Source organism: Rattus norvegicus, chromosome 7 (assembly GCF_036323735.1).
Source record: "Rattus norvegicus strain BN/NHsdMcwi chromosome 7, GRCr8, whole genome shotgun sequence".
Taxonomy (NCBI): Eukaryota; Metazoa; Chordata; class Mammalia; order Rodentia; family Muridae; genus Rattus; species Rattus norvegicus.
In genome coordinates, this window is record NC_086025.1 from 71319742 (window position 1) to 71391194 (window position 71453).

Consider the following 71453-nt stretch of genomic DNA (forward strand, 5'->3'; position numbering starts at 1 on the left):
TATATAATTGGCCATACACATGCATACAAATATATCATGTAAAAGTAATAATCAAAGAAAAAGAGGCTATCCACCTGAGGGGAAGGCATGGGAGGGGTCAAGGGAGGGTGGCTGGCAGGGGCTGGAGGGAGGGAAAGGAGAAATGATATAATTCTAGTTCAGTTAAAAACATCGTTTAAAAATTCTTTTGAAACAGAAAAGAGAGTCGAGCACTTGAGCTGGAAGGAGTTTAGAAAAGAGAAGTCAGAGATCCAGTTCTAAACTGCTTTTTCTGAAGACAATCAAATCCTAAGGTTGTCTTCACTTACATGTAAGAGGCGAGAGCTGTCTAAAAGCAGTCAAAACTCAACCCGTGCATACTGTATGCATGCACTAGAATATCATGAGGAACTCACTAGTCCATACAAGAAATACATGCTAGCCCCAAATAAAATAAAACCCTAGTAGCAGGAGCAACAAAAATCCAACCAACCAGCCAAACAATGCTAGGCATAGCAATATAATACCAGTAAGTAGAGGCAGGAGGATTGTGAGTTCAAGGACACCCTGGGTTGAATAGCAAGAAGAGAAGCAGCTCACTGTAGAGTGTGTGCTTCTCATGCCCTGGGTCTGATCTCCAGCACCAAAAGTGGGCAGAGGGAGAAACAGGAAGAGCGATGTGTTGACAGAGGAGATTGATGCGTCTGCAAGCCAGAAAAGGCGTGATGGCTGGCAGCTGCCAGAGGCCAGGAGTCAGCTATGCAAAGGCTCTCCCTCAGAGCCCCCAGGGAACCAGTCCTGCTGGCCTAGAGTTCAGACTTCTGACCTTTGGAACAGTGAGAAAGCAAAGTTTTCTTCCAAGCAATCTGTGATCATTTGCTACAGCAGCCTAGAAAACAAATACACCCAAGGTCCAAATATGGCTGCTGTGTTGCAACCATTAGATTCCCATGGCACAGTATTCAAATTAGAAAGACAGAGTGGGCACAAGGAGGAGCTTTGTAAAAATTAGTTAGAAGATCTTTGTTTATGTTCCTTATTGTTTAGCTTGTTTTTAAAGTTTATTTGATTTAAAAATAAACTTTGTTTCCTTTTGAACCTGGGCTCCATACAGCTCAGGCTGGCTTGGAAGAGCCTTGAGCTCCTGTGTCTTCCTGCTTCTACCCCCCCAAGCTTTGCAGTCCGGCACCCAGCCTCTGTTAGGTTCTTGTCCGTTGAACATGTCCATGTTATTCATTCGCTCACTTATCCAGTCAACCATTCAATGAGGACCCCTCAAACTGAGTGTCTTAGTTAAGGTTTCTGATGCTATGATAAAGCACCAGGACCAAAAGCAGCTTGAGGAGGAAAGGGTGTGTTTCCTCTTGCGGCTTATAGTTCGTCATCCCAGGAAGTCAGAACAGGCATCAACCTGGAGGCAGGAGCTGCTGCAGAGGCAACAGAAGAGCGCTGCTTACTGGCTTGCCCCTTGTACCACCAGTCCAGGGGGAACTGTCTTCTATAAGGTGGCTCACCCATACCAACCATTAATCAAGAAAATGTTCGCGCTTGCCCACAGGCCGATCTGTCCACAGGCCGATCTGCCAGGGGGCATTTTCTCATTTGAGTTTCCCTCTTCCCAAATGAGTCTATCCTGTTTCAAGTTGACATTAAAACTAGCGAGCACACTTTCTTAACATAAGAAAAATAAATACATGACTCAGGGCCGAAGCACTTCTCGTGCAAGTGTGAGGACCAGAGCTTGGGCCTCAGCATCCATGTGAACGCTGGCTGGGTGTGGTGGCCTCACCGTAATGCCAGGCTTGAGAGGCGGAGACAGGATCCTAGGAGCAAGATGACTTGTTAGACTAGCCAAGTTGACAAGCTCCGAATCCAAGCGAGAGGCCTTGCTTCAATGCATAAGATGAAGAGGACTCCAGAGAGACAGCCAATGTCAATCCCTGGGCTCCATGTACATGCACACGTGTGTGCATGCCCAACTGGACACACACGTGAACACACATGCATACATAACACACACACACACACACACACACACACACACACACACACACAAGCCATTTATTTTTTAAAAGTTTTCCATAGGTATAGATAGCCAGAAGTCCAGAAGATTTCCAAAGGCTTGGATCCAGTGTTCTCGAGGGAAGATGGGGTTTGCCCCTTGGCCAGGCTTTCTCTGTTCACACAGCTCCTTCTTCTCAGGGGCATAGTGTCCACCATCCATCATATCCAGTTTCCTGGACACCAAGGAATAAAAAGGCTTCCCTGCCACATCCTAAACTATCTCGACAAGACATCGCAAAGGGACCTATATCTGTGCCATCTCTGTCCCGGGGTAGTTGTGCAGAGAGTCCAGGCCTGGGTTCCATGGTTGCTCTTGGAGCAAAAAGGAAGGAATATTGCGGACTTGCCTCTCACACAGTGCAGACGCCAGCTCCACCGTCTGTGAATACTGTGCCTCTGTGGACAACAGGAGACTGGTGTGAATGGTTTACTCTGCTTTCCTCCTGGGAGGTGGGGACCTGAGAGGGAAGGAAGGGCTTCTCCTGCAGGAAGGTTAGCCACACCATAGATACGCAGTAGTGACTGGGGCCCTTGAAGGCCCCACAGAGTGGTGGTCATTAGTCGCACCGTCTGCTTCTGTGTTTCATGCTCACCTCACACATTAGAAGTTGTGAAATGAGATGCCAAGGGGCTCACTCGTGGCGAATGGTGTCAAATGTGTCTGAATGACACTTGTGGCGACATCCTCAGTTTACAGTGAACAACCATGTGACATTGGTCTACCAAACATTAACCTTACCAAGGGAAGAGCAACTGAGCAGAGAGCATGCGCCCACACGTGTAGGCATCCTGATGGCGAGTTTCCAAGAGAAAGACATTGCAGAAATGGCTTGGCCTGGGCTGGGGAATGTAGCTCAGTGGTGGGATGTTTGTGTGGTAAGCACGAAGCTCTAGGTTCTCCTTCCAGCACTGGGAAGAGAATAATTTTGACCTCAGAAATGAATGATGGGTTGGGTTAGGGAGGTGGCTCAGTGGGTATTGAACCCAGTACCTCAGGCACACTGAGCATGTGATCTGTCACTGAGTGGCCCAGCTGTCTGTACAGTCCTATAACGTGTGAGAAGCTTACATCCAGATCCCAAACTCTGGCTTTTGCAAACCACTTATTTCTCACAAACTGTGATACACACTGCTGTGCTGTGTGAAGCCAGCACCAGCGCAGGCCAAGAGACAGGTACTAGGCCCTGGAGGCTTGATATGAATTTTCTGGAGGGGGTGGTTAGGACTGTGGGGGTTGAGAGGTGGGGGGTGTTTGTCAGTGTCACTGCTAAAGGCAATTCCTGATACCAACAGGTGATGAGGTAAGCAGTTGCTAGGTCCCTGGGAGAAGCCTAGTGGCATGTCCTGTAAGCTGATACCTTGTGTGAGCAATGTCTTAGAAAAACATGAAGAACCAAATGTGTATATACATATACATAAATGCTTACATATAGATTATATATGTATAGATTACATAAATAATATATTCTTATTGAACAACAAAAGCACTAAGAAATTCTGTGTACTTATGCTACAAGATGACTGTGATTGCTTGCACATGCATGGCCCCAGGGGTGGCACTATTAGAAGGTGTGGCCCTGTTGAAGTAGGTGTGTGTGTGGCTTTAAGACCCTCACCCTGGCTGCCTGGAAGCCAGTATTCTGCTAGCAGCCTTCAGATGAAGATGTAGAACTCAGCTCCTCCTGCACCATGCCTGCCTGGATGCTGTCATGCTCCCGCCTTGATGATAATGGACTGAACCTCTGAACCTGTAAGCCAGCCCCAACTAAATGTTGTCCTTATAAGAGTTGCCTCGGTCATGGTGTCTGTTCACAGCAGTAAAACCCTAAGACAATAACATTAGAACATAAACCCAGCAAGACTTGAGTATTTGTTGCCACCTAAACTGAACACACAGGCAGCTTCTGTATCACAGAAACCGAGCTGCCCTAAGCAGACCTTGCACTGCAGGCTCTTATATCCATGGCCCTGTTTAAAATGACACTGCCTCTGGGCTGAGCACCTTGGCTGTTGGTCTTCTGCTCAGTGTATTCAGATGCTGATTTCTGTGCAAGAGTCCCAGGCGTTGTAATGGATATTGAGGAATCTCCTGTATTAAGTTACGAATGTTCCCCAACTATCTCTCATTGGTTAATAAAAGACTGAACAGCCAATGCCTGGGCAGAGGAGATAGAAAGGCTGGACTTATGATCCTCTTGCAGGAGAAGAGCCAGGGAGAAGGATTTGGCCCTGAAGCAGGTGCGGGTCCAAGAGAGGGAGGCTTAGGAAAAAGTAAGAAGATGGCCATGAGCTCGGGCATGAGGAGGAGTCACCAAGGGAGTCCTCCACTAACACAGACAGGCACAGCAGAGGGAGCAGAGGAGAGACTGGATGCAAGAAACCGGAGCAAGTGGCTGGGAAGTAGTTAGAGAGGGTAGAGGGTTAAGAATATGTACTCAGTTATTGTGCTTAAAACTGTTGAATAAATCAGTAGCTTTCCAACTCAATTATTTGGGAACTAGCCTGGTTAGAAAAACTGTCACTTTTTTTTTTTTTTTTTTTTTGGTTCTTTTTTTCGGAGCTGGGGACCGAACCCAGGGCCTTGCGCTTCCTAGGTAAGCGCTCTACCACTGAGCTAAATCCCCAGCCCCAAAACTGTCACTTTTAAGTTTCATCCCATAGTGGTGCATGATCATAAGCCCAGCACTCAGAGGTTATGAGGCAGGCAAACTGGGAGTTCGAGGCCTGCCTGGGTTGCACGGGGAGACCTGACCCCCGTCTCAAAACAAACAGACAAAACAGGACAAAAACGCCAGTGCTCTTGGCTACTCCCAGAAGCTCCCTTCTGACACAGATGATACTTTGGAGCTTAGGACTCCAATAATGCCCTAAGCACGGACACTCCCCGGGACAGGGACCACCATCTGTCACTCCACTGATTGGATGTCTTTGGTTGCAAATTTTGGCCTGGAATGTGAGTCCCATCGAGCTGCTATTTTCTGATCACCGACTGTGCAATCACGTGAGCCATCTAGCCACAATGACATGATAGTGTGCATAGGAACACAAATGCTCCCTAAATAAGATGGGACACCAATTCCAGTGACAAGGACACGGCTGTCACCTTGAAGCTGCAGAGGCAGTGGCCCTCAACCCCATTTGCACACTGAGAAACCCCCAGGGAACTTCGGAAAAACAATTATCAGTGCTCCATCCATCCCAAGGGATGCTTTCACCTGAGGATGTAGCACAGGTGACAGGGATCTCATGGGATCCCAATGCCACCTGAGGGAGGAGCTCTTGGACAGCTTCCTGCCCCTGTGACACAAAGCTGAGAAAAGTGACACAAGGGATGGGAGATTTGGGCTCCATTTCAGAACGTTCTGCCCATGGCCACCCAGGATCTCCTCTTCCAGTCTGCAGCAAGGCAGATCGCAGCAGCAGGGACCACTGTTGGGGAAACCTGCTCACCTCACTGGGACCTGAAAGAAGGGAGCACACACGTTCACATGCATGCACAGGCATTCGAGCACACACTTGCATGCCCAGCTACCCACTGGCTTCTCCACAGTAGGCTCCACACTCTGAAGGTTCTACTGTCCCTTAGCTCCCAATAGCTCTGTCCCTGAGGACCAAACCTTAAACACAAGAGCCTTCAGGGACTTTTAAGATTCAAACCATAACAGGTTAAGGGCGCTTCTGGATCGTTCTGTCATTCTGTGGCCCACAAGCACCCTGACTCACTGTGGCGTGAGCTATAAACAACAGCAGCAAAAATAGCTGCCCACGGGGCAGAGATTTAAGCATGTTGTCTTTGGGGGGGGGGGAGCGAAACCTGGAGTGGTCATTTTACTTCAGATGCAGCTCAAGAAGGAAAGAACAGTGCTGTGTCCTCTCAAGGAGTCTGACGTGTGTCCGACCATAATCTCTGTCTGGTGCTCTGCCACTGGGCTCTTCTCTATCTTGCCTCACTTCTGGGGACGATAGCCTCTCACTGTAGAGGGATTTTCTCCGAGAACTCAGACCTTAGTGGTTGGGACACTGTTCCTGCATCTTTCAGCCTTCTCGGAGTGGTCACGTGTCTGACTGGAAGCTATGACAGATGCCTATGACTGGCAGCCTTTGGACCAGCTGTTGCAGGATAGCTGATCACACTGTGAACCCCAGGATTGTATTGTTTACTGGAAAAACCTTTTTCTAGCTGTGGTGTGGCTCAACCCTAGAAAACACCTTTAATCCAAGAGCTTAATTACTGTAATTATTGTAATTATTATCTTCATTATTGTATACAAGATTAAATAAAGTCAACCATAGGTCAAGAGGCAGAGAGTAAGAGAAAGTCAGGAGGACGGGCAGAGAGATGCACAGGAAGTTGTGTGAGACTCCGCCCCTCGGTCAGTGGTACTTACTTCAAGACACCCCCAAGTGAGACACCGAGACACAGTCCAGTGCAAAAGCAAGAGGTTTATTCTCTGGGCTGTTGGGGTCAACCTTCAACTAGTCCCTCAAGGCAAGTGACTGGAAGGCCACCCTGAATGGCTATTATAAGCAGTTTTTATATCTTTTAGTGGCCCAGGTTACCTCAGCAAGGAAGGTTACAGTTCAAACTTACTGGCTAAGCATATTAACCTTTAAATCTATTGACTAGCAAGCATGGCAGATCAAGACATACATTTGAACTCTACCTGGGACTTTCCAGGGGGTCGGGTGACGATCAGTCAGTACATTCTGAGAATTTTTTACTCAAGAATGTTGCTGTGGGTGGAGAGTAGGACTTGGCCTAGCCTTGACCCAAGGTGTGAAGCTGGAACCTGGCCTAGCCTTGACTAACTCATATTCTTCAGGCCCTCAGGGTCTCATATCATTGGCACAGGACCATCAGCTGCACTGCTCCTACTCTCTCTTTTATGAAGGCTATATGCTTGTTCAATACGCAGGGTCCAAAGGTCAACAATAGCAGGAGAACAATTAGGGGTCCTGTGGATATGAGAACATGGTGGATATGGGGTGGCTAGCCAAGGGAAGGAGTTAAACCAAGACTTGAACCAGCCCTGACTGCTCTCTTTCTCTCTTCTGTTTGGCTAGCCCTTTTCTCACCTTGGCCATCATCATACCCCAATTGGTACAACCTGAGTCCCCAAGTTTTTCCCTTTATCCATCCTGTTGCTTCTTTGCCTTTCTGAGTGAATCTGATCATTATTGGGTTACAGGTGGTGTTTGCCCAGGGAGTATCCCAATACCCTTGGTCCCTCTGGTAGGGCCCCCAGTCGTGTATTTTCTTTTTACCCTGATCAAGTCCCAAGAGGAGGAGGGCTTCCAGTAGGTGTCTCCTGTTGTCTCGAATTCACTAAGCAGTGCAATAAAACTTGTCTGGACCCCCGCATTGGTGAACTTCTGCCCGGCTTCTTCCATCTCGAGGGCAAACGTAAATGGGGGTCTCCTGCAGGTGGTATCATGGATGGGAATGTCTCATGAGTCAAGTCCTGCTGCCTGCTGGCACAGGTTGAAAGTGAAGTCAGGCCACCAGGTGTTGAAGGGTTTGGAGTCCATCACGGAGGCAAACTCATCTCCAGTTCCAGTGGAAACCACAGTCCAGGTTTGATGGACAGGCACAACATGGGAGCTGCATAGGATGGGGGAAGGGATCAAAATCCAGAGGTACCACCAGGCAGACATGATCAGGGTCGAGCAATCTTGAGCTTGAGTGGATTGCCCCTCTTTTGTACCAACCAGTGGGGGTCCCAGGGAGCAAGGCATCTGCAGGTTTCACATGGGACACGTGTACCCAGGCTGCAATATGGTTCACCTGAGGACTGTGGGAGTGGTTAACCGCACCAGGAAGGATCCCTTCCATTGGGGTTCCAGCGACTGTGCCCAATGCCAGTCTGGAAATGGTGAGGGGTCTCTGGCTTTCCTGGAGCATATAAGGCAGAGTTTGGGCCAAATCTCATGTTGTATTGACTGAAGGGCTTGGAGCCCCAAGAAGAGGTTCCTGTCAGTGAGTTGGGATACCTTCAGAGAGGACCCAGTGGACACCAAGGGAGTTGGGGTACCAAACAGAATCTCAAAAGGGGTCAGGTTAAGATGGTAGGGGGTGTTCTGGGCTCAGAACAGGGACAGGGGAAAGAGCACCACCCAGTCAGTGCCAGTTTCCAAGGACAATTTAGCTAAGGTCTCTTTTAGGGTTCTGTTCATTCTCTCTACCTGTCCTGAGCTCTGGGGACAGTATGCACAATGGAGCTTCTAATTAGTCTCCAATATCTTTGCCAATCCCTGACTTACCCTAGAAACAAAAGCAGGACCATTATCTGGTCCAGTTAACTTGGGCACTCCAAACCTCAGAAAGATTCCTTCCAATATCTTCTTGGCTACCACAGTAGCTGTTTCCTGCTTGGTAGGGAAAGCCTCTACCCATTCAGAGAAAGCATCTACAAACACTAGGAGGTATTTGTAATCATATTTTCCTGACTTAACTTCTGTGAAATTGACCTACCAATATACCCCAGGCTGCTCTTCCCTAGGTCCCTTGCCCTGTTAGCTCTTGGCTGCATGAGCATTTACATGCTGACATACCTTACACTGCTCTACTGTCTCTCTGGCTAAAAACCTAAGGTCCATTATGTATACCGTAGATCCCTCGACTGCTTAGATGAGCTTCTGATCCCCTAAAGGAGTCCATTTGTGCATTTGGCCAAGTGAGTCTTTTGCTTGTTCTCTAGGGAGTGTAGTTTTCCCCTTTGAGTGCACCATTGTTCTTCCTCCTCTCATGTAGGGAGCAGCGCGGTAAAGCAAAGATGGTGCCGACATCCAGCCCCGTCTGAATGTAAACAACTTACCGCGCATGCGCAGGCTTGTCCCCTCTTCAGGGGAGGTGATCCGGCACCCTCCTGTGGTGAACAATAGTACTGCGCATGCGTGGGGTTTTGCACCTGGCGTCAGTCTGGCTGGGGCGGTACTATGCTAATGGGGTGGTTCGTGCCTCGCCAATCTCTGGAGGACAAGTAGCTGGGATGACAGTGGGGTGATAGTGGGCTGACTCATGCCCCGCCAATCCCTGAGAGATTATTAGCATACTGTTGTGTATATAAGGCGAGCGACTTTGCCGCTCGTGGTCCCCATATCAGCAATGAAGGTGTCCTGCAGTAAAGGCTGTTGAGAAGAATCTGTGTTGCGTCTTCCTTGCCGGATGAGGTGGGCGCTACACTCTCAGTAACAGTTGGTGGGGTGGCTAACAGTTTGAGCCTTTTCTTCTGCTGTATATTCTCAGTGAGGCCATCCCTTAGTCCAATACCATTTCCCAGCGGGTGTCTCAGTGGCCCATAACCCGGACAGGGTCCTGAATAGCCACTTCTGGAGCCACCTGATCTGCCTGGTTATTGCCCCAGATCACTGAGTCTCTTCCCTCCTGATGTCCTGGGCAATGAATACTACAGTTGCCGGCTTCATCAGGGAATCCAAGAGATCCAAGATTTCTGTTTGTTCTTTATTTCTTTCCCTTCTGACATGAGCAGTCCTCTCTCTTGGTATATAGCCCCTGTGGACGTGGACTGTGGCAAAGGCTTAACTGCTATTCATATAGTTGCTAATTTTCTTGCTGGCCCCAAGTTCCAAGGCCTTGGTGAGCACAATTAGCTCCACTTTCTGTGCTGATGTGCCAGGAGAGGGTGAGTTAAGGTAGGGGCAAGAGATTCCTCCCACGTGACATTGGTGCAGTCCACCACGGTGGCACCCGCTCGTCCCTGACCTTCATGGAGAAAACTGCTCCAATCTGTAAACCAGTTAGCCTTGGCTCTGAGCAGGGGTCATCAGAGAGGTCTTTTCTCCACCCATGGGCTTCTGCCAATATTGCTTTACACTTGTGCTGTGGTGGCTCGAGGTAGGGATCGGGTAGCAAGGTGGCCAGATTGATTGGAGAATCTAGTCTACGTCAGCTGACCTGTGGTCCCATCCTCTGGGTCTTTCTATTCAAAGGAGACGTATTCTTGACTGTGGAGTGCCAAGGACAGGCAAAAGAAAGCATCTTTCAAGTCTAAGACCATGTACCAAATTCTGGAAGGTGGCAAAGAACTCAACAGAGTGTAGGGGTTAGGCACAGTAGGGTGGATGTCAGCCACTCGACGGTTTACCTCTCGTAAGTCCTGGACTGGGTGATAATCGTTAGCGCCCGGCTTCTTAACTGGCAGGAACTGTGTGTTCCAGGCTGAATGGCACTAAGCAGCACCCCAAGCTGGAGGAACCTGGAGATGTGAGGCTTAATTCCTTCTCGTGCCTCCTGGGTCATAGGGTATTGTCTGAGAGACACTGGGGTAGCCTGCACCTTGAGTTCTACCACCATTGAGGGTGGGGTGGGGGGTAGCGGGTGGAGGTGGAGATGACATTTTGCTGTACCCATCCCCACCACTTCTGCCCAGGCTGACCGGAATGTTTCCAATCACAAAGTCAAGTCCTGGTTCTGAGTAAAGGTGGTTTCAAATAATTTACACTCATTGTCTAATCTGGAAGTCAGAACATGTATGGGCTTTCCTTTTGGGCCAGCGAGTTGCGGCCCATTGGGCAAAAAGTGTGTCTGGTCCCCCATCTTGGAGAGTAAGTCTCGCCCCAACAGTCTGGGATGACTATAAATGAATGGGGTACCCTGCCCATTGCCAGTGGCTCCTAAGACCCAAGATTTTTACTTGGGAATGGGACCATCAGCTTGGAGGGGGACCAAGTGTTGAACACCTGTGTCCACCAACAATTGAGTGGGTTTCCCCTCCACTCTCAGAGTTACCCTGGGTATGGAGAGGACATCCAAACCCTGTCCTCCCTAGCTGCTGTCTTCCCCCAGGCCTAACGCCTTCACCATTTGGAGGTGCTTCTCCCAAAGCCTGGGATTTCCTGTCCCCCAGCTTCTGTTTGTTAGGGTACTCTCCCATCCAGTGGCCCCTCTCCTTACAATACATGCACAGGTCCTTTCAAAGGGGTTTTCTGTCTCTTTGGTTGGAGTCTCTTGTCTTTGTTTTCCCTAACTACTGTAGCCAAGACTCTGTGTAAATCCCTTTCCTGTCATCTTTCTTTTTTCATTCCCCTTTTCATCTCCTTCCTTTCTCTTTCTCTGCTCCTTCTCCTGCCTCCCTGTTGCAGTGGATTGTCTCAGCAACCTGCACTGAATCCCTCAATGACTTATCCTGTAGTCCCTCTAGTCTCTGAAGCTTTTCCCTGATATCTCTACGAGCCTGGTCTATAAAAGCCACAGTCACAGTAGCTTTGTGCTCCTTCCTCCTGGGGTTGTAGGGTGTATATTGGCGGAATGCGTCCATGAGCTGCTCTAGAAAGACTCAGGGGACTGGTCTGGTTCCTGCTTAACCTCACATACCTTGGTCAAATTGGTGGATCGTTGTGTGGCCCCCTTGAGTCTGGTGGTAGATCTTCAGGTGCTCCTCACCTCCTGCTGTATTAAAGTCCCAGTCAGGTCTAGTCAGGGAAAACCTGCTGTCAATGACAGCCTGGTCAATGAACGGTGCCCCTGTGTCTGAGGGACGTTCTTTCTGGCTTCCTGCATTATCCTCTCTTGCTCTTTGGTCATGAAGAGTGCTCTCATGAGTTGTGGATATCATCCCAGGTAGGCTGAGGAGTAAATAAAACAGTCTGAGATTAATCAGCCCCTTGGGGTTATCTGAAAGGGGGGGGCTTCCGGTTATAAGAGTTGGCAAAAGAGAAAGGTCAATATTTCATGGTCTGAGTGCCATCCTCATCTATGGACCTGTAGGCTCAGAGGGGGAGGGCCACTGTTGTATCAGGTGAAGTGACCCATTTGTTCCAGGTCCCCATGTCTGGTCCTGGTTTGGAAGGTCTCTCCTCACCCTGCCCCCTTTCTGGGGCCAGAGGAAGGGGACAGTAAAGGGATGCTGGATGAGAGCTCAAGGGAGATCCTTGGAGAGGAGCCATGGGAACCGGGGTCATGGTAGTGGGGTAAGGGGGTGGAGGATCCATCAGTATCAGATCCACTGTGGAAGGGTCCTGGAGGATGTTCTTTACAGACTCGCTGGTCCGTGGGGTTCTTCTCCTTCATGCCAGGACTTGTGAGAGTCTCAGAGACAAAAAGTCTTTTATCCAAGATGGGGAGTCCTCCACTAGATCCTTCCAGGTAACCAGGGTCTAGATGCCCAAGGGATCCTGACCTAAAGGCTGTTTATTGCTCTGATCACCTGCAAATGGAAGGTAGGTCCCTACGGGTGCCACCCTACTCTGAAGGTGGGCCATTCCAAGGAGAGTAACTAATCTGCCCTTCTTTACTACTGACGGGTTTTCTCCTCTTTCCTTAACTTCCCCCTAGTGGTTAAATAGGATGCTTAACAGGGTAGATTCAGTCTGTCTCATGTCCAAAAATATCATCAGTCCAAGTCCAAGAACACAGAATGAGATAACCAACACCGACAGACAATCAACACATAGACAGTTTGCCCCTGCCATGGGCGCCCAAACCAGGTAATCAGGTGACTCAGCCGGCTCCCGCCTAGCCTTGCCCAGAGGCAGGTGGGTGTAAGGCTGGCGAAAGCCCCTAGGGTCCTTCAGTAGAGTGGAGAAACATTCAGTTTGAGGGCTTTTTGAGATGGTTGCTGGGATTTGAACTCAGGACCTCTGGAAGAGCAGTCAGTGCTCTTAACCACTGAGCCATCTCTCCAGCTCTCCATTTCTAAATTTCCAGGTTCCATATTAGCGTTCATTTTCATTTAACATGAGGTCACCTTTTCTCTTTCTGTGTTTTTTCCCTTCTGGTTCTGAGAATTGAACTCAGGGCCTGTGTATGTCACTGCAAGCGTCTTACCAGGTGAGCTCCTGTCCACTCTTTCCCCCTCCCTGTGGTCCCCAGTAGTGGCCCTTTTCTCTCAGTGTACTCATTCACTAGTGCCATCCTATAGATGTGGGACCAGACTGTGGGTTTGTGTCATCTGGCGTGATGCTGTCATACTTTATCCATGCTGTAGCATGTGCCACTGGTACCTTCCTCCTAAAGGCTGAATGACATCACATGTGTTTATATGCCAAATTTTTTATTTAAAAGTTTTATCTTGGTTATTGTTATTGTGTGTATATGTGATAAATGTGTGTATCTGGGAATGCAAGCACACCATGGCCTGTGTGTGTGTGTGTGTGTGTGTGTGTGTGTGTGTGTGTGTGTGTGTGTGTGCATAAGAAATCAGCTCTAGGGCTGGAGAGATGGCTCAGTGGTTAAGAACACCCGACTGCTCTTCCAGAGGTCCTGAGTTCAATTCCCAGCAACCACATGGTGGCTCACAACCATCTGAAAGAGATCTGATGCCCTCTTCTGGTGTGTCTGAAGACAGATACAGTGTACTTACATATAATAAATGAATAAAAAAAAAAAGAAATCAGCTCTAGAAGTCAGTCTTTCCACCGTGGCAGTGATCTCAGGGGGCTAAATTCAGGTCATCAGGCTCTTGCCCTCTGAGCCATTTCACCAGCCCTTGTCACATTTAACTTAGAATTCTTTTGATGGACTTTCAGACCACTTAGCTTTTGGTTATTGTGAATAGTGCTAATCTGAACAGGGGAATACCAATATCAATTTAAGGGCTGGAGATAGAATGTAGTTGGCAGAACACTTGGCTGGCATGCACAGCACCACATAAACCTGCATGTGGAAGGTGAATGTAGGAGGATCAGAAGTTCAAGGCCAGCCTGAGCACCATGAAACACTTTCAGAAATGATACCCGTGTGTGCTCCTACTCTGTTCTGTAGGGATGCTAATCCAGAAAGGAAATCTTTTTACTTGTGTTGTTTTGAGAGTCTCATGCAGTCCAAGCTGGTCTTGAGTTCCTAATCTTCCTGCCTCCGTTTCCTAGGTGCTGGAATTACAGACATGTATGTACCACCATGCTCCACTGTGACTCCGTGTTGTTTCTTTACTGTTGTTAATGTTTTTGAGGAAGAGTCTTGTGTAGCTCAGGCTGGCCTCAAACTCCCTATGTATCAAAGGATGCCTTTGAACTCTTGGTCCTGTGCCCTACCTCCTAAGTGCTGGGTTAATGGTCTATACCTCTATGCCTGGCTATTCAAAATAATTTGCCAAGTTGGGGAGAGTGAATTCTTGAAATGTAGCCAGGCTGGCCTTACACTCACTATTAATAAATATCATTATATTGTAGCAAAACGGACCCACAGAGCAAAGCTTCCTGAAGGCCTCAGACTTGCTACCCCCAATGAGGCCTCTGGCACTTTTGCTTGGGACCTGCCATCTTCCCAGGCAAGCTCTGTCATATCTATGCCATCTGGATGTTTGCACACAGACCAACCAGACCACCTGGCAGTGGGTGCCTCTCTCTTCCAGACAGCCAGACCAGTACAGCTTGGCACTTGGGGCTGGAATCTGCCCAGGGTAGACACTGACTTCAGACTTGTTAACAGCTGCTTCCTTTCTCACCAGGAGGCTCAAGCTGAGAACCAGGCCATCAGAGGTCATGAGCCTCAGCAGTTTAACACTTCCACCACCACATGACCCTCCCAGGACTGGCTCAAGTATGTCATCGAGCTTTCTCCCTGTCCGTGCCCTCACCTCCATCTGATCTTCCTTCCCATGTTTCCGTTAAACGACCGTCCAGTCTCCCAGAATTCTGACCTGGGAACCTTCCCAGAAGTCTGCATAATCCCCCTGTCTCAGAAAAGCATGGGTTACTTTTCAGTAACCGCTTTTGTTTCCCTTGTTTCTGTCACGTCCGACATCTGAGATATTATTACCACAATGACAGTGGAGCAAGGCAGAAGAAGGGTGGAGGTTAAGAGCCCGGGCAGCAGAATCCACACCAGACCACAGTCTAAGTGGTCCTTTGCATGGACCTGGGAGAAGCTCCAGGTCCTCAGATGTGATGGGCCTAACAACCTCTCCTGAAGGCATCTTCAAAGCCCATCCCCAGACTCTTCCCAGAGCAATCCATGGATTCAGAGTGCTATACATTTCAAGAAGCACATAGACTGACCAGAGCAGTGCTCACACCCTGCAGGCCTCATCAGCTTTTGTGTTCTGCAAAAAGGAGGGATTTTGTTTTTTAGCTGAGAACGTGGAAGCTGTCAGGAAAAACATGCCTGTCACCCCTGACATCCCTCAAGCCTGTCACCCAAACTGCACAGGAGGTCCTCTTAGGAGGTACTGACCCACGAAAATAAAAGACATGCCCAAGGCCTGGAGCCCACTGGCTGGCCTGCTGCCGGCACCCTCCCCTGCTGACTTCTACCTTCCTTCCTTCCTTCTTTCCTTCCTTCCTCCCTCCCTTCTTCCTTCCTTCCTTCCTTTCTTCCTCTGTATTGTGCTAGCTTTCTCCTCAGGGCTCTTGAGGGGACTCAGGCCTCATGGATAGCTAGGCAAAGCCAGACTCTTACTCCACTCACACTAATTTTAGATTTTTACCCCAATTTTGTTTTTAGTTTTTTTGGGGGGGGAGGGGGTTGCTATTTCCCGGCACCGCATAAATTCAGACATGGTGGCACATGCCTATAGTCCCAGCACTTGGGACAGGCAGGAAGATCAGAAATTCAAAGCCACCCATGGCTATAGAATGAACTTGAGACTAGCCTGAGCTGCATGAGGCCTTGTCACAAACCAATAAACATGACCGTCTATTCACTACAGCCCTCCTCTTGTCTTTAAAACCCTTCAAGCCTGACCTTTCCCTTCTCATACCCAAGATGCATTAGTTGAAAAGTACCTCAGGCTTCAGATGAAGGCTGTTACTGCCGCTGTCCAGCTTGGATGATAATAGCATTCCATTGCCAATGCTCAGGAAACCAATGGCCCTGCCTCTTAGCCTGCCTAGGCAGTGCAGGGCATTTATATATATTGTGCTCCCCACCTCTCTGAGGCTGTACTGGTCCTGTTTCTCAGGGAGGTCTTCCTTGAATTGAGGGAGAGGGGGTTTCACAAGAGCGCAATTATGGGACATGAAGGGGAATTCACGTGGCTGACTAAAGCCCACACAGAATGAAGTGTGGGAAAGGTATGAGTCCCAACAGTCGATGGTCGACTGCAGTGTCTTCCTTCGTGTATGGTCTGAGACACTTTTGGACATTTCTCTTCTTCTCGGTGATATTCCCTTGAAAATCTCTTCTAAAAATAAACATTCTTGTTACACACAAAATTGAAACTCCAAGAAAATACTGCGTAAGATAAAAAAAAATCACTAATGAGCCCCTGCCGAGAACCTCTCCATTATTATCATCCTGTTGCCTATACCCACAGTGGACTGTGTCCAGGACCCTAAAACTCCAGGGGCTCCAGGCTCTCAAAGATTCATTCCTCTTTATTTTATGTGCATGAGGGCTTTGGACTTGGAACCAGTGCCTCTGCAGACTGAGACAAAATGCAATTGTACAACTGAGTGACTGCAAAATTCAATGTTTTTCACATGATGTATTTCAGTTTCTCTCTCTTATGTTCTTGCCTAAAACCCCAAGTCCCCAAAGCAAAGGCATTCTGTGCTAACTGGTTTCCAGAGGTCCCCGAGGACAGTAGCAGGGCATGGCTTCTACTGTCTGAGAACCGGCTAGTGAAGGCAGCGGTCATATAGGGTGAAGGCTGGGCAGACCCTGCTTGTCCTATGAAAAAGGCCACCTCAGTCACGCTGGCAACAAAGGGCATGCACACTCTCAGTGTGTGCGCGTGAGTACAGACAAACAGACAGACAGGTGAGGGCAAGGCCTTAGCTGGTGGCGAATGTTAAGGGATTCAGGCCAGCAAGCCTCCCTGGGGTCCTTCAGCTTGTTCACACCCTTCTGTCCGTGACCGAGGAGCAGGTCTGTGGTCCTTTACTTGGCAGCCCTCGCAAACTTATTCAAGTTTACACAGGCCTTTCCTGGCTGGTTTCAGAATAAACCGTTCCCTTTTGCTACCCTGAAATGGACATTCACAATGAGCAAGATTAAAGGAGGGAGAGGAAGGAGAGGTTTCCAGCCGGAAGAAACATGAGTTTCTATACACTGACAGAATGTGGTTATGATGGGGAGGGAGGTGAGTGTTAAGAGAATATGTCCTGGATGGGCACATAGCTCAGCAGGTAAAGACACTTGGCACCTAACTGTGCAAACCTAACAACACACACACATACACACACACACACACACACACACACACACACACACACGCTATGATGATGATGATGATGATGATGATTTTATTTGCTGTATTAACTATATTCCGATTTATTTGTTTTTATTTTGTGTGTATGAGTGTTTTGTCTGCATATATGTTGGAAGAAGGTGTCTGATCTTCAGGACTGGAGCCACAGATGACTGAGAGTCCACAGGAACAGTATGTGCTCTTAACCAGCTGAGCCATTTCTCTAGCCCCATGGAATAGAATTTTTAGGAGACAACATAAGCTAGCATGAATTGATTTTTGTGTTCATTTCTTTGTTTATGTTTTTTTGGTTCTTTTTTTTTTTTTCGGAGCTGGGGACCGAACCCAGGGCCTTGCACTTCCTAGGCAAGCGCTCTACCACTGAGCTAAATCCCCAGCCCTGTTTATGTTTTTGAGACAAGTTCTCAGAAGTAGCTTTGGGCCTGCTATAGCCCGGGTCAGCATCAGACTTGCGATTGCTGTTCTCTGTGCCCCTGCCCAGGGTAACTCCAGGTAAGCACAGCCACACCTTCTCTTGTAGTTAACTTTTATTGAGAACTTGGCACTGCAAGATAACTCAAACGCAGTGCCACATCCAGCCGTCCTTTAAACAAACTTGTCTGGGTAAATATTAGTGGTGTCCACTTCATATCTGAGAAAAACCAACTCGGCATTTCCTCCAGGAAGCAAAACAGTTTGTTCAAGATGAGGTAAGAACCTTAGGCTGGACTCAGGAGCGTGATAATTTGCTTTTCACCTTCAAAGCAGTGGAGAATGAAATGGGAGGGGGTCTCAGCTTCCCCTGTTCTTCCCCTGGGGGTTGGTTCAGTCTGGGGCTGGGCTGAGCCCTGATCCAAAACTGTTCTTGCTGGCAAACCCTAACCCCAGATGTAGCCCCTGAGGGAGTTCAGTGCTAAACCAGCATTGAACCAGATTAGCGGAGTCACTGGGGGCCAGGGTCAAGTTTCCATTCAGTTTTCTCCCTCAGCGGCTGTTGACCCTTGTAGATACAACTGCAGAGGCCACCCAGGGTGCCTGCACACTGGTCAAGACATGCAGGGCAGTTTGGGCCAGGCCCCTCCAGCTGTCTTTAAAAAGCATTTGTTACACAGCTGCTGAGCAAGGCCTGGAAAAAAAAGGCCCACAGAATGGAAACTCAGAAAAAAGGAGAAAAGAAAAGAACTCCAAACCATCAACACCTCTTCATTCCAGCACCGAGGAAGCCCAGCATGTTGGCCAGAGGCTCAGCACTCAGGTCACTGGAGTGTGGAGTCTGTCTTCCATGGAAGTCCACAATTTGACCTTAAAGGCAAAGATCAGAACTAGGAGAGTGAGATCTATGCCCAGGCGGATGGAGTAGCTGAGAATATGGTGCTGTCTGTAGTCTCCCCCAAACTTCCTGTGGTCCTCACTGTGCCAGGAGCCCTGCAGCCTGTGTTTCCTCCTCATCCTCCACACTGCCCTCCAAAGCCACAGTCAGGTAAAAAAGTAGTGCAATTAGGGTTTGTAACCACAGCAAACCTTCCTTAAAACAGACAGGGAGAGCACAGGAGTGTTTGCTCTGCAAGCTTAAGAACCTTGAGCCTGATTACTGCAGATCACACAGTAGGAGAGAACTGGCTCCCAGGAGTTGTCTGACCTCCACACAAGCACGATGGCAGCCTGACCTCACAAATAGATAGTAAATAAATGTAAATTTTTTAAAAAGCCAGATGTGGTGGCATATGCTTGTAATCCTAGTGCTGAGGACAGAGACAGCTAAATTCCTGAGGCTTGATGGTCAGTCAGTCTAACCTAATTGCTGAGCCCAAGGCTGTTAAGAGATCCTTGTCTCAAAGGAAAGGAAAGAAAAGAAAAGAAAGGAAAAGAAAAGAAAAGAAGAGAAAAAAGAAAGAAATTGATCCTTCTGGTTTTTGTCTGCGCCCAAAGCTGACCCTGTGCCACAGCTCTCTGTGTCCAGATCCCACCAGAAAAGAACTGGTCTCCCAGGAGTGCTGACACACCTTAGAGTGCAAAATGGTCAAGCCACTGCCAAAGACAACAAGACCAGCTAACATCAGAGATAACCAGATGGTGAGAGGCAAGTTCAGGAACCTAAGCAACAGAAACCAAGGCCGTTTAGAATCATCAGAGCCCAGTTCTCCCACTGCAGCAAGTCCTGGATACCACAACACACCAGAGAAGCAAGATTCTGATTTAAAAATCACATCTCATGATGATGATAGAGGACTTTAAGAAGGACCTAAATAACACCTTAAATAAATACAGGACAACAAAGGTAAACAGGTAGAAGCCCTTAAAGAGGAAACACAAAAATCCCTTTAAAAATTATAGGAAAACAAAACCAAACAGGTAAAGGAATTGATCAAAACCATCCAGGATCTAAAAATGGAGATAGAAACAATAAAAAAAATCACAAAGAGAGACAACCCTGGAGACAGAAAACCCAGGAAAGAGATCAGAAGTCATAGATGCAAGAATTACCAACAAAATACAAGAGATAGAAGAGAGAATCTCAGGGGCAGAAGATGCCATAGAAAACATTGACACAACTGTCAAAAATGCAAAACACAAAATGCTCCTAATCTAAAATATACAGGAGATCTAGGACACAATGAGAAGATCAAACCTAAGGATAATAGGTATAGAAGAGAGTGAAGACTCCCAATTTAGAGGGCCAGTAAATATCTTCAACAAAATTATAGAAGAAAACTTCCCTAACCTAATGAAAGAGATGCCCATGAACATACAAGAAGCCTGCAGAACTCCAAACAGATTGGGCCAGAAAAGAAAATTCTCCCTTCAAATAATAGTCAAAACACCAAATACACTAAACAAAGAAAGAAAAGCAGTAAGGGAAAAAGGTCAAGTAACATATAAAGGCAGACCTATCAGAGTTACACCAGACTTCTCATCAGAGACTATGAAGGCCAGAAGATCCTGGGCAGATGTCATACAGACCCTAAGAGAACACAAATGCCAGCCCAGGTTACTGTATCCTGCAAAACTCTCAATTAACATAGATGGAGAAACCAAGATATTCTATGACAAAACAAATTTACACAATATCTTTCTAAAAAGCCAGCTCTACAAAGGATAATAGATGGAAAATTCCAACACGAGGAGGGAAACTGCACCCTAGAAAAAGCAAGAAAGTAATCTTTCAACTAACCCAAAAGAAGAAAGCCACACAAACATAATTCCACCTCTAACAACAAGAGTAATGACTGATTCTTAAAGCAATCTTGTGTGTGTGTTGATTAGAGAATGTGACTGTTGTTATTCAATTATTATTGAAATTATATATTAATTATTGTCTGTTGTTGCATATTTTTTAAAGATTTATTCATTTATTATATATAAGTACACTGTAGCTGTCTTCAGATACACCAGAAGTGGGCACTGGATCTCTTTACAGATGGTTGTGAGCCACCATGTGGTTGCTGGGAATTGAACTCAGGAAGAACAGTCAGTGCTCTAAACTGCTGAGCCATCTCTCCAGGCCTTTTTTTTTTTTTTAACAAAATGATTTATTTATTATATTTATATGAGTATTCTGTGTCTGTCTTCAGACACACCAGAAGAGGGCATCAGATCCCACTACAGATGGTTATGAGCCACCATGTGGTTGCTGGGAATTGAACTCAGGACCCCTGGAAGAGTAGTCAGGTGCTCTTAACCGCTGAGCCATCTCTCCAGCCCATTTCACATGATTTTTTTTCCTTTCTTTTCTTTTCTTTTTTTTTTGTTGCATATTTGATACCTTTCTAGTAATTGTTTTTTGTGGTGTCTTTGGGTTTTCTATATCTTCCTTTTACCTCTTATGTTCATGTTAAGCTTCTTTTTGTTTTTTTTCTTTTTTTTGGAGCTGGGGACTGAACCCAGGGCCTTGCGCTTGCTAGGCAAGCGCTCTACCACTGAGCCAAATCCCCAACCCCTTATGTTCATGTTATAATTCAGTGTGAAGGATGTATTCAAGTATCTTTCCTGTGCTGTTTCAGTGGTAATGAATCATTTTAATTTGTGTTAATTATTGATGTCTGGTCTATCTCCTGCCATTATGAGGGATAACCTTGTAGGGTAGAGTAACTCAGATTGGCAGTTATACCTCTAAATGTTTAAAATATATCACTGTTCCCATCTTTCCTTATGAGCATCTGCGGTAGAATCTGCCCTTCTTGATCTGAGACTTTTCTATGGCAGGGGCTTCTCTCCTCAAGTCTTCAACTTCTTCTCTTTGCTACAAAAGAAATGTAAAGTAAAATGTGTCACAAACTGGTTATTTTTAGATGTGGCATGTTTGGTAGTTAAACTACTATTGTATCTAAATAACCACAAACAAGTCTCTGTGCTTTGAAAAATGCATGCTACATTTCACTGATACAATGTTATTCCCAGTAATGTGTCCTTCTCTTCTTGTGCCTATGATTTATAGATTTGATCTTTTTAGTTTTGAAAAAAACACACAAAGAGGTTCTTCAACATTTTACTATAAAAATACGTTGAAATAGAAGTATTTTGAAAAGCTTAGTTCAATAAAACTTTATGAGGACATGCACAAATAAAAAAAATGAGAGCATATGAAAAACAACACCCAAGGTTGACCTCCGGCCTTTGCACGCACGCTCACACACACACACACACACATTCAGACAGACACTCGGACAGACACACTCACACACACATGTACACATGCACACTCAGACAGACAGACAGACACACACACACTCAGACACTCAGATAGACAGACACACTCTCACACACACATGCACACATGCACACTCAGACACTCAGACAGACAGACACACACAGACACTCAGACACACACACACACTCAGACACTCAGACAGACAGACACACACACACATGCACACACACACAAGCTATGCATACATACATGTGCTGGTGTGACACATGTGCAAGTGCCTGCACACACACAGATGTGTACATATATACCCACTCAACAATATACGGGTGGGGAGAGAGGGTCACAATATTACCTACTTAGCAGTCTGGGGATCTCACTGTGTGGTTCAGGCTAGCCTTCAACTATGTAGCCCACAGACTGACCCTGAAGTATTAGTCTTCCTGTCTCTGCCTCGGGCTTCTTAGGGCTGGACTGTACTTTTCTTTGGAAAAAAAGAAAGAAGCTGCACACTTGTCCTTTCTTGCTGGCTGTAAGACCTGTCAAGCTCACCTACACATGGGAAACTTCAGGTGAGTGGTCCCGGAATGAAAGCATCTGTTTCAGAAGTTCCTGTGACTTAAACCAGTCACACCCACACCATTGCAACATTAAACGGTGGTTTACAACCTTTGCTTGTGGCCCACTCTGGCAGTGTGTGAAAGGGAGGAGGCCATCTTGCCTCTTTTCTCCTGTAGACTACATGGACACTACAACACCTTGCAGCTGAGCCAAATGAGATCTTGGTACTCTTAATTATGTAGGCATTGAGGTGTGTTGTCCTACGAGAAGAGTTTAATGGGTTTTTGTTGTTTGGCTGGTTTGGGGAGTGGGTTATTGTCCTTATTTGTTTTTTGAGGCTGTGTCTCAGGGAGGCAAGGCTGGTCACAAGCTTGATGTGCAGCTGAAGATAAACTTGAGCCCCTTCACCTCCCAACTACTATAATCACCAGCTCATCTCGCCAGGCCTACCACTGGATCCTTTTACACTGTAAGCCAACCTTCTTCACTACCTCTTGATAGATAAGAGTATTCCTCAGGAGGAGGAAATAAGCAGCCTCCTGAGGCAAAAAGATTTCTGTCAGTGAGCATCACACAAACACGGGCTATACCGTAGTAACAAACGATTCCATAAGTGCTTTATAAAGGTTTCATTCTTGGAGATCCCTTGTTACACTAGATCCTTTGCTAAGGCCGATCAGTCAGGAAGTTATCTGTCAGCAATGGTGCAAAGAGAGTTCTAGAGGACCTAGCATTAGAGGTTTCAGACTGTGACCATTTGAAAGGGTCACATCTGTTCACAACCCTTTGACCATCCTGGAGTCATGGCCCTGTCCAGCCACAAGGGGTCAGCGCAACGCTGCTTTGAGTCAGAAAAGCAGCAGCAAATGCTCGTGGAAGTCAACCTTCACCAAAATCAGCAGAACCGCAGAACCACACCTACCAAGAACGGATGGCACCGCCAGGCTGCACCTCTAGCCCCCAAGGCTGACCAGGACCTCTCTGCATTTTCCTGCTGAACTAAATTTAAATTTTAGAAGAGGATACACAGTTCCTCGGAAAAGTCACGTTGAAGGCCAGCTACGCAGCCTAGAGGACGAAATCACTTACTTCATGAGCGTGAAGGCCTGAGTTCAATTCCAGGACCCTCATAATGCTCAGAGTGAACCACTTCCATAAAGCGGCCCTCTGTCCTCTACATGTGTGCCGTGGCACATACACACTCATTCTCCCACACAGGGTCATGTGCACACACATTCACACAGTAGCAATGAGCACTTAGAAATTAGAAAAATCAAACTGAACAAGGCCAAATATACATTAACAAAAGGGCAATCGTGGCTCAGACAATGTAGCTGCACACCCCAGGTCTGACTGCTGCCCTGGGCAGGTCGTCCTCTGGAGAATAAGCTTAAAGGGGGAAGAGAAGAGCCGGTGTCAGCTCCCTTTCAAGTTGCTGTAACTAAACACCTGACGGCAGCAGCTTACAGAACACTGGTTTATTTTGGCTCTCGGTTTTGAGGGGATACAGTCCATGGTAAGGCACAGCAGCAAGCAGCTGCAGATGTGTTGTGTGAGGGGGTCACGCTGCAGCCAGCATAGAAACAATGGGGGATGCTGGTGTTCAATTTCTTCTTTCCGTTTGATTCAGGCAGGGACCTCAGGTGACAGGATGACGCTACCCTGTCAGGGTGGGTCTCCCTCCTCAGTTAACCTTTTCTGGAAACATCCTTACAAACACGGCCAGAGGTTTGTCTCCTGGGTGATGCCAGATCCCATCAGATTGACAAGATCAGCTATCAAAGAATGCTTATGAATATACAAGGAAGGAAATTCTGCTGAGCACAGGAATATGAAGTGACTGTGTACACGCTTGAAAAATCTGACTCCCCAGATTGCTACGTGAACACTACATCTTAGACTGGTTTATAAAGCATCTGCTATTGGTGTACTGACACGAAACAATACAGACTCACATATGTTGACCAATGTTATAGGCTGAATTATGCTTCCTCTCCAATTCTTTTTATTTTCTCTTTGGGGAGGTACTTGGAATAGAACTTAGCATATGCTAGGTAAGTGTTCTAACCACTGGCCTATACCCTCCCCTACAATTCCTATTATTCAGTATGTGACTTATTAGTAAATACAACCTTTAAAGAACTAATGTTAAGTTGAGCTATGGAGCTGTTCCTGTACAATATGAGAGCTTTGTTAAAGAAAAAAATTAGGACATCATGATGACCAGCTATATGTCAACTTAATACAACCCAGAGTTGTCTGAGAGAAGGGATCAATGGAGAGAATGCCTCCTAAGATCCATCTGGGGGGCATCTTCTTAGTGATTGATAGGGGAGGGACCAGCCCATTGTGGGTGGTGCCATCCCTGGGCTGGAGGTCCTGGGTGCTATAAGAAAACAGGTGAGCAAACCAGTAAGCAGCACCCTCCATGGCCTCTGCATCAGCTCCTGCCTCCAGGTTCCTGCCCTGTGAGAGTTTCCGTCCTGACTTCCTTTAGTGAGGAACAGCAGTGTGGAAGTGTAAGCTGAATAAACCCTCCTTGACTTGCTTTTGGTCACGGTGCTTCATCTCAGCAATAGGAACCCTGACCGAGACAGATACTGTCTTAGACGGATATAGACGAGATCCTGTAAAAACGCAGGGAGGAGATTGCATCTAAAGCCAAGGAGGGAGACGTAGAAAAATCAGTGTTACCAACACATTGATTTTAGATTTCTACCTTCTGGAACTACAAGGAGGTAAACTTCTGTGTTTCAGCCACTCTATTTTGCCGGTGGGAGGTCTCATGGGGTAGCCCGAGTTGGCCCGGAACCCACTATGTGGCTTCGAACTTGCTACAGTCCTCGTCCCTCAGCCTCCTGACAGATGCTGCAACATCTACTTCAGGATTTTTGCTTGTTCTTTTTAGACAGGGTTTGCTAAAGCACTCGTGACTGGCCAGGGTCTTCCTATGTAGACCAGGTTGGCCATGAACTCACAGAGATTTCCCTGCCTCTGCTTCCCAAGTGCTGGGGTTAAAGACATGCACCACCACACTAGGCTCCAGTCGAGTTTTTGTTGTTGTTATTACTGCTGTTCTTGAGTGAAAAGATAAGTAAATAAAAGGAAAGGACAGGACTGCTCCTGGAATGGTGGGGGAGAAGGTTTGTGATAGACAAGTGGTATAGGTAGAGGCTAGGACAGGGACATCTGGAAGAGTCCAGAGGGGACATGACCAGGCTGAATGAGGGCCATGTGTGGACAGGTGGGGGTGCAGGGGAGGCAGAGGGGAAAGAGGGACCTTGGGTGCAGTAGTTAGGAGGCCCAAGGTGCCAAATGGCTAGACTACATAGGGAAGAGCTTCTGGGGGAAGGGCTTCCCAGTTGCTGGGCTGGAGAGTTCAGGGTAGAAGATGGGATATTCAAGCCAAACCTCATAACAGGTAGAGACTGTGGGATGCTGGGAGAATCTGGCAGCCAGGACTGATTTGATAATTAAGTAGGCACCTCAGCCATTTGTCCTCGGTTTGGAACTTAACAGTTGTTAGTAATAAAATCTTAGCAATGGTTCTTCCAGTGCCCCAGAAATCCTTCATATTCATTACTTTTATAGAGTTGGATCAAATCCTAAGCTGGGTGTAGTGGCATTGCCTGTAACCTCAGCTCTTAGATGGAGGCAGGAAGATTCAGAGTTTAAGGCCACCATCTGCTGTGTGATGTGTTTCTAGCCAGCCTGGACTACAAGAAATACAAGCAAGACTAACAAACAAACAAAAACCCCAAAACTCATCCGAAGGAACCCCAGAACCAGTTAAAGGAGGAAGGGTTTGCTTGACTCCCAGTTTGGAAGGCTCTGTGGTCTCTTAGCTGAGTGTTTCTGGGTCTAGCTGGAGGCAGAGCATTGGTGGCAGGGGTATGGTGGGAGACTGTTCACTTCATGGTGGACAAGAAACAGATAGACCAGAGGCCTGGAACAAGATACCATCAAGACTCCACCGGAAGCTACTTCCTCAGATACGCCCCACATTCTAAAGCTCCCAGAATTTCCTAAAGCAGCACCATCAGCTGAGTGTCCACCCCTAAGCACAACACTTTTGGCAAGCACTTCATATGTAAACTGTAACATTTTCCTCAAAATATATCATCCAAGCCAGGCGTCATGGCACATGACAGCAATCTTACCACTTGAGAGGCTGAGGCAGGAGGTTTAGAAGTTTGAGACCAGAGTGGACTACTTAAGAAATACCTGCCTTGGGGTTGGGGATTTAGCTCAGTGGTAGAGCACTTGCCTAGCAAGCGCAAGGCCCTGGGTTCAGTCCCCAGCTCCGAAAAAAAGAATTAAAAAAAAGAATGACCTGCCTCAAAAATTAAAACAAAAATAAAGCAGCAACCCAAGAAACACACACACACACACACACACACACACACACACACACTTTCTCTCTGAGACACACAAGCACGCACATACACACATGCATACATTCACATACAGAGAGACAAACACATGCATGTACTCATGTACACACAAAGACACACATGCATAGACACACACACTCGCATATACACACATGCATGTGCACACACGAGCAGGAATGGATGTATACACACTCTGAAACACATGTATACATTTGTATGCACATGCACGCACACACAAACACTGTCTTTCTCTTTCTCTCTGAGACTCCCCCCCACACTCTTGCAGTGTCCCATGCTCTCATACACAGTCACATGCTCTTCCCTTACATCCTCACAAATGCTCACACACTGATGCAGACACTTTTCCCTCACACACTCACACAAACATACATATTCTTCCCATTCCCAGTCAGCATGGAAATTGACAAAACTGAGTGCCATTTCTTGGGACTGAACCCTTTTGCCAGCTCTGCCAGGTAGGCACTTTGTACAACTTAGTAGTAATTTGTGTTTGTAAGTTACCCTGACGTGTCACCTGAAATCTCAGTGAAACTGAGGGACACCCTTCTAAGGTGTTCTCTTATGGCTTAGGAAAGTGCCAGCTACTAGCAAAGGCTCCATTTCCCCACCATGCTCACCTCCACACATGTCAAGCTCCACACAGGCTTGCTTGTCCTCACAACATGACGGTGGGATTTCCCAGACAGCTTGTTTATGAGAGACCCTGGAAATCACAGGTCGTTGATTCAGTCTTCTGTCAGTTCCACAGCCTGGCTCTCTTGTCAGTGTAGCAGACTGCTTGAGTACCTACTCAAGATAGAGATTGCCACTCCCCGAACTAAGAATATTTGGGACGAGGCTAGAGTAACACCAGATTGTTGGCCCTAACTATAGGAGCAGTTTCTGACTGGATAGTTGATCTCAGCTGCAGCAGTGTAAGAGCCACCGTGAAATGTAGATAGTCCTCTTCAACTTCACTGGTCCCCTCCCCAGTTTTCCTTTTTCTTCTTCCTCTTTTCATCCACCCTTCCTTCTTCCTTCCTTCCTTCTTTCTTCCCTTTTCCTTCCTTCCTTTTTCCTGCCTTCCTTTCTTTCTCTCTTTCTCTTCCCCCCTCCTCCTCTTCCTTCCCCCTCTCCTCCTCGTTCTCTTCCCTTTCTCCACCCATCTCCTCCTTCCGGGGTGAAAGCCAGAGTATTACATAATCTCCATAATCTCAGCCGTTGCTGCCCTCCGATATCCCTCACCTCTTCCCATAGTCTGAGTCTATCTTGGAAAGTAGGTCAGATGAAACTTAGAGATGGAGAAACAAAGCCACAGCACGGTTAGGTTGGTTGCTTGGGTTCCTGATTATGGGTCATAGAGAACTGAGAGCAGCATCCTGGGTGATGACCCCAGGGGGCTCCTTTCACAAGGTCGCCCTGCTTTTCTTTGTCTGTTGGCAATGAACTCGAAGTGCTCATGGTTATCTTTCAGCAAGGCTGTGAAAGCTCTTTCTGAAATCGATATTCAAGGTTCTGATACTCTAATCAGATAAGTAAGAATGACTTCTCTAGAAGTGTACCACGGGGTCATGGCTCCTCCTCATGTTATTCTGTTCTGTTTGACTGCCTTGTTTTGGTTCTGAGACAGGATCTTGATGTGATCTTTCTGCCTCCACCTCCCTCTGTAGGACCGCAGGTCCGGGTCTTCAATCTCAGCCTTGTTTTTTTCTTTACTTCATTTTCTTTGCAGAATTTCACACTTCTTTTCCCAAATGTAGACTCTGGCTCTGCTAGTGGCTAAGCTTAGAATTGAAAAGTAAATTCTTTCAAGAACGTCAAAGTGAGGCAAAGCACCACCTTTTATGTAGTGAGGAGCCCTTCTCCTTTCAGAGTCCCACTGCAGGCTGGACAGCCAGCACTGGGTCATAGGTACCCACTGGGGAAAGCAGTAAGTTTCTAACTCCCAGTAAAGAGCAGTGAAGGTTTTAAGGTTTAGAGCAACACACAGCCCTTTTCCGCTCAACTCTTTGGGCTAGAATGAAACAAAGACGAGAGGGTTATTTATGACTCTTTGGAATTCTGTCACTTGAAACCATGGTATCAGGGTAGACCAGATATTTATTAGGGGAGAAAGATGCCTTTGTCCCTCATACCGATCCACATTTCCACGGGATAGTGACAGAGTTCAGAGCATAACTTTCTACCATATGTAGCTCCTCCAAGGAGTGTCTAGGTGGAGGCTATGAGTCAGCTGGACTTACCTGCAGAATTTACTGTTGCTTGGGTCACTCTGAGCAGGGCAGAGGAAACTGGGTAGACTCATGAACTTGGTTGATGACCTGTCTGTGTCTAGGGTGTCTCTGTCCTAACTTATGCTTTCTAATCAAATGGCAAATGCTTATGGTTTTGTGTTCTATGTATTCCTTACCATTAGATTGACTTCCTTACAGTGAGCTTCCTGTAACTGGGCACCCAAATAATTAGATCTGGGTACCAGAATTTTGTGAGCATCCAATTCCAGGTGGATTTTCCTTGCAGAAGAGATGGCTGCCCTTGGTGGGCATCCTACTGCATTCTCTGACACTTGCATGCTACCACACATGGACCTCGGAATAACAACCACAAACACACAATGGTTTATGCTTCTCAAGGGCTCTTGTGTACAAAATCTCACTGGAGCTTGCTGCTTGCTCTAGGAGGGAAACAGAACAGGCCTGTCTGTTTAGCCCCATTGTCGAAGGTGGGTACCAAGACTCAGAATTACGAAGCACCTTTTCCAGCGGTGAACTGGAATCCACAGCTTATGGTGCTTAATTTTGTGCATCAGTTGGTTGGACCACAGAATGCCTATCTGTGGTCTAATATCCTGGTGGGTCTCTAAAGGCATAGCTGGATAAACTGAGTAAGGCAGACTTACCTTCTCTAATGTGGGTGGGTCTCAACCAGCAAGGTTGTTTTTCCTTTGCCTCCAAACTCAAATGGAAGGTGGGTGGTTAGCACACCCCTATATCCCAGCACTCTGGAGGATTGTGGGTCCCAGGCTAACCTGAGCTACAGAGTGAAAGCTCACAAAATGAACCAAGAGAACAGGCTACAGCTCAGCTGATGGGGAGCTCGCTTACACAAGAAGTGTTTGTTCAGTCTCCCGCACATGGTGGTGCACAGCCTTAACCCCAGCACATGGAAAGGGGATAGAGGGAGGAGGATCAGAAGTTCACAGTCATGCTTACTACATTGTAAATGCAAGGCCAGCGTGGGCTACATAAGACTCTTTGTCAAAAATAAGAAAGCAAGCCCCATAAGTGAGTCTCAGGCCTGTTGGCATCTGTACTAGAATTGCATTATGATTCTGGGATTTCGGCATGCTCACTGTAAGCTTATTGGCCCCTATAATCAATTCCTTATAATAAATAAACCTCTCGGAGATGTGTGTTTCTGTGTTGATGTGTGTAAAATGTTTGCTTTATGAGTTAGATTTCTCCAGAGAATCCTAGGATGCCAAGTCTCTCAAGCTGACCCACACTCATTTGCTGACACTTCCCCTGCTCTGTGGTGGGGAGGCCCTGCCGTTAGTCAGCTCAAGGTCATGTCTCAGCCCGGGCTTCCTCACCAGGACTGGACTTAGGTACCAGAGCATTACCAGCTGAGTGGCAGAAGGAAGACTTCCCATACATTCTCAGGTAGACTGTGGCCTCCCTGGCACAGGGTTTGCCCAAAATTCTCCGCAAGGCTCCTCTGTGCTCCCTGCACATCCTGAGAGCAAGATGAGAGGAAATGGTAACGTGACGTTTCCCAGCAGTTCCAGGCGAGGAATTTGACTCTCCTGAAGGGCCTGTGTGTCAGCCCTACCAAATCTTATCCCTGCCCTGTTTAAAACAAAAACAAACAAAAAAAGCCACAACAGATGTGCCACGACTGCTAACTCTATCAGTCTTCTTTAAGTTTGGAATGTGCAGGAGGCCCTTCCAACCAACAAGGCATCGAAGGGCAGGCTTCACCGTCTCATGGCTGTTGTCCGTAGCCTGCACGTCCCGTAACATCTAGTTATTCCCGTCCCGCGGTTCCACAGGTTCCCTTTCAGTTCAGCAGTGATTGAGGCCCTGCTATGTGTGAGTTGCTATGCTAGACGCTGAGGGCAAGGTTCAGAGGCTCCTTGTCATCACGGAGTTTTACAGTCAAGGAAAAAAGCAGACATTAAGCAATTTCAGTAAAGGGCAATGATTATGCTGATAGTGGAAATGTCAGGGGAGAAGGTCAAGGAAAACATTCCGCACACGTGGAGTAGCAATAAGGCTCAGAGCTTGGACACTGGGTACAGGATAGGGTGGGGCTGGAGGGGAGGGGCTGGCAGAAACCTAATGGTACCAGGTATTGGGGACCCATAAACAGCCCCAAGCAGCTGCTACCAGCCACCTGTGCCTACCAAGCACCTGAAACGTGGTCGTAAGTAGGAGGTGCTGTAAGCATGGGAGAGTGGGTTCTAAGAATAACTTGAGAAGAGATGGACTATAGATCGTTAGCCATTACATCGACTCAATGTGGAAATATTTTGGATATACAGGGTTAATGTTAAAAATTAGTTTTATTTTCACTTTACTTCTTTTTGATGCATCTACTAGGAAATAATCTAAGACTGGGTCTCATTACGTTGTCCTTATTATCTGGAACTTGATACGTAAACTCAACTGACCTTGTATCTGCAGTCACCCTCCCCAGTGCTGGAATCAGAGGTGGGCCCCAGCCTAGCAGAAAATGTAGATTACATATGTGACACATATTTGTTACCCAGTACTGTTGCAGGCAGTGGCTTAGACCTGGAGTCCACGAGGCAAAACTGCAACAAATTTGAAGCCAGCCAGGGCCACAGAGCAAGACTAACCTGGTTTTATGAAAACCAAAGCAGCTGAGTTCCGTGGTGCACAGCAAAGCTCTCTGCACATCCGGGTGGAGGCCAGGAGTCAGGAGTTCAAGGCCAGCCTTGACCACCTGTCTCAGGTTACACAAGGAGGGAAAGAAACATCTGGGCTTCACTCTGAGTGTTCTGCACGTCTTTGAAATGTTTAACAGAGGTGCCTTGATCAAGTTTCCCTTTTCCAAAAGGAAAGACTGGTTATCAGGAAGAGACTAGAGAGAAAACCAGAGAGGGGCTGTGAAGAGCCGAATTAGACAGGCTGGTAGCAGGGAAGGACTGAAGGAGAAAACTCCAGCTCTGGCTACAAGACGGTATCAGAAAACAAGGAAGTAAATCCCCACCATGTACAGGCCAAGAGAAAGGAGGGTGGCAGGATCAAGGCCACTGTTACAGGGGTACTTTCTCACTCGTTCAATAACCACTTGCTAATAACTGTTGCTCCAGAGGAAAGGACTGGCTGAATCGTAGAATTCCCATCCTCATCCATCAAAATGGTTAACCATGCAGGAGGTCACAAGGACCGCACCAGGACAGCTGAGTCACAAAACTATTATAACTTACGGAATGACATCCGTCTCCACAAATCATACTGACACGAACAGCTAAGTATCTAAGTTAGTCTTTCGTATAGAATCTCAAGGAATATATGATGGAGGAATTACATACCATAACTTCCCTCAAACAAGATTCATAGATGGATGGTAAAAACAGACAAAACGGGGAAAGACTTATGCGAACTTGGAAGTGTGGTGCGCACCTAATCCTAGCATTCCAGGGGCACAGGAAGAATTGCTGTAAGTTCCAGGCCAACCTGGGCTACAATGAAACTGTCTCAAAAAGTGAGCCAGAGGTTTCATCAGGGACTAAGGTGGCCTTTGCAGATGTTGTCAAGAGCAGTGAGTTTTAGACCAACTAAAATAATGACCTCATTAAAAAAAAAAAAAATCACACCCTAGTTACCATTCTCCTAAGGGACTAGCAAGTGTTTCTCTGCAGAGGGGGCTGGCCTTTCACGCAGCTTAAGTAGCAGTTTGTCTGTTTTATCTCTTCCTGGTCTGAGTGAGTGACAGGTCGGCCTTCTCTCGTGGCAGTCACATTGCGGGTGAATTCTCTGGGTTATGGTTAACTCAAACACCCCTTACATCATCTTAACGAAACCTGGCCTCAGGTCCTAATCTAGATGAGATCAGTAGGAAGGTGAGATGGAGAATGGGTTTTATCACATGCAATAAATCCACTATGTATACCAAAGAAAAGTCTTTATTGTAAACAAGGTATAAAGTACAACAAAAAATATTGTGCAAATTGTAACTCGTGATTTTTTTTATAATTTTTAAGAAAACTCTTTTTTTCAAGGGTTCAAGTTTGCATGTCAGAAACCTATGAGATACAGAAACGGTTTAAATGGGAAGGTATGGTGAGTTTTTCACTGTGGACTTTGAATAATTTACCTTTACTACCAAGTGTGTCTTCTATCCACTTTACAACAGAACAGAAATACTGTTAGCAAAAGTCACTGCTTTCAGGTGGGGATACAACTCGGTGACAGAGCTTACAGAACACAAGCAAGGCTCTGGATCCCCAGAACTGCAGGTGTGACCACATTATGACACTTTAAAGTCTCGGAGTTTCCCGGACACCCAGACACTGCAGCGGCAGGAAGAACGTATCTGCACCATGAATATCCTTGTCAAGTCGGAAGTGAATGTTCTAGTAACAATTTCCTACCTATCTACTCAGACATCCTGACAAACTCCTATAAATAAAAGGACACCTGTCCATCTGTGATGGTCACTAACTTCCTGATTTGATAGAAACAGTGTACGTCTGACGTAAGTGTCCTTTGCTGATGACATAAGCCATCTTTCTCAAGGAGTCATCTCAAATTCTTGACATCTCTTCTTTACGACACATATTTTCACTGCCAGATTGTTTTCTAAACAAAGCGCAGCGTATCTTAAGTCTATAGGAAACACATTGGTGTACAGTTTTCAAATCTACACAAAAAACTGCAAGCAAACTAATATCTAAGGTAGAGTAAAATGCCTAAACTTTCAAAACAAAAGGCCAAAAAAAAGAACTTTAGCTGCACTTCCAAGCAATTAAATTAATGAGAGTTCCAATCCTTGGGCTCCCCTTAGCAATGTACAGCTGTTCAACCTCAAATACCAACAACAGTGGAAGAAATGATAGTTTTCTATACTTAGCCACGTCCACGGAGTTGACTGTAAAGACTAGGAATAATAAGCAAGATAACTCTAGGAGAAGATGACACAAACTCACTTTCTAGCTGCATTTCTGTACCGTAATTTCAGCCTCTATATTCTCGAAACCAACGCTTTAAAAGAATCACACTGCAAAGCTGGTCTCAAGTATAAATGGCAAAAACAAAGTACCTGATGTGTATGTGATTCAAAACCTGTGCTGTGCTCATCTCATCCGAAACCTTCCAAAACTACTCAAGGGACACGAGTGTTCTCATCTCTCTACGTGGTAAGAAATGAACCCCGCCCTTCTGTGAACTGCCTGTGGCTGAAGCACTTCTCGTCATCTAACCCAGGCTGGGCCTCCCCCCAGGCCAGGGGCTTCTGCTTTAGGCCCTGTTGGAGGGCCGCAGACTTGCAGAAGCATTTGACACGGTCACCGGCTCGACTCTGACCAAAGTTTATTCTGAGTCTCCATCTTCTGGCCGTCACTGTGCCGACGCTGTGGCCGGAGGCAGAGCGATGTCATTTAACTTGCTCACTTCCATTTGCCAGTTTGGCAGCTTCTTGGCTGATAGGTGTCGCCGGGCATGTTTGGTTAAATGGTCACTTCTCATGAACCGACGGTCACACATGGGACAGGCAAATTTCTTCTCACCTGTGTGTGTCCGCCGGTGTCTGGACAGTTCATCGGAACGAGCAAACCTCCTTTCACAGCCTTTCCAGCTGCAGCTGAAAGGTTTTTCCCCTGAAGCAAAGAAAGCCGGATGGTTACTATACATGTACAGTCTTTAAATTATAGACGTCACCACATATAGAGACATAAATACAGAGATATAACTTAAAATGAAGGCTGGTCAGTTCATAAATTATCAAAGTATTACTAGATATGCTTGGTGTGGTGGCACACACCTTTAATCCCAGCACTTGAGAGACAAGAGGCAGGAAGGTATCTGAGTTCAAGACCAGCCTAGTCTACAGAGTGAGTTCCAGGACAGCCAGGGCTGCACAGAGAAACCCCGTCTGAATATAATAATGTAACAAATACATATATATTATGTGTACTACTAGATATGTTGTTTCCTCTGCCTTCACTTCCCAAGTGCTGAGATTACAAGGGTGTGTCACCAGGCCCAGGAACAAACTGAATATTTTAGAGATACTGAATTATCCACCCCAACACCCCCACTTGCACTTGTGGCTGCAATCGGACTCCACATGCACACCCATTTCAGAGACAAAGCTCACGTGGTCAGTACCTGTGTGTGTTCTCACGTGGGCCTTCAGATGGGAACTTTTAAAGTAAGTCTTGCCACATCCTGGGTGGCTACAGATGTGACTTCTTACTCTGGACGAATCAATCTGGGGAGTAACCCTTGCTGCTGAAGGAGAGAATCCAGGCGCAGGGGCAATGGGAGACAGTCTGGTGCCATTGGGGCTCACCACTGGAGGCTTTGGGCTCTGTACAACGGGCTGGGGTACCACAAACATGACCGTGCCCTTGGGCACCTGAGTGCCCATGAACAACACGGGTGAGCAGACAGCGGGTGGCTGGCTGGGCGGACTGCTGGGGACAACTGTGGTAACGAGAGAGTTGTTTGCTGGAAGGGGAACCATCTGGCAGATGACAGGCAAGGGTGGCACTCCCCCAGTGGACACTGTAGGTGAAGACATCAGTACTGACTTCTGTACTGGGGACGTGGGAGCTGGCTGAGAAGACCTACAGATGACTGTCTCTGAGGAAGGCACAGCAAAGTCATACGGCGCAGTGCCGGCCTTCTCAGCGCCATTCGCCGCTGTGCTGGGCTCAGGCTTGGGTCTGTTTGGTGACACAGCAGCACAGGGTATGTTCTTTCGAGTAGCCTCGACATTTATGTGGGTTCTTCTCCGGAAAGAATTGTCCTGGTAGTTGAGGATGCTAGCTGCTTTCACAGGGCAGGACTGGTGGTTACAGAGTTGGGCATCAGCTGTGTGACGGATGACACTGGTGGCTTGAGCCTTAGGGAGGGGAGGGGCAGCTAATGGGCTCTTTTCCTCCTCTTTAAAAGGAGCGATGCTGGGAGGCTTGGCAGCATCGGAGAGCGATCTGAAGTGACCAGTAGGTGGCGCTGGTGCCGTCAGATTTGACCCCTGCGAGGGTTCGAAGTCAGAGGGGCTGTAAGGTGGAGTCAAACACTACAAAGACAAACACAAGGAGAGAAATTAGAGGTCCATTACATAAACACTGAAAAATGCTGTCACTTCTGCCCACTCTTGAGGAATACTCACGAATGCTGGGACGGTCTGAAGGTCAGGCGTCCCTGGAAGCAAACTGTCTTCCTCTGAGGTATCAGACACTGGTGTGACAGGCCTGTTTTCAAGGTATTTCTTGAAGTGAGACTTCCAGTCGCAGCTCATGGACATGAGCGCTTCCACAGCTTCAAAGTCACTCTGTTCAGCTTTGTCCCAGGGATGTGCTCCCTCTTTGGACTTTTCAGAAATTAGTTCCATTTTCCCCTCCTACACAAACGAAAGTTAAAGCCATCGGCTATTAGTTTTCCAAACCACAGGGATGTACAATGTTCACTGTTTTAATTTAAAGTTAAGGGCCACCTTATTGCCAGAAAGGGGATTAAGACCAGTGTCCTAAAATGTAATTTGACTTAAAAAGTAAACTACTTCCAGGTGAGAGTGGTCTCTACTTATCTAAAGTGTGAAATGGGTAACATCATCACATATGGGAAGATTAAATAAAGTAAGTGTACACACACAAATACAGTCAGGCATGGTGGGATACATGTATAGTCTCAGGAATGTCAAGGCCAAGCAATTGGAAGCTGAATCTCGAAATGCAAAACACACGCAAAGCAACCAAAAAGGGAAAAAATGTTTTGGTCAAGTCTCATTCTCTTCACATCTATGATTTTACCGGATTTATTCAATGCAATGCTTTTCTATACCACAAAAGACTAGACAGGCATAAAAGGTATAATGTTCTTGGGATATGAAGAAAAACAATAACGAAACCCCCAAAAACTGAGTACAAGTTGGTTTCAATTTAAACACGGCTTGATAACCGATCGTGCTGGGTGCAACACCGTCAGCCTAATGTCTCACACTGAAAGTTCTTTGACCTTCATTTAAAAAGAATCGCCATCTCTACCCTCCTCTCAAAAACCTAATACATAAATAAAACGGCAAAGATAATCTGAAAGCCTTTTTTTTAAAGATGCCTATCTTCCCATTGAGGGTGGGAAAACAAGACAATGCTCTTGAAATACACTAACAAGGTAATTGCATAATCGTTCGCGCCTTTATGTAAGCTGCAATGGATGAACACTGTAAGTGTAAAAAGCCTATGGTCACCGACTCAAAGAAAGGGGTGGAAAAAAAGGCAGGCAGGGGTGAAGAATGTGCGCCGGGAGGGGAAGCTGGGAGGGGAGCGAAGAGCTGGTGCGAGGCAGGAAAGGGAAGCCGGGTGGAGGCGGGGGCGGGGCGCAGGAGGCCGGCGGGGGAGATCCTCGCTGGCGGGGACCGACGGATGGGGCCGCCCTAACCTCAATGAGGCTGGCTGGTGAGTCACCGGGAACACTGCCCGCCGCGCGCACGTCCCCGCGCCCCGCCCCTGCCATTGGCCAGCCGGCCTGCGGCCCGTGCCCGGATTGGCTGGGCGGCGCAGGGTGGGGGCGCGAGGAGGGGGCGAGGCATGTGAACAAAGCGTGATCAGCGGCTGCTCCGGGCGGCGCAGGAAACGTGAACTGGGAATTGCCGCGCCGTCACCTTTCCCCTACTTCCTGAGCACGGGCCCCCGCCTCCACCCGGCCGGGGAGGGGCCGCGGGCGCCGCCGCCAACCGCTCGCCAGTGCGCGCCGGGCGGCGCGAGGGCTGGGCGGTGTCGGCTCTGGAGGCACCCGCCCCTTCCACCTCCCCCGAGCCGCGGTTCCCTTAGGAACCGACAGCAGGGCCGGGCCTCGTTCCCGCCCCTGGCGGAGGCCAGAGCTGGGTCACTCGGGGACGAGGAGCTCCCCGGGCGCACCCGCTCGCCGCCCATCCCTGGCCTCCGCCTCGGCTGCGGGAGGTGGAGCCGGGTCCCCGCGGAAGCCCGACCGCCGCCCTCCTCCTGCTCGCCGCCCCCGGGGAGCGGCCGGAGCCTGGGCGCTCCGCCCACTCGGCCCGCGGGACCTCAGCCCACCCGCGTCTCCCGCAGGCGCGGCGTCCCTGGCTGCTGCTTCCGGCAGCCTGGGCCCCCGCAAGCCGCGTCTCTGCAGACTCCCAGACGTACGGCGCCCACAGCACGGGCTCCAGGCGCCCGGCCCCACGGTTCCCGCCTCGACACGCGGCCCCCGCGTCTCGCGGTCCCGACTCCCCCGCCCAGCTGTCGGGCTCCAAGGCAGGACCCTGCACCCTGCCAAGAGTAGTCTACAGGCAGCCACCTGCCTCCGCCTGGGATGAGAGCCCCCTCCCGACGTCTGCGGGGGTGCCACGGCCCCCCTGGCGGCCGGAGAGCCCGCGTGCCATCCATACCCCGCGCGAAGCCGGCCATCCCCTCCCCCAGCCCCGGGCTAGCCCAGCCGCGCGGTCTCCACCTGGCAGGGTTCCCCCCTCCCCCGACGAGCAGGCGCCCGCCTCTCGGGTAGACAGCCCATGAGTAGTCTTTGCCACCCTGAGTCGCATTCCTGCTGCAGACGGGCATCTCCCGCCAGAGCCAGGTGCAGGGCGCCCCCTCCCATCTCAACTGCGCTCCCAGGGAGACAGCTCCTCCAGCTCACTCGCCTCCTGGGGTCTCCCCGAGAGTCCCCCTTGTCTCCTGGACACCCAGGGGTAGGATCGCTCTCCCCTGGTGCACGTCCCAGGCTTTTTCTTCCGACCCCCTCTTCTGCACATGCCCTCGATGATATTCCCAGCCTACAGGGAGGAAAACCCTTGCAAGACCCCGCTGCAGCCTGGGTTCTCAGGCGTGGTTTATTTAGGGGCTCATGCTCCCTCCGCTCTTCGGCTGGCTCCCGGACACAGCAGGAGGAAAGGACCAGCATCTCCAGGTAACTTACCGAAGCTTGCTGGAGAGAAGCGCCGAAGTTAAGCATGGTTGGCTGCCTGGCCGTAGGTCGCGAGCTGCTTGGCTGCTGGCTGCCTAGCCACAGACGGAGCACTGAGACACTAGACGTCGACGCCACCGCGCTCCGCGCTGTCTGCCCCCCTCCCCATGCAGGTAGCCGCTCTGCCTGCCCCGCGCCGCGGGCGGGGTGGAAGGCGGGGCGTGGTATCGACCAATCAGCGGTAAAGGTGTGTGAGGCCTCAGCCAATGGGCTGGCGGGGCCACGCGTGATCAGCGGCTGCCCGGCTGCAAGAAGCTCTGTCAGTGGAGCGTGTACACAACCCGAGGCACCGTGTTCCCTCCGTCCAGCCCGGGGGAACTACGGGGACCACCTGACTCCGTGACGCCCCTCGCCCAAGTCTTCAGTACCCCGCCCATGCCCGGAGGCGGCGCCGCCGGCGGGGCATAGCCGAGAGGCGCGGTGGCGGCGACCAGGCTTTGCGGAGAGCCGGCCCACGTGGGGGGTGGGGAGGGAAGCCCGCTCCGCCCAGTCCCCTTCGCGCCCGCAGCGTCTGGGCCCGCCAGGGAGTGGGCGGGACCCCGAGCAGAAGGCGGAGGCTGCAGGCGCGGCTCCTGGCCACCAGACGTTCTTTGGAAGCGCGGTTCTCGTGGGTCTTGCGTGGAGGCAAGAGCCGGGTGAACCACTGAGTGGCATTTCTGAGCATTTGCCGGATTTTGTCACTCTAAACCGTGAGGACTGGGGAGAACCAGGGCGAGGTGGTGGCGGCGGGAGCCCTGTCACGGAACAGACACCTGCTCGCACTCACCGCCCACGCCCAGGCGGCAGGCGTTGGCTCGTCCTCCCATCTGCAGCACAGGCACTGGCAGCAGGGCCCGCCTCTGCGCGTCCCTCCCGTCCTTCTGGGCGGTTGGTGTGGGGACTACGGGAAGCTGGTACCTTAGGGCTAGTGGCGTGGCCGGGAACCCTAGACTCGAGTGCTCGGTGGCAGAATCGAGTTTGAGTTTGGTGTAGTTCAAGTTTAAAATACAGTGTTCGAGCTGTTTCTAAGGTGGACTCCACTTCCCCCACCCGCGGGACCACAGTCTTCGCCGACGCCCCGCCAAGAAACCGCTTGTGGGGATGGGGTGAAGAAAGCATGTTTATTGGTGGGATTCCTGACTGGCTCAAACACCGAGTTCCTGTCCCTGTCCCCCTTCACCACTCCAGGGATTGGGGGCAAGCTGAGCTTCTTAAGGAAGCCAGCCTTCTGTGTGCAGCAGCCAGGGCTGAGGCTGTAGCCTCCTAGACCCAGAGCTCTTGGCTCCTCGTTGGCGCCCTATTGCCCCACCCCCTTGCCCGTTTGTGCGGGTTCACAGCAGCTGTTGGAGCCGGAGGCAGTGATAACGGGGCTTAAAGCAAACTAGAGATTTTATCGTCTCTCTTGGATCAGGCGGATCATGAGACAAAAGTCACTGCCCTCCTATGGGCTTTTCAGCCTGCCGAGCTAGACGTGCTAAAGCACCAGACTGGGTAAAGGAGGGGAATAGCTTTAGAGGCCGCTAGCTCTACTAGCAGCATCTATCTGATGGTTCCTTCTGGTATACCTAAAGCCAGCCAGCAACAAACTTAATGACAGTACCCACGGGCCAGAGAGGCCCTGGGTAGGGGTGGGAGCGGGGGTGGGGGTGGGGGTATGACTGAATGGCCTCCTGTCACTGCCAGCTTTGAATCCGCTGGAGGAGCGCCAACTCAGCAACCCAGGCAGCTCTTCCTGCCTCCCTCCACCCGGTGCCCCTGCTTCTGTCTGCAGGAGTGTCCCTCCCTGCAGGCTTCCTTCCGCTTGGGCTGGCCCATCCTGTTGATCTGAATCTGAAGGGTTGGAGCAGCTGGCCTGGGCACCTGCTACAGCGCAGGAAGCTCTTGTGTGTGCCCAGCGGCAAGCCTGCCTGCCTTCCTGTCAGGGAGCCGCCTCCTGGAGAGGTCACAGCCAAACCCACCAAGCCTGAACCCTGTGCGTTCGAGAATGTGGGGCCTGCTGGTGTGGTGCCCCCACACCCACCCTGCAGACCGAGTTGTAGGGAGCATTCAGGACCTGGAGTGATCACAACAAGAAAGAGAATGAGATAGGAAGCTGGGTGGTGGTGGCTTAATGCCTGGAGATTCAGAGAAAGCCTTCCCCAGTCACTTCAGACTCAATATCACCAAATCCAAAACTCCTTTTCCTATGCGGTCTTAAGGGGTGCTCATTGCCTGTCCAGCCACAAAACTTACGTGGGACCCAGTTAGTTCCTAGCTCAGAAACACTTACATACTGTTCGTTTTACAAGGTTGCTCTGTCTGCCTATCTTCCTTCACACACAGCCCTCCTTTTTTTTTTCTTTAGGAGACAGGGTCTCACGAGGTAGCCCCGGCTGTCTGACACTTCCTCTGTAGACCTGACTGCCTAGACAGCCCTCCTTCCACGGCCTCCCAAGTACTGGGGTCATTGGCATGAGGCAGGCACTTGGTTTGGTGCTTTCACCTCTAGCTTGGAAGAAGCTATTTCTCTTTGTAATCCCAGGACATCCACCCACATCACAGCTTGCTCTTCAGAGCCCAGATGCTGTGCTTAAAATTAAGATCTGATCACAACACTCCCTACTTAAATAAATGACCTTTGCCTATTGTTATCAGGAGATAAAAGGCCACCCCTTTGTGAGATGACCAGCTACTCACACAACCTTCCCAGACTTTTAGTAAGTCCTTCCCTTTCCCAGAGCCATCATATAGTGCATACATCTCCATGCCACACTCCCTGTTCAATAAGCACTGTCATTCAGGCCTCCATTCATGGATTCATTCAACAAACGTTATTGAGAATCTGTGTGTTCTAGGCTCCCCAGTAGACTGGTCTTGAGCCCTTGAATCTCCTGCCTCTACCTGCCAAATACTGGGATTCCAAGGGTGTGCTGCTGCACCCTGCTTTACTTTAAGGTTTAAAGTTTAAGCCCAGCATTTGAGAGGCTAAAACAAGATTGTCATAAATGAGACCAGCCTGGGCTACATAGTGAGTTTCAGGTGAAGACTGCCTACTTTGGAATTTACAGGCTATGGAATGACATAAGATTTGGTGCAAAGAAAGGCTAGACTGTTTTTGGAAGAAATGATTTTTTTTTTCTTTCTGAAGGGCCCTTTTTCCTCTCTGGTTTCAGTGCCTCCTTGCTGTGTTGGTGAAGCCTTCCTAGATAACTCCAGGCTGAATTATTTGCTCTCCCCCAAAGCACCTTATGTTAGAAGTAAAGGGCTTATGTCTTATTGCAAAACCCTTTTATAGTATTGGATCCTGCCCACCCCCGACTCAGATCCGAACTCCTATAAGACGGTGGCCATTTCATAATGTCCCCTCACATATACCCTCAGGCTGGCCTGGAACTCTCAGCAAGCCTCCTGCCTCAGCCCCTGAAGTGCTGTGATCACTGACATGAGCTGCTATGTGCCAGTTCCGTGTTTATCTTTCTTACTTAGTATTTGTTCTTTAATAGGTACTCGATACAGTTTTTCCAATGAAAAAAATACCAGACTTGTTGCTGAAGACCCTGTGGGATTGCAGACAGAATATGGGCCAATACGTGAGTGGAAATATGAGTCCTTCTATAACCTTCTCTCAGATTGTATTGTTATAAGGTCCTTCATAGATGTAGTCATAGATGTAGTCATCTTGGGCATGAGTAAGAGAGGAGACTTCTTCCATGATGGGAAGTGGTACCTCAGATGCTAACCCTTGTTGGTAATGGCATTGGTTTCCCTTCAGTCAGAATAACGATGTTAGAGATCCCCCAATTTAGGTATGGATCTTAGAACACACAATGCACCTAGCAGCTAGCTTCTCTTTGCTCCATACAGTCACCAGGTCTCATCCCTGTTCATCCCTTTATGGCTGTACCCCACGTACCAGCCATTAGCTGAACACTGGGGAACCATCATAAAAATGTTCCCACGTTGAAGGAACTTCTAGGATGCAAGTAACATTAGCCATCACCACATTGTGGAAGATGCTAACAGAGCTGGTGCACAGATGGTTTCGGGGGTGCTTAAAACAGTGTCAGAAAAGGCTTCCCCGAGTTAATTCTCAAAGCCTATGGAGTGGAGGAATAGCAGCCATTCAGTATACGCTTTAGAAATCTGAATCACACACTTGAGAGGCAGGATGAGGATGTGTATGTCCTTGAAGGGATGTAACAGAATGTTGTTCCCAGGGCCGATGAGGGTAAGGGTTAGCAGGGATGGCCATTGTAAGTTGCTCATTTCAGCCAAGTGTGGAGAACAGACCTGAGGAGTGAGGGCTAACACCAGTGTTGAGGTAAAGGTTACAAAAATGAAGCCTAAAGAAAAGAAGTAGAGGCAAATCGGAGAGCCTGGGGCAGAGATGTAACTTGCTTACTGGATACGTACTCACTACGTCTAACGAGAGAGACATCCATCACTGCCGGAAGGGACCACAGAAAAGTCATGGGTTGTGGAGGACAGAAAGCCATTGTCAAGTTCGCTTTCATTTTTTTTTTTTTAAAGGTTTGTCTTTTTTTTTTTCTTTTTTTTTTTTTTAAATACTGTGTATGGGAGGGGGCGATGGCCACAAGAGGGCATTGGATCCCCTGGAGCTGGAGTTAGGGACAGTTGTTTGTCACCTGTTGCTGGTGCTAGGAAATGAACTCAAACCTCTGCAAAAGCTGCCCATGCCCTTACCCTCGGAGCTCTCTCTCTGTAGGTCTGACACGTAGACTTAAGGCATGCAAGAGTCTGTGTGGCATATTGGAGTAGAGGTGGTTTCTGTCAGATCCGGAGTTTAGGTGATAACTTGTGGGCTGGAGAGGGAAACACAAAAATCCTCAGGGCATAGCGGCATCTGAAATCAAACCGAGAAATCCCAAAAGAGAAGGAAAGACAGGAGGAAACCAGGTGCAGGCATAAGAGAATGCTGGCTGAGGATCCTGGGCCGGGAGCTCCACTCCCTAGGTCTGGCTTGGTTGTTTGGCCTAGTGGGACAAAGTGTAGACCAGAGGCAAACAGAGGCTAATGGAGAAGCTGGAAGTGTTCTAAGGACTAAAGAGCGTCACCTTGGCCAGTGAATGTTGGTTTCATTACCAGGATATATTGATCGCCTTTTCTCACACTCATGATCGGACACCTGACTAAAACTATGTAAGGGATTGTTTCTTTTGCCTAACTTTGAGGGTTACATCCATCACAGCAGGGACTGACGGCCGGGAACACAGAATGACTGGTCACACTGTCCAAAATCAGGATGCAGGGAGAAATGGACGAAGGTGCTGAGCTGCCTCTCTCCCTCTACCCAGTGCCAGCCAGCCCAATGCCACGGGGCTCCCCACGTTCACAGTGGGTCCCCTTTCCTCACATGAACCTTCCAGGAAGCAAGCACGGAATAGACACATGCCAAGACGTGCCCAAGGCAACTGTGAATCTACTCAGGTTGACGATGATTAATGATCACACCTTGGAATTCAGTGCACTCGGGAGGCAGATCTCTGAGTTTGTGGCCAGCCTTGTCTACATGGGAGTTCTAGGACATCCAGGGCTACATAGTGAGAACCTGTCTTATCAAAAAGCAAAAGGAAAGATAACGATTGTATGTGATTTAAAACCTATTTGATAATATTTTCATTTCTTCTCTGTAAAGTCATGCGTCTACATAGCTTATTTTGTCCATATCCATCTTAGTTAGTGCTCCTTGCCCATCACCCTCCAAACCATGCATTTTTTTTGTTGCTGTTGCTGTTTACCCTCAGAGGCCAGCGTGTGTGTGGATGTAGAGCTGTTCACTGGGCCGCAGGCAGACTACAGCCACGCCTCCCGCCCCGCACAAAACAGTGGTGCTTCCTTCAGCTCACAGCCCTCCTCCTCCAGTCAGTTCTTACAGGCTTTATGAAACAAAAAAGTTTATTTTTATTTTTTGTAGATCAAGCTGGCTCCAACGTGGGAGATCCGCCTGCCTCTTCCTCCTGAGAGTTGATATTAAAACCCAGCCAAGCCGATTGGTGATGGTGCCTGCTTTCAGTCCCAGCACTTGGGAGGCAAAGGCAAGCAGATCTCTTAGTGTGAGACCAGCATGGTCTACAGAGTGAGTTCCAGGACAACCAGGGCTACACGGAGAAACCTTGTATCAGAAAAAGGGGGAAAAGAAACCCAGCCAAGAAAAAACTTTAAACAAGGCAATGTAATTCCAGCACTCAGGAGGAGCACTCAGGAGGGGAAGAGGAGAATCACAAGTTACAACTTACACTAAACAGCGAGTTTGAGGCCTGCCTGGACTATATCGTAGACTCTATCTTTTAAAAAGAAATGTATGTTTTTTAACCTTTAGCTCTCCTTGAGTAAATCAAGTCCTGCTTAGCTTTCAATATGTGACTCATTCAGAATGGTATGCCTATAGATGAGGAAATTCATTTCTGAAGAGAACCAACCGTCAGGAGGCAGAGGCAGGCAGGCTAACTGCTTCAAGTCCGACTGCAGTCTGGTCTACAGGAAATCCATCTTCCAACCTCATCTCCTTCAGAGCCCCCGCCATCTCCACACCTTGATTCTAAGTGTCACTTGCACTTGTTTTCTTTTTCTTTCCTTCCTTCCTTCCTTCTTTCTTTTTTGCGTGTGTGTGTGTGGGGGGGGGTTTCTCCTTATAGCCCCTGGCTGTTCAGGAACTCACTGTGTAGACCAGGCTGGCCTCAAACTCACAGAGATCCACCTGCCTCAGCCTCCTGACTGCTGAGAATAAAGGCGTACACACCACAGTTCGACTCTTTCTTTTTAACTTTAGGTTGTCATACAGAATAACAGATCCGATCATGGTGTCCTCATGCACGTCACTATCACTTGCTTATACTACAAGTCAAAGGTGGTGCTGAGGATCCCCCAGCCCAGGTCTGCATAAGACGTGGACATTTCCCTCTTCATCCTGTTGGGAATCAGCCCTTAGACACTGATGCTTGGGCACAGTGAGAGCCTGTGTGGAGGTGAACACTGAAGTAGTCCAAGTGTGCCTACACCAGAGCAAGGTTACCTGGAGTCCTCCATCCTGTCCCTCGGGCCCAGCTAATACCACACCAAGAGGACATGAGGCTTCCCACTCCAGCTATGGCCTGTAGGGTCGGGAACAGTGGTAGACCGCTGCTCAGGTGTAATTCCTGGGCTCTCCCGAGGCCTCTGCAGGGATCATGGTTTAGGGAAAGGGAAAGAGGGTGGCCCTTTTCTGCAAGAGATGCGTGTGTGTGTGTATGCACGCACACTCGGAGCTCCAGAGACAGTTTGTTTTTTCAGAATACTTACAACGTACAATATTTAACACTGTCGACTTGGAAGGATCTAGAATCACTTAGGAGACAAACCTATGGGCATGTATATGGAGGTTTCTAGATTGTAAAAGGGTGGCAGAAGCCCACTTTAAAACTGTGGCTGTCCTATCCCATGGGCTGGGCACCCAGACTGAATGAAAAAGAGAGCTGAGCAAGGCACTCCGTCCTCTCTGACTCCCGACTGCACACACGAGCAGCTGCTCCACTCTCCAACCACCATGCTTTCCCCGCCATGACGGACTCCTCCGCAACCTGCAAACTCAAACCCTTCTCCCCTAAGTTGCTTTAGTCAGATATCGAGTCAAGCAATGAGAAAGAACTATACACAAGGAAATGTTATAATTCTTTATTTATTAATTTGTGTGTGTCCGTGTGTGTGAAAGGAATCGTAAATAGCCAAGAGCTGAGCCAGGAAAACTGACAACATATAGATAGAATGAAAAATGTATGTACAAAGAAAGAGCTTGTTGAGCGGAGAGAAGTGTAGGATGTGGAGGTATAGAAGGAACGATTCCCAAACCTCCACCAAGCCACCCAGTGGCCAAGGGAAGTGCACCAGTGATATGAAGGGAAAGGAATGGGGAGTTGACTAGTGGAGTGCCTGTGCTCCATCTGCTGCCTGTGCTTCTACCTGCTGCCCATGTCTGAGCCTGTGTGTCTGTGTGTCTGTGTCTGTGTCTGTGCCTGTGCCTGTGCCTGTGTGTCTGTGTCTGTGTGCCTGTGCCTGCTGCCTGTGCCTGTGTGTCTGTGTCTGTGTGTCTGTGCCTGTGCCTGTGCCTGTGTCTGTGGCTGTATCTGTGTCTGTGCCTGTGTGTCTGTGTCTGTGCCTGTGTGTCTGTGTCTGTGTCTGTGTGTCTGTGTCTGTGCCTGTGTGTCTGTGTCTCTGTCTGTGTCTGTGTCTGTGCCTGTGTGTCTGTGTCTGTGTCTGTGTGTCTGTGCCTGTGTGTCTGTGTCTGTGTCTGTGTGTCTGTGCCTGTGCCTGTGCCTGTGTCTGTGTCTGTATATCTGTGTCTGTGTGTCTGTGTCTGTGTGTCTGTGTCTGTGTGTCTTGCCTATGTCTGTGCCCGTGTCTGTGTCTGTGCCTGTGCCTATGTCTGTGTGTCTGTGTCTGTGTCTGTGTCTGTGTGTCTGTGTCTGTGTGTCTGTGCCTGTGCCTGTGTCTGTGTCTGTGTCTGTGTCTGTGTCTGTGTGTCTGTGGCTGTGCCTGTGTCTGTGTATGTGGCTGTGTGCCCATGTCTGTGTCTGTGTCTGTGTCTGTGTGTCTTGCCTGTGTCTGTGCCCGTGTCTGTGTCTGTGTCCGTACTTCTACCTATTGCCTCTGCCACTCCTGGACCTGCTGAGACCACCCCTGTTGCTTGGCTTACTGAGTTTAGAGGCTTAATTTGACCATCCACTAAAATTTAATTAAAAACTTTAATCAAGCATTATTTTGAATGTGTATATTTCTCTCTCCCTCTCTGTGTATCTGTGTGTATGTGAGAGAGAGAGAGAGAAGTGTGAATATAGTATATGTCCACATGTATATATACACATACATGAATGTGGAGGCCAGAGAGGACATCGTGTATCCTATACTGTCACTGTCAATTTGTTCTGTTGAAACAGGGCCCCTGTCACATCACACTACACCATATCAACACACAGAGTCTCTAGTGCACACAGACTTTTACTTGTGTTCTCAGGATTTGAACTCAGGTCCTTGTGTTTGTATAGCAGGCACTCTTACCCCCTCCCCCCCCCCAGCCATCCCCTCAGTTGGTTTTGTTTTATTTTAGAGACAGGGTTTCATGCAGCCCAGGATGGCCTCAAACTTTCTATAAAGCTGAGGACAGACAACCTTAAACTTCTGACCCTCCTCTGTCCACTTCCCGAGAACTGGGATTGCAGGAATGACCACCACACTCAGATCTATGCACTGCTGAGAAGCCAGCGCAGGACTTGGACACGCTGGGCAGGCACTGCCACTTGACCTACTTCACCAACCTACAGGATGGCTTTTTTGGCAACACAATCTAATTTGTCTACTCTCCAGCCAGTGTTTCACCTTCCTGAGAAGTGAGAAGCCGGCGAAGTAGTTTTCAAGGTTCCACAAAGCAGTAAAACACGGAAATCACTCTTGGAGCTTTACAAAATGAATCTGCTGTGTTGCCAAAGCCTGAAAACGCTGGAAAGGCCGAGCTGAGAGGGTCATGTACAGCAAGCATCAAGGATTGCCAGGGTCACAGAGTAGCTTCCAGTTTAAGATCCTCCTGCCTCAGTCTTCTAAGTGTCAGAATTACACCTGCATGCCTTTGTGCCTAGCTTCACTACTGACATTAAAAAACACTTGTTTATTTTTATTTCCTATGCAATGGTGAACATCTGTCTGTATGAGGGCATCATAGTCCCTGGAACAGGAGTTACAGACAGTTGGGAGCTGCCATGTGTTTGCTGGGATTTAAACTCAGGACCTCTGGAAGAACAGCCAATGCTCTTAACCACTGAGCCATCTCTCCGGCCTCACTATTGGCATTTCAGTATGCATATTTTCAGTCTCTGCTCCGCCCTCCCGCTTCCTTCTTTCCGCATACTATACAAATATGGAGCCGTAAAAACATTACTCGGCCGCCCAGAAGATAAGACACTTGCCACCCAAGCCAGACAACTGAACTTCAACCCTAGGACCTGCTGTAGAGGAAGAGAATTGACTCCTGAAAGTTGTCCTCCGATTTCTACAGGCTCTTGGTGGTACACACACACACACACACACACACACACACACACACACACACACACCCTAAACCTTAATAAATTACTATTTTATAATCTCTCCTTTCCTTTTGCAGTCCTGGAGATGGAACCTAGGATCTTGAATATGCCAGGCAAACACTGTACCACTGAGCCACACCTCCAGTCCAGTGACTTATTTCCAAAACCTAAGTCATCATGAGCATCTCCCTGCACATCAGACAGTACAAAGGTAGGGCCATTAGAATTTGCTTAACAGTATGAGTTTCCAGTTTCTTGGCATAATCCAGTTGTTCTTACCTGTTCAGACTTCAGTACCTTGACATTGTGCCTGGTATAGTGGGTCTGTTTCAAAGGCCAAACGTCTGCCTTCTCTTTTGCAGCCCGTGAGTCACCAGTGGAAGCCACGGATGACGGTCTCTCTGCGAGATGGTGGCGTTTTAAGGCAAGTGCTCTACACCGAGTCACGCCTCCAGCTCTTAAATAAGAACACTGAGAGATATATGAACTTTTATCACTGTATTTTATTATTATGCACCAGGGACTCACATTTGCTAGGTAAACCTTCTACCATAGAACTCTATGCCCTGCCCTCTTATGACGTCTTGAGTTGAACTCTTTCGAATGTCGATGTTTTAGAGCAAGGGAGGGGGTCACCCATGCCCCACTTGGCCTTCTTCAGCTCTTACACCAAGAAGCCATGCCGTGCTGTGCTGCAGAGTGCGGTTTCCAGGAAATCACTTCCAAACACAAGCACAGGAGCCCTTGTGGCTGTCTAGCACCTACAACTGCTGACCGCAGCATAAGTGAGTGCAGAGGTGACTCACACCAAAGACAAGTGAAACCCATGAGCTTGGAAAAGAGAGCATTTTCCTGGTAGGCAGTTATCAAACGATCCGAATGTAAAGTGGTCACTCGGCACTGCAGCAGGGCTCCTTCACAAACACAAAGCTTTAGTGAGGCTCTGCAAGCATAGCAGTGAGGAGGCAGAACAGACCTCGAGGCATGGTGGCCGTGACACAGTACCCAAGTCCCTGATTTCTGTTAGCGAAGTCGCAGGGTCTGCCGACGCTACTGTAGGTCTGTTCCCTATCATCGCAAGGAACGAACGCTGGGGTTTGGTTAACGTTTAATGAAAATAGAGATACTGATTTTTTCCTGTCAGCTTCAGAGACCCCTAAAGTCTATCCACAGATGCCTGCAATGTCTCAAGACCCCCCCTTATCATTTCACTTAGCCTTTAAAAAATTAAATTATAATTTCAAAAATAACAAAGATGTTAAGGAAATTTTTATTTTCATTTTAAGTGTAGGGGTGTTTTTCCTGCATCCATGTCTGGTATCATGTGTACGGCACCTATGGAGGCCAAACAGGCGTGTTAGATCCCCTGGGACTGGAGTTACAAATGGTTGTGAGCCGTCATGTTGGAGCTGGGACTTTAGTCTGCGTCCCTAGAAGCTCTTAGTCATTGAGTCATCTCTCCCCACCCAATACCCTAAGTGACATCCCTCGGCCTTTTAAGAACAGAGTCTGAATAGAGCTCACTCCGAGGCAGGACTCCCTTATTTCTGCTCACACCATGCACACAAAGACCCAGCTGTCCTTGATTCTTACCCCCTTCGGGTTGTCATAACAAAATGCTGTGAGATGGGCAATTTATAAACAGCAAACACTTCTTTCTTATGTTTTGGAGGGGTGGGATGCTCACCATCAAGGTACCAACAGACTGAGTGCAGTGCAGAGCACTTCCTGTGATTATACCTTCTCTTCTCCCCCCCCCCCCCCCCCCCCGGGGCTGGGGACCGAACCCAGGACCTTGCGCTTCCTAGGCAAGCGCTCTACCACTGAGCCAAATCCCCAACCCCTATACCTTCTCTTCTAATGGTATAGCAGTCATTGCTCTCGACCTGCAGTTCCCTTCCAGTGTCTCCCTTCCTAAAGCTGTCTCTTCAGGATAGGATTCCAACATAAATTTGGGGGTTCACAAACATTCAGACACGGTTGCTTTGAAGGTGGAGAGGGATTAAGGCTGAAGAGGCAGTGGTTTGGTCTCAGGCAGACAGCACGAACCCCTGAGAACGCAAGGCTGGAGGCCCCACTTTCAATGTTCCTTTGGTCAATCCAAGAATAACTCTTGGGGCTGGAAATAAATGACTCTTCCTGGTTTTTTATAGTTGGGAGTGAAGAAAACAGGGAGAAGGAGATAGAAACAAAGTGTGATGTGAGAGGCAGCGGTACAGTCTGCAGACCTCCCTGTGAGTGTCCCTCTAGAGTCTCAGGCTGCTCCGTTCCTCAGTGATAACTGGAAATGACTAGTAAATCAGGGGTGTTGGGAAGAGTTTAAGACAGTCAATGAGGAGATTTTTTTGGTAAACATGGAACTATGGTTTCCCAAGCCTCTTTATACGCTAAATATCTTGTTGGTCTTGCAAAAGCAGACAGTCCCTTCACTACCAACAATTGTGATTTTGGTGCTAGAGATGTTTCCCAGGCCTTGTGCATTCTAGGCAAGGGCTGGACCCCTCAATTATATATAGGCCCCGGGAGCTTTTGAGATAGGATCTGTAATGTTTGTATATGCTCAGCCCAGGGAATGGGACTATTAGAAGGTGTGGCCGTACTGGAATAGGTGTGTCACTGTGGGGGTAGGCTTTAAAGACCCTCACCCTAGCTGCCTAGAGACCAGTCTTGTGCTAGCAGCCTTCAGGTGAAGAGGTAGAACTCTCAGCTCAGCCTGTACCATGCCTGCCTGAACACTGCCATGCTCCCACCTTAATGATACCGAACGGAACCTCTGAATCTGTAAGCCAGCCCCAATTAAATGTTGTTTTTATAATGTTGCTTTGGACATGGTTTATTTTGTTTTGAGACAGAGCTGGTACATAGCTCCCCGTGTAACTGACTGCTCCAACTCTTCTCAGCTTCTGTCTAGGAACGGCTCACATTATCAAGGAGAGAACAATGCAGCTAACAGTACAGAACTCTCCAGCATGGCTGGAAAGGTCACCAAGTGGTTCCATCTCTCAGGGAAGCAGTATGCCACCCCCCCGCCCCCCCACCCCCCGCTGCCCCAAACCTATTACCAAGTGCTTGAGAGCAAGCAGAGTCTAGGTGTGACTGAAGTGTTCAGCTTCCAGACTCCATGGCTTCAGGTGGCAAGTAGAATCACATGAAATTTTACCAGTGACTCTGCAAGAGAGTGGCGGTGGGCAGTGGGTATCTATGCCCAATGATTTACAGCCGAGGCAGACACCTGCTTCACATGCTGTATATGACGAAGTCCCTTCCGATTTGGGGACGAGGAACCTTGCCACCATCTGCCAAGGAACTGACCCAGTAAGAGCATGAGACTCCTCCTCCCAAAGCAGACTGTAATTAGTATCTGCTGTTGGTGAGTTCTCCAGGTCCCCACAGCCTCTCAGAAGAATTCAGGGGACCTAGCCTGGGAGGTGGAGGAGGAACTGGCTGGAGAGAGAGAGAGGTAACCAGCCAGGCTGACCCGTTTTGATGCAAAACCTAGTACAGCAGAGCTTAGGGTTGTCCTGTGTACTTCAGGCCTGGTAATCCCTGCTAGGGGAAGGCTGAGGCAGGAGGATCAAGATGTTGAAGCCCAGGCCTGTGTGTGAATCAAGGCCAGTCTGGGAAATTTCCTAAGACTCTGACTAAAAGTTTTTAAAAACTTAAAGACAGGACCGGAGGTCCAGTGTGATGGCTCAGTGGGTAAGGGCCTGTGCCACCAAGCCAGCAGCATGAGCTAGGTCAAATCATTTGCTGTTACAAATACAAGTACATGGGGTAGAGAGATGATGGCTCAGTAGGTAAGAGCTGCTCTACCAGAGGACTCGGGTTCAACTTCCAGCACCCACATGCAGCTCACAACTGTCTGTAATTCCTGTTCCAGGGAATCTCATACTCTCATGCAGGCAGACAGACAGACATGCAGGCAAAACACTAATGTACATAAAAATAAATAATTTAAAACATACAAGTACCAGGTAGGAGTGAAGGGAGCCCTGAAAACTTGACTTGTACATGTACATGGTGGCATCTGTGCATTCTTGCGTGCACAGAGTAAATAGATACATAGAAATAAAATTATTTTAAAGAAAGAGACAAGGAAAGGGCTGAGGGTGCAGCCAGGTGGCAGAGTGTGTAGTCTGGTGGCAGAGTGTGCAGTCTGGTGGCAGAGTGTGCAGTCTGACGGCAGAGTGTGCAGTCTGGTGGCAGTGTATAGTCAGATGGCAGAGTGTATAGTCTGATGGGTGAGTGTGTAGTCTGGTGGCAGAGTGTATAGTCTGACGGCAGTGTGCAGTCTGGTGGCAGTGTATAGTCTGGTGGCAGAGTGTATAGTCTGATGGCAGAGTGTGTAGTTTGATGGCAGAGTGTGCAGCCTGGTGGCAGAGTGTGCAGTCTGGTGGGAGAGTGTGCAGCCTGGTGGCAGTGTTTCAGCAGTGTAGTTTGCTGTCAGGCCTGCGATTTCTGCAGTAGTCTCTACTCATTGGATTAATCCCATTTAACAAAAGAAAAGTTTGTCTATGTTGTTTCCTGAGACAAGTCTCTCCTTAACCAGCTTGGAACTCACCATGTAGAGCAAGCTGGCCTTGAATTCAGGAGAGCTCCTCTTGTCTCTCTGCCTCCTGAGTGCTGGGACTACCATCATGGGTTACTAGGGCCCTACAAAGAGGGGAAAATACCTTTTCGCCAGCACCCTTGCTGGTTGGGGAGCCAACACTCCTAACCTGGTAGAATAAAAAGACCCCCACAGTCAAGGGAGAGCAACTAAAGGCAGAGGCGTTGCTTCTGGTTTCCTTCAAGGTCTCAGCACGGCCCTGTGTGGTTTTCAGTGCTAGTCATTAGCTGGGACTGAGGAAGCTTCTGCTGCTTCAAGATAGACTCCAAGCATGCACTGAGACTTCAGCTGGGAAGTGTGGCTGCTATAGGAGCCAGGCTAGCTCCCTGGCACCCTGGCACGTTTGGCCGCTGGTTTAACTGGTGTGTTGTCAGGAGGCTTAGCACACTTGGTAGCTGCTAAGTGGGTTTTCTCCCTTCTCCCCTCCCCCACCTTTGCCCACGGCCCAGACCTAGAGTCTGAGTGCACGGACCTTTCAGGCATTTGGGCTTTGATCACTGTCAGAACAGCAGAGGAGAAATAAGATTCATTGCGGGGAAACAGCCGGGATAAAAGGGCTTCTGTAGAGGGAGGTGACATGGAAAAGTGGAACCCACTGCAAACATTAGTATGATCACTGTATTGCAACTTTGCTACCTGGGCTCCCTCCATAATCCCCACTTTAGACCAGTTTAGTTCTGACCTCAGAAGTTAATAGAATTCCCCAGGTGTTGCTGGGCACGATGATTAAAACCCTATGTGGTCTCTGCACTCAGGAAAGTACTATCCACATAGGCCAGCCTGGGCTATACAAGAAGTTCAAAGCCAACCTGGGCTATATAAGGAGCTCAAGGCCAGCCTGGGCTACACCGATTCCTGTCTCACAAACAAAATAAAACAACACAACAAGAAGAATAACAAGAAACCCAAACAGACAATGCCCCTCAGATATGCCATGCAGACCAAGAACGACATATCTGAGCTCCAGGTTTAGAAGCTTGGGTTTTGGTTGAAATGAAGCCTTTAATTGCCCAAGGTATTTATCTATTTTCCCTCTAGTTTTCTTACCTACAAATGAAGGAATTGCCTTGCAAATGTGTTTGACCACAAACAACAGGGTTTTTTACCTGAAGCCCATTCTTTTTGCCCTGAGGATGATTTCTTATCTCTGAAATCCCAAGAATCCATTAAATGGTGGCTGAAAATCGAGATGATAGTTCCTATGTCTGACATGAGAATTGCTCTGCAGTTTCAGGGGCCCCATAAACAATTCCAGGAAGATTCTAGTTCAAGTGCTCTAGTAATAGGGCATTCTCCCAAGAAGAAACATCTGGGGGCTGGGGAGGTAGCTTGGTGGTGGAGTGTGTACTCCTCTGAAGAATGCTGTGGTAATTAGTTCAACCACTTTGTGCTCCCAGATACTCCGTCCCAGCCACCCTCCAGAGCCCTCTGGATTCGCAAACACACACACACACACACACACACACACACACACACACACACACACACACACACACACAACACACCAGTTAACTTTAACATGCCAGGCTGGAGAGATGGCTCAGTGGTTAAGAGCACTGACTGCTCTTCCAGAGGTCCTGAGTTCAATTCCCAGCAACCACATGGTGACTCACAACCCTCTGTAATAGGATCAGATGCCCTCTTCTGGTGTGTCTGAAGACAGCGATAGTGTGCTTACATAAAATAAATAAGTCTTTAAAATAGTTTTAATACGCCTTGAGTAGCTCAAGGGCTGGGCACTTCTTACCCTTCCCTCGAACACTCCCTTCCGGTACTTGTGACTTAACATCTTTTAAAATCTGTATTTCACATCTCTGCTACCCTAAACATAATTGGGAAAGTGCCCGGATGGCCACTTTCCTTGATTCTCAGATGTCAGCGGCAGGCCTTTAGGCCTGGTATTTCTTCTTCCCCTTCATGGTGATCTCTGCCCCCTTCCCTCTCTGCCCCAGTTTCTAGCCCACAAATTCCCAGTTTCCACCTCAGTCTACCTGCCCAGCCATTGGCAATTCTTTATTGCCAATCAAATCCAGCTTGGGGGTGAGGGAAGACTCTCAGCTTCTGGGAACATGGCCTTTGGAAGCCAAATTTAATTGAGACAACATTAGAACCAATCCCTAACAGTGGAGGACCAAAGCTTGGATACCACTAAACACTTCTTGTAGTTCACACTTCCAGTAACTCTAGGTCACGAGGACCTGAAGTCTCTGTCTCCTAGGCACCTGCTCACACAGGCACATGCCTCCACACAGACACACAGGCACATGCCTGACATAGACACACAGGCACATGCCTCCACACAGACACACAGGCACATGCCTCCACACAGACACACTGGCACATGCCTGACATAGACACACAGGCACATGCCTCCACACAGACCCACAGGCACATGCCTCCACACAGACCCACAGGCACATGCCTCCACATAGACACACAGGCACATGCCTCCACATAGACACACAGGTACATGCCTCTACACAGACACACAGGCACATGCCTCCACATAGACACACAGGTACATGCCTCTACACAGACACACAGGCACATGCCTCCACACAGACACACAGGCACATGCCTCCACATAGACACACAGGTACATGCCTCCACATAGACACACAGGTACATGCCTCTACACAGACACACAGGCACATGCCTCCACATAGACACACAGGTACATGCCTCTACACAGACACACAGGCACATGCCTCCACACAGACACACAGGCACATGCCTCCACATAGACACACAGGCACATGCCTCCACATAGACACACAGGTACATGCCTCCACATAGACACACAGGCACATACCTCCACACAGACACACAGGCACATGCCTCCACACAGACACACAGGCACATGCCTCCACACAGACACACAGGCACATGCCTCCACACAGACACACAGGCACATACCTCCACACAGACCCACAGGCACATGCCTCCACACAGACACACAGGCACATGCCTCCACATAGACACACAGGCACATGCATCCACACAGACACACAGGCACATGCCTCCACACAGACACACAGGCACATGCCTCCACACAGACACACAGGCACATGCCTCCACATAGACACACAGGCACATGCATCCACATAGACACACAGGCACATGCCTCCACACAGACACACAGGCACATGCCTCCACACAGACACACAGACACACAGGCACATGCCTCCACACAGACCCACAGGCACATGCCTCTACATAGACACACACAACTAAAACTTTGGAAAAGGTGTGAAGAATCCCTCTCCCCCCAGTTCACAGTCCCGAGGGGGAGACATGTTCCTCTTTCTCTTCTCTTCTGCTAAATGGATAAGGAGAATCCCTGGTTCTTGCTCAACACTCTCTCCTGCTTTTCACATGTTAAGATAATAGCTACCAGGCAGGGGCTATGAATATGAACTGCTTTTTTTTTTTTTTTTTTTTTTTTGGTTCTTTTTTTCGGAGCTGGGGACCGAACCCAGGGCCTTGAGCTTCCTAGGTAAGCGCTCTACCACTGAACTAAATCCCCAGCCCCATGAACTGCTTTTAAAAATAATGTGTGTGTTTTTTTAAAATCAGTGAGGGGAAATTTGATTTAAACCTCCTGCTGAAAAGACATGTATGTTCTGAGGTGTAGCACATCTATGTGCTAAGTCCTACAGAATGAGTCAGTCAGCCCTTCGTTCTCAGCACTGGGCCTTGAACCTCATGTATGCCATGCTACATCTCCAGCCTCAGTTTACATGTCCTGACAAAATTATATTTTCTAACATCTTCTGCTTTACGTAGACCTGTGAAACTCTGTCCCCTGAGAGGCAGATTTCATCCAAGGGCTACGACCCATCTGGAATCCCAACCCTAGGGGCACTGAAACAGGAGGTGACTGTGACTCTGAATCTACACAGTAACTTCCAGGGTAGCCTGGGCTACACAGTGTGCTCCAGGATAGCCTGGGCTACAATGTGAGACCCTATTGCTGAAAACAAAGTTATCTGTGTATCTGTTTTACAGAACTCTTACGAACTTCTCAGTGTTAAGCTCATTATTGTTGGGTATTTCCTTCGACATGTATATGCACACTCCTCAGCTGTGTGTCTCCATCAGTGTCTGTCGGAGAGCCAGTCAGCTCTCCAGAAGGACCCTTCCCGGCTTCTTCACACAGCTCATATGATATCTGTGTTGCACTGACTGATTTCTTGGAGCAGTGCTGAGGTCCCTACAGAGACCCAGTCCCAGCAGGAGCAGGATGGTGGCAGCCAGGACTGAGGCTTTGATAGGGAACGATTTGAGAAGTGATTTGTTTATAAACACATACTTTTGGCTTTTTGTTGGTTGTTTTCTGAGACCCGGGCTGCTCTCTACCTCACTGTGTAGCTGGAGTTGTCAAACCCTTGATCCCTCAGCTCTCAAGTGCTGGGATTACAGGCAAGGCACCGTTCTTCACGAATATATCCAACTTCCTGCCTTCCCAGTAAATATTTGATTAATTATGAGTATACATATGTGTATGTATGTGTCCTTATAGCATAAAGAGGTGTGTGTACACTGAAGCATATACTGTGATGGTTTGCATATGCTCGGCCTAGGGAGTGGCGCTCTCTGGAGGTGTGGCCCTGTTGGAGTAGGTTTATCACTGTGGGTGTGGGCTTTAAGACCCTCATCCTAGCTGCCTGGAAGCCAGTATTCTGCTAGCAGCCTTCAGATAAAGATGTAGAACTCTTAGCCTTCCTGGATGCTGCCATCATGCTCCTGCCTTGATGATAATGGACTGAACCTGTAAGCCAGCCCCAATTAAATGTTGTCCTTATAAGAGTTGCCTTGGTCATGGTGTCTGTTCACAGCAGTAAAACCTTAACCTTAGTGTCATAACACTATCTAATACAAATTATTGTATCTGTACTTGACTATGATATTAAAAACGGAATTATGCCCTGTATCTGGAAAGATGGGCACAGTAACCAAGTTTTAGCTTCCAAACTTAAGTAACAGGCAGTTTTCAGAGTCCTTTAGCTGCAGTCTGATGACTGTGTCCTCACAGGGGGACTACTAAATTTTTTTAGGTTCAGTCATTTTAATGATCTCCGTTGAGCCCAGGCTCTGTTCCAGACATTAGCTCGCAGCGTCACAGCGGCCCTGTGAGCATGCGCAGTACTGCCTCAGGTTTGTAGCTTGGTTCGTGTGAGTACCCTGCATTGCAAGCACCTGTTGCAATCCCTGGCCGTGCTCCATGACAGGTCTTCACATGCAGAAAGCCCTTTGCTTTATTTCGGTCTGAGAAAGCATCTCTGCGTGTGGATAGGGAGACCAGTCTGCAGATATATTTCCAGCCCAAACATCAGAGTCCCAGAGTCCTGGCTCGACCGCCTCTGCCTGGGAAACAGAGACCTACATATCACCTTGCCCCCTCCACCTGTCCTTCTGCCTCAGCACCTCAGAGAGTCACTCATGTGCAGTGTGAAGGGTCAAGCCCATGGCCTTTCATAAGGCTCCCAGTATTCGAGCCACATCCTCACCCCTACGTTTATTCTATTTTGGTTGTAATTGTTCGAAAGTTTTTCTCTGCATCAAGAGGAGGAAGTCCGTCCGAAACTTCCGCCCAGCGATGTCAGCTCAGTCGCTGTGTAACTACTAAAGACGTGCATAGCATTGCCTCTGTCTAGAGCCCAGATTTCCCCCAAGCCTATGTGAGGCACCACCTACCCTGGGCTTGTTCATCTGAATCACTTTTCAGCAGGCTGTAAACCTAGGATGGGAGGTTTTTCCCGGACCCAAGCATCAATTAGTGAAGTAAATTAGGGCCAATTAAATGAAGGTTAAACACAGGCCAAGAAAGAAATCACTTCCAAAAGGTATTTATGTAATTCTCCCAAAGGGAGACTATTCTCTCAGACACCGAGGTCTGAGAGAACAGGTGAGGTACAGGTGAGGTCCTTAGAAGAGCATGGGATCTTGAATTAGTGGTCCCAGTCTCTGCAGGGCCTGTCTGCCTCTGGGTGGCAGTTCCCTGGGGATCAGGGGGCAGAGTCAGGGCTTGGAAAACTGACCCCTCTTGGAAGCAAGGCTCTTTAAGACAGTGCCTGATATAGTCGCTGCTTCTCGATGAAGAACTGAAGAAGTAAGTTACGGCGGGAGGCCACTCTTCAAGAAGTAGGTGGACAGTGTCCAGTGGAATAGACAATCCTCTGTTTTCTCCTTTTTACATCGAAAGAGGCATCTGAGTTGGGGCTGTTCCCCCTCAGCCCTTTGTCATTCCTCATTTTCTGGAAGGATGGCACAGCCAGGAGCCAGGTCACTCCTTTCATCTCAGCACTGGAGAGGCTACGGCAGGAGGATTGCCATGAGCTTGAGGCCAGCCTGGGCTACACAGTGAGACCCTGTAGGTCCATAGTATCATCAGCTCCAAATCACAGGTCCATCCTCAGGACCTGTGTAACTCCTCAGTCCTCTCAGTGATTGGGGAGGGCTGACTTCCTTCCATGATGTTCTGTGATGTGGAAGTGAGATGAAACCTTTCCTCCCCAGGTTTCTTATGGTCATGGTATCTTACCATAGCACTAGAAAGCAAACTGAGACTCTGATTGAGCGATTTCCAGACACGCTTTCTGCCTGATTGGCCCTTACGCCCAGTTAGTTGCCCAAATCTTTTGTCTTACTCCGCACTCGGTAACAGATTGTTAGACATGTATCTATCAACTCATCAAACATACTCAGAGTGCTTTCTGTTTGCCAGGCTTGGTTGGCAACACCCGGCATTGAAGAACGTAAGGCAAATAGGAGTCTGAGGTGCAAAAGTTACGGAGTCATGTGATACAAGCTCGGGGCCAGCCATGGGGTCTCCCCAACTTGAGCGCCCTAGGGATTTGAAGAATGTAATCCTCGTCTGTTTGTCTGTGGTCTTCCTTCCCAGCTAGGCGACACAGCCTTACTCGTTCCTGTCCCTTCCTCCTTGCTGTCACACATTCACAAGCATTCCGTCTGGTCCAATGTTTTCCGTAAACTTTCCCCTGCCCAGCTGCTTGGGAATCCCTGGAGCACTTTTGTTAATTGCAGCTTCTCTGGTCCCACTTAGTAAATTCACTTCTGGGGAGCATGGAGCAGAGCCACCAGACCACTGCTAACTCTGACCAATAAGGGAAGAAGCAGATAGGGACGAGAAAGGCCTTCCCATGCACCTCCTGGCTCTCGTGGAGCAGACACTGGAGGGGCTGCCTGCAGGAGCACGTGCTTACCCCTGTAGGAAAGTGACCAGCGTCTTCGCTGGGCCTTCTTGGCCCTTCCTCCTCTGACGCTTCTCAAGTCTTCTGCACTGCTTGCTCGGGGAGCCGTAGGTGGCACTGTCAATACCCTTACAATGGGTGCAGGTCTCTGTGGAGTGAGTGGGTAGATGGGTATGTCTGAGAGCAGTGAGGCCCGTGGGAGAGCCTCTAAATCTGTTCAACTTGCCCTCCAAGGCAGGTCCCTGGCATTTTCACTTGCTTCATATGGTACCCCGCATAGATGCCCACATACTTCGGGGTGTCAGATACATGCTCTTTAGTGGTGATCTCAGAATGGGACGAATCGATTGTGTGAGTCACCAGTAAGCCCGGTTAGCAGGGTGGGGCACACCTCTGATTTCCCAACTCGCCATTCCCTTGGCAGTATGAGCGTGAGAGCCGTCTGGCTGGCCCTCCACACCCAGCAACTCACCAGCGAGCTTGCCATGGGTGCACAGGTACTTTCTTAGCTTGCTCTGAAAATCTGGGAGGAGTTGTGACAGCAAGACAGAGGACAGAATACTCAAAGCCTGGCTGAGGAGGTAGTGCAGGGTAACTTCAACACCTAGGTCCCTGTCTCGGTGTCTCGAGAAGGGTGCCATATTTCGCAAGTACCATATCACCTGTTGATCTTGCTAAAACAGATGCCCAACCCGTGTCCTTAAGAAAGCAAGGTGACAGACCCATCAGCTTGTAACTTGTCCATCTCTCCTGTTGGTGCCTCTAGCTCTTCCTAAGTGCTGATTCCAGGGCCCCGCAGCCTCAGGCCCACCCTTAGATGGTATTTCTACCCACACTGGGCCCAGTCCTTCAAGACCAACCCTCAGTGTCCTTGGCTCCTTCTCCAACCCTGCCCTTCCTCCAGGGCCTTCACCACCCAACTCCTTCACCAGCTGCATAAAACCCCATTCCCATGAGTGTGCTGCTCTGAACCTCGACTGACTGGGCAAGAAGTGTGCCCCAGGCCTTAACCACAGCAACACATGGGAGCTTGATTTCCATTTGGATCCAAAGAAATGGTCACAGGATATCAAGAGGTGTGGGGATAATCAATTATGGTAACGCACACCTCAGGCTGAGGCAAGAGTTTAGTTTAAGTCAATCTGGATAATACTGTGAGTTCCAATCAATCCAATCAAGATTACAGAGTAAGCAAACAACAAATAAAAAACAAAAACAGCAAAAAACAAAACCAACAACAAAAAACCAAACCAAAAAACCCAAAAACAAACCTTAAGAAAGAAAGGGATGTGTGGGAAGTTAGGAGGGAGAAAAGAGGCCACGGTTTCCCATGTCCACTGATGGCAGATTCATCAGTCTGGGCAAACGCAGTAAAAACCACCTTTTCCTTTGGTTTGTTCCTGCTTCTCCTGTAAGCCGGGTCTGTGGCAGCCTTCGGTACCTATGCTTCTTAGCACATTCAACCTTTCTACCTTAGGTTCCTGGCCTGCAACTTCCTCTTAGTAGGGTCAAGCGCGGACCTACTAAATGTTCCAGGGAGGGCCAGAGATCTTGGCTCTGTGCATTTCTTGCCGGTTCAGCCAGGCTTTCCTGCCCACCTGTGAACAGGCTCTGCTGGGTGCCTCTTCTCTGCCATTGCTGTATTGTTACATTGTTTCTATGTATTTTATAGCTCCGCCTACCAGACAACAGGCACATTTAGATCAGAGTCCTCATCTGATCACATCTGGATCAGCAGTGGCCGGCACATCTGGCACGGGGAGTAGGCAGTAAATATTTGTAAAATGACTGAAAGAAGACATGGAGAGGTCACATCTGGTTTGGAAGGGTTGAGAATCCTTGACCACATTTCTGCCTTCCTGTGTGTGTGTGTGTGTGTGTGTGTGTGTGTGTGTGTGTGTGTGTGAGAGAGAGAGAGAGAGAGGGGAGGGGGCACTGAATGCCAGCGACCACCCAGGATGTGCCCTGATGTCTGGTGGATATCATCTGGTCACAGACCATGTTAAGGATGACGAACATGTAACACAGGATCCCCTCCCCCTCTCTTTTCCATGAACTGTCTTAAGCCCAGAGAGTCACTCAACAACTAAGAGAGTTGCCTTATCACATAGAGTCACTGTCCACCTCGGGGTAGCCTCTAAGAGCCAGTCTCCTGTCCTAGGCTCAGGAAACATCGTCAGTATTTGAGTTTATGAGGAAGTCCTTACCAAAGAAAACTAATACTTGCAGTGGAAACTGACTGGTAAATATTTGGTATCAAGCTTATGCAACTTGAGTGAGCACAGTTAAGCATATATACTACAGTCACAACAAACAAACAAACAAACAAACAAACAGAACCACTACCACTTTCCGGTGGGATTATGTGGGCCTTATTGCTGGAGACTGCCCGCACCCGCTCTAGGGCAGTTAGGAGGCTCCAGGTCCTCTAAGCCTTGGGCTTCTGCAGCAGTGTACAGAAGGAAGTATGCTATCAGGCAAAGCCGTGATGCAATGGATGTGGGTGACCAGAGGCAAGAAGGACACACCCTGACCCACTTCTCCATGAACCTCGTGACTTGCGACAAGTCAACACGTTTGAGCCTCTGTTTCTTACTCTGTGAAAAGAGTTGGGGGAGTAATCATTAGCTCACAGGGACACTGAGAACATGAAATCAAGTTAGACCATGTGAAGGAGGGAGGGAAGAGTTGCTGTGCCCAACCTGGTAAGAAGCAGCCGCCATTCCTGAGGGTGTTTGTGGTTACATGTGGTAATAGACATGGAGGGCCAGCAGGTTCCAGCTCGTCCTTGATCTTCTCCAAGCCACCTCCAGCTCCACCTTCTGATTACTAAAACTACAGCACCCCCAGGCCCACCTTCAGATTCTGGGCGGCATATGCACACAGTCAGAACTCACACACAGGTCACAGACCACCGAGGTCTCATGCCCCTTCACTCCAGGCTGACCCACAGTCTAACAGTGGAATGCTTGAAGAAATGTTTGTTGAATGAATAGGTGTGAAAACAGATATCTTACTCTCAGGATTGGAGAGGGACTGAAATCACCAAGGGGGCACTGGAAGGGTTTTAAACACCAGCAAGAGTTTAGGTCTCTAGCCAAGGGCAGTTATGGGCACACTGTAGCTGTTGCTTGTATATTGACTAGTCTTTTGTACATTTTAAACGACGAATGAAAGCACTTTAAAATATTAGTGCAAGGCCAAAGTGTGTCTCAGTGGTACATCCTGAGCTGCCCTAGCACACGCTTGCTCTAAGTGACCTCACCTGGTCCCCAGAGGTTCTTCTCTTGGCATCACTCACTTTCCGGAGTTGGAGGCAGCCATAGAAAATAGGTAAATCCGAAACCAAGGCTTGGCAGAACCAACTTTGAAAAGAGAGAGGGTGTGTGCTTGGTTTTGGGTTTCCCTGTCTGTCAATTATGTGGGTCACCCATGCACCTGGTCCCCTGAAGAGAGCATTAGTAAGACATCATGTCCTCACCTGTGCATTCATTGGCTTCTGTCTCCCTTCACCTTACTGATTATTACCCATCATTCAAGATCTAACCCAGGTGTCAGCCTTTCCCGGAGGTTTCCCTGAGTCACCACGCTGCTTGCTCCACCTGTGACAGCAGTTCCAGAACGGGCGTGACTTTGTTTTTCCAGAGGGACACCTGGCAGGATCTGGAGACATTTTTAACAGATGTGATAGTGGGGCACAGACACACACTAGCTGCTAGTAGACAGAGGCCAGGCATCCCAGCCACCCCTAGCCACCCACAACAAGGAACTGTCTGACCCCAAAATGTCCACAGTGCCACTGTTAAAACCCCTGCTTGGTGGTGAGGGATTGACTCCTTGGGTTTCACCAAGCAGAGGCTTTGCTGGTTCTGCTGTTGTCCCTGTGTGTTGAGCACACAGCTCCAAGCCATATGCCCCTCTCCCAGATACACCTATGTAAACTTTGAAGCTCTCTTAAGCTGTGTCCAGAGATTGGAGATTTCATTACCAGCTAAGAAGATCATAGCTAAGGCTTCTGCTCTCAAGAAGCCTTGTAACTGAATAGAGAGAAAGGTCATGAAGAAACCTAGTTAGGTTACCATCTGGAGTATTCAAGACATACAAGACCACACTAGAGGACAGTAGAAGGCCCGGGGGAACTGATCATTAGGTTGAACCAGAAGGAACTTGTTGACATCCCCCCTTTTAGACTAGGAAACATGAATCTTATACAGTTCACCCCAAATGTGGCTTAGCCATTTTGGCCTGGGCTGGGAGTCAGATATCAGAGGGTTGTCACAGGAAATAAGTTCCCAATCCTGTCTTCCCGCCTCATGTTCCCTGCTTCATGGTATCCCACCCACTCCCCTCCCTCACCCTGCCACAGTTTATGGAAGTCAGCCTTGCTTCTCTGAGGTCTTAGTCCTTTTTGTTGAGTGGGACTCAACAAGTAAGCCACAGGTTGGTTTCAATATATAACTGTACTAGAACCTCTGGAGAAATCTAAAGAGAGCAGTGTTACACAGGTAGAAAATTAAACATGATTTCTTGCTGGTAACAGGCATAAGGAAACACAAGCCCCCAAACCAGCAGTGACCACAGCGTCTAGAAGCTGTCAGGAGCGCAAGGCCTGAGACCCAGCTGGTGGCCACCTGTGTGGTCATGTGCCCTGGTGTGTCAGGCAGCTTCGCACACACCCTACCCACGAGCCCTGGTCACTTACTCACCTCATGTTCTAGGCAGTAGAGGATAAACATTTCAAAGCTGGACTTAGAACTTGGCTGAGCCTTGCTTTTAATCATGTGAAAGCCAGAATACTCCAGAAAAATGAACTTCCCAGAACGGTCAAACTGGGGCAAGTCTATAAGAGGTCTGGCTCCCCAGAGCCACGTTCCCTCATGCAAGCTCAGAGCCACATGCCCCTCTCCCAGTTGTGCCTCTGTAAACTTTGGAGTCAACCCTCGAGCTGTGCCCAAGTATCATAGAGTGTTATGAGGGAGCAAATGTCAATGGGAGTTTGGATGTTGTCCTACCGAGTCGTGGTGGTCAGAGCTGTGGACAAAACACTGGCCTGAAAGTTCTGGATTCTAGCTTTAGGCGTTAAGGATTGTTTTAGGCAAAAGAGTTCAAGATACTCCCTCCTAGAAGCCCCTCCCAGTTTTTGGAGCCCTCACAACACAATAACATTTCTTCCACTTATAAAAAAGAACCCACAGATGTAAAATCTTCTTTGCTATTTCATAAGCACATACATATCCATATTATATTGGTCTGTGGAAGGAGAGGTGTGGAAGTTTAGCTGACCTTTGTGGACTCTGATTATTTGGCATTTATCTGAAAGTGGAGGAGGGGGACCCCAGAGCAGTCTTTGAAGTCACATGACTTTTCAGGACTTAAGGGTGGGGGTGATGGCAGTGAAACCTAGAACTTTACACACAACAGATGATCCTCCTATAAGGAGGAGCCACGCCCACCCCAGCCCCAGAACTTGTCACTGTGAATTTATTGTGTTTCACATTCTAATCCAGGCTTGAGGGCTCACACCTGTAATTCCAGCTCTTGAGAGTATGAGACAGGAGGGTTGCCGTGAGTTTGAGGCCAGCCTGAGCTACATAGCACTAGTCTGGGCAACAGAGTGGGACACTGTCTCAAAAGTAGGAGGCTGGAGAGATGGCTCAGTGATTAACAGCACTTGCAGGGGACTCTGGTTTGGTTCCCAGAATTCACATGTCAGCTCATAACAACCTGAACTCTAGTTCTAGGGTACCTCATGCTCTCTTCGGCCTCTTCTGTGAGCCTTGCACACACATGGTCCACACACATACAACCAGGCAGACACTAAGGCACATACACAAAATAAATGAATCCAGAGAAAAACTTAAAAGGGTAGAAAACAACAGAAGTCAATTCTAACACGGTTCTGTGACTGCGATGGCTGCTGGGCTAGCCATCGCGCCTCACCGTTTTCCACCTACCTGTCTTCCCCCTGAGGCTGCGTTTGTTGGCCTACCAGATTATGAGCAAAAGTTTAATTTATGTAATATTGAGTTAATAGTTAATAAGGAAAACTTCTTTTTTAATTGAAAACATTTTAAGGGGTTGGGGATTTAGCTCAGTGGTAGAGCGCTTGTCTAGCAAGCACAAGGCCCTGGGTTCGGTCCCCAGCTCCGGAAAAAAAAAAAAAAGAAAACATTTTAATATGATACACTCTGATCACAACCTCCTCTGACATCAGATCCTTTCACGCCCCACCCCACCCCACCCGACTCCACACCCTTTCGTTCTCTCCTCTAATGTGGAAAACTTCATTTAAGCTGTAGCTTTCTTTGGTGTAAATATGATAGCTCTTAACTGGAGCTGCAGTTTCAGCCATTTCTGTAAGCTACCAGCGCCTTCAAGGCGAGGACTTAACTGAAGAGTAGACAATCTTTACCGAATGAGTTTGTGCCTCCAGCATCATTTATAACTGCTATATATGTATGTGTATGTCTATGTTATGTGTATGTGTATGTCTATGTTATGTGTGTGTATGTTATATGTATGTGTATGTTATGTGTATGTATGTTATGTGTATGTCTATGTTATGTGTATGTGTGTGTCTAATTATGTGCATGTGTGTCTGTTATGTGTATGTCTATGTCTATGTTATGTGTGTATGTTATATGTATGTGTATGTTATGTGTATGTATGTTATGTGTATGTCTATGTTATGTGTATGTCTAATTATGTGCATGTGTGTGTCTGTTATGTGTATGTGTATGTCTAATTATGTGCATGTGTATGTCTATGTTATATGTATGTCTATGTTGTGTGTATGTTTATGTTATGTGTATATTATGTCTATGTTATGTTTATGTTTATGTGTATGTTATGTCTATGTTATGCGTATGTCTATGTCTATGCTTATGGATATAAGTGTGTTATGTGTACGTTATGTGTATGTGTGTGTGTATATACATGTATGCTATCCCAACACTTGGGAAGCAGAAGCAGGAAGATCAGCAGTTCAAAGTCTCCCTCAGTTACAGAACAAGTTTGAGCATAGTCTGGACTGTATGTGAGTCCTTGTCTCAGAAGAGATAAAGCAAGCCTTGCCCCTTGTACAGGGCTTAACTTAAGTTTGTAAGAGCGTATCTATGTGGTTTTGAGCACAAAACCTAATGAAGTCTTCCCTAAGTGATGGGGGGAGGGGAATAGCAAACCAAGGACCCCATGCTATTGCAGAGCAGGTAGGGCACATAGCCTGCGTTCCCGGCACTTGGAAGGATGAAGTGGGGAGACTGATTGTTGAGGCCAACTGGAGCTACATAACAAACAAGACTGTGTGTAACTAAATAAGAACAAATTCACAGCAGTTCATATCTGCGTAGTATGTGCCAGGAATTGAGGGAGAGACCGACAGGTCTCGGCTGGGACCCCAGGTATGTTCCCTCACTTCCTCCTGGGCTATTACACGTGTATCAACTTGGTAATATGGCAGGACTGTTTAGTTAAAAACAAAAGGACACAGAAGCATTAAGACAGGAGGGGAGAGGGAGGAAGATAAGGACAAAGTAAAATGTCTAAAAATGCCACAGTGGGACCCAGCAGTTTGTACACTGACCTAAAAAGTTAATTAAAGACAGCAGCGTCGATTTTAGCTCCCCTGACTTTATGGTTCCCTTAGCACCTTTGCTCAGAAGTTATCGATTCTCATCACAGAGGAAATGGATGGGTTCTCCACTTTAAAGGCCTAGATTTAAAGCTCGTTCTAATTTTATTGGCATTTGAGTTAATCATTGTAAACTCCCCAAGTCTGAATTTCCTAATTCATAAACTAAGAAACACACACACACACACACACACATACACACACACACACACACACACACACACACACAAATTGCAATGAGAATGGTGGGAACCTGTCAGAATTATTATATCATATTCTATAACAAATCTATGGATCATTTAATTAGAGGGATTTTAGAGGTCATTTGGTCTAAATAGTTACATTGTGAGACAAAAAGACTCCTCAGGAATACTAAGTTGTAGCTCAGCAGTGGAAGTTACACACACTACGGAGTGCATGAAGAGAGCAGAGGAGGATTCTGGGTAGGTATCTTCGTCTGTCATTAACTATTTCCCTTTCCTCCCCTATGCTGTCTTTTTATAAGAAACATCAACAACAACAAAAACCAAGCAAACAATCAAAAACTCACGAGTGCTGGGAACTCAAATTCAGGACCTTTTGTCAGAGCAAGTGTTCTTACACACTTAACTACCTCCCCAGCCTCCTTGGGGTGAATATGCTTGGCCCAGGGAGTGGTACTATTAGGAGGTGTGGCCTTGTTAGAGTGGGTGTGTCACTGTGAGTGTAGCCTTTAAGACCCTCCTCCTGGTTGCCTGGAAACAAGTCTTCTCTCAGGCCTTCAGATGAAGATGTAGGTCTCTCAGATCCACCTACACCATGCCTGCCTAGATGCTGTCATGCTCCCGCCTTAATGTTAATGAACTGAACCTCTGAACCTGTAAGCCAGCCCCAATTAAACATTGTCCTTGGAAGAGTTGCCTTGGTCATGGTGTCTGTTTACAGCAGTGAAACCCTGACTAAGACAATCCTGAATTGGTTCTTTTCTGCCACTGTTACAGAGGAAAAGCAAATGCTATTCCACACAGGGACTACTGTTAAATGGTCACTTCAAGGTTGATCCCCAACTCTTACCCCATTCTCCCAACTGTCAGTCATCTTTTTAATCTTTCTTTCTTTTTTAAAGTTTTTTTTTGTTTTTTTGTTTTTTGTTGGTTTTTGTTTGTTTGTTTGTTTGTTTGTTTGTTTGTTTGTTTGAGACAGAGTTTCTCTGTAGCTCTGGCTGTCCTGGAACTCCTTCTGTAGACCGGGCTAGCTTCTGGCTTCCGGGTGCCGGGAATAAGGATATGATACCACTGCCTGGTTCAGAGTCCTCTCTTTAAAACAAAACATGTGATGCTCTGGATTCTCCGTGCAAACATGTGTTGTGATTGCCATGTTCAGCTTTTAGACGGACCCCAGGATATAATATACCCTGGGAAAATCTTAAAAGAATCTGACCTGAAGACAATAAAACACTGTCCAAAAGCCCAAGTTCAGGTAAGACTAGCAGTTCAGAAAGGCAAAGAGGAGGTGGGCTGGCAAAACTTGCATTGCACGTTATCATCCCAGAGTGAGACTCAGAATGAGATCTGCAGAGCCAGCCTTGGCCAGCTCTGGATCTCAGACCGCAGAGGCTGGGGTGGGGGAGGGGAGCAATGGTCAGCATTCTCACCCCAAGCTTTTGTTACAGCCATTGTGCCCTCCTTATAAGCACCCTTTGAGACCTCCTCCAGGCTTATGCCTAAGGAAGGCCTAAATGTCTAAGGAGTTTTCCGCTAAGCAGGTGAGATAACATCAGATAGAGTTGCAGAATTATCTGCCTCCTAAGTGGCTTTTAATTCTCAGCCTGACTTTTCCCTTTCTGAGTCATTTCTCTGATGTTAGGCAGTGTGCCCAATGGCACCTAATTCCTCTTCCTTTTCAGGAAGTGCACGTCGAATCCTTCGGCTGAGCCTTACTCCAGGGGAGCTGGAACAGAGGATCCACATAGGAAGCCCCAGCCTTCAGAGTGGGCATGACAGCTGGGGCTGGAGCAGAGTGCTTTCCTAGTTTGAATGAAGCCTTTGTTCTCATCCCCACCTCTGAATAAATCAGGACTGGTGCATATACCTGCAATCCCAGCAGGGGAGGTGCAGACATGAAGGAAAGAGCTTTAAGGTCATGGCCCAGCAAGATGTCTCAACTGGGAAAGGCCTCTGACAAGCTGAGTTTGATCCTGGACCCACACAGTGGACAGAGAAGACTGAGTTCCTCACCACACCCTACAACTGCTTGCAACAGTCTCTGCCCAGACAGGGGATTCAGCAAAGAGCAGAGCCAGGCCTTGAAATGGTATCCCTAAGCCCTCGTGCTCAAGAAGAGAGACCCAATAACGCCCAGAGTCTAATACTTATGCAAATAATGGGAGCTTTCATTGAGTTGCAGCCAGGCGGGGAGCTGCACATCTTTAATCCCAACTTCGGGAGGCGGAGGCAGAAGAATCAGGTACAGGCCTATCTCAGCCTCAAAGTGAGTCTAGGGCCATCTAGTCTACTTAGATCTTGCCTCAAAAAAAAAAAACAAAAAACAAAAAAACAAACAAACAAAACAAATAAAAGGACTGTTTTGCAAGTTATTTAATTACAAGGAACGAAACACCTAGCAGTCATCTCTAATGAAAGTAGAAACAGCCATACTGTTGTTGTGTGGTACAGGATTTGAGCAAGATATGAATTGTCACATTTCAGAAGCCTCAGTCAGAGCTTAGGAGAACTCGTGACTGGTCAGGCCAGTGCCATCACCTGCTGGGATGTGGGTGGTGCATAAATGACAGGCACTTCCGCTGGTCAGTGCCCGGGAGGGGGCTGCTTTTAGAAAATGGGGCTCACAGGGATGGTACAGTGGCTCCTGGGGGCATCTGAGGCATGGTGGATTTCCTAAAAGGAGTCAGAGGCTGGGGAGATGACTCGTCTGTGGACTGTGGTTGTGGAAATCCGAGTTCACATCCCCAGAACCTCTGCAAAGACAGATGCAGTGCACATCTGCAGACCCAGGGCACTGTGAGAGATGGGAGGGAAAGGCAGGTGAAGCCCCGGGAGTTTGTGAGCTGGTTAGTCCGGCATGC

The 71453-nt window shown here is 48.2% G+C and overlaps 1 protein-coding gene and 1 long non-coding RNA gene across 4 annotated transcripts; one reads left to right on the top strand and one right to left on the bottom strand.

Annotated features, from left to right (window-relative positions):
- Nucleotides 1-32870: 32870 nt before the first annotated feature.
- On the bottom strand, nucleotides 32871-38939 carry Klf10 (KLF transcription factor 10). 2 transcript variants are annotated; one of them, NM_031135.2, is made up of 4 exons: nucleotides 38858-38939; nucleotides 36099-36329; nucleotides 35090-36005; nucleotides 32871-34578 (listed from the first exon to the last, which is right to left on the bottom strand). In NM_031135.2, exons 1-4 carry the CDS (start codon nucleotides 38891-38893, stop codon nucleotides 34319-34321), a joined length of 1443 nt encoding a protein of 480 aa, NP_112397.1. In that variant the 5' UTR covers nucleotides 38894-38939; the 3' UTR covers nucleotides 32871-34318. The 2 variants fall into 2 exon arrangements, with proteins under 2 accessions (NP_112397.1, XP_063120372.1); XM_063264302.1 differs by lacking the exon at nucleotides 38858-38939 and adding an exon at nucleotides 38002-38502.
- LOC134479897 (uncharacterized) lies at nucleotides 38710-50190 on the top strand. Of its 2 annotated transcripts, none has more exons than XR_010053784.1 (4): nucleotides 38710-38848; nucleotides 42367-42453; nucleotides 49014-49147; nucleotides 49299-50190. It is a non-coding gene; the product is annotated as an uncharacterized LOC134479897 (long non-coding RNA). The 2 variants fall into 2 exon arrangements; XR_010053785.1 differs by lacking the exon at nucleotides 38710-38848 and adding an exon at nucleotides 39396-39594.
- The last annotated feature ends 21263 nt before the right edge of the window (nucleotides 50191-71453 follow it).

Coding starts and splice junctions, on each gene's coding strand:
- Klf10 (XM_063264302.1), bottom strand. CDS start 38,502: ATGCCCGTCTGCAGCAGGAATGCGACTCAGGGTGGCAAAGACTACTCA. Junction 36,330..38,001: donor CGCGCCTGCGGGAGACGCGG/GTGGGCTGAGGT, acceptor TCGTTTGTGTAG/GAGGGGAAAATGGAACTAAT. Junction 36,006..36,098: donor TTCAGACCGTCCCAGCATTC/GTGAGTATTCCT, acceptor TTGTCTTTGTAG/TGTTTGACTCCACCTTACAG.